General features: G+C 40.1%; 1 protein-coding gene across 1 annotated transcript; it reads right to left on the reverse strand.

The window, feature by feature from the left end:
- Positions 1–14,148: 14,148 nt before the first annotated feature.
- Positions 14,149–44,302, reverse strand: Cdh17 (cadherin 17). The gene is made up of 12 exons (XM_076836026.1): positions 44,246–44,302; positions 41,561–41,692; positions 41,078–41,228; positions 39,036–39,251; positions 35,573–35,649; positions 33,470–33,661; positions 27,671–27,915; positions 23,897–24,027; positions 21,518–21,757; positions 17,037–17,153; positions 16,790–16,903; positions 14,149–14,249 (listed from the first exon to the last, which is right to left on the reverse strand). The coding sequence occupies exons 1-12, from the start codon at positions 44,300–44,302 to the stop codon at positions 14,149–14,151; spliced, it is 1,773 nt and encodes a 590-aa protein (XP_076692141.1).
- Between the last annotated feature and the right edge of the window lie 27,787 nt (positions 44,303–72,089).

Genomic DNA, 72,089 nt, shown 5'->3' on the forward strand with positions numbered 1-72,089 from the left:
TTGCTCTTTTTGGCTTAAAATTGCTTTGGGTATTCTGGGTCTTTTATTCCTCCAAATTATTTTTTGGACTGTTTTTTCTAGTTCAGTGAAGAATGTCATTGGTATTTTGATGGGAATTGCATTGAGTCTATATATTGCTTTTAGTAGTATAGCATTTTAGCAATATTAATTCTGCCTATTTGTGAACATGGGAGGTTTATGCGTCTTCTGAGGTCTTCTTTGAAACAATGAACAAGGCCCGTCGTCAGAGAAAATGCCCATTTATTGAGGAACAGCTCTGCATATTTATAGAGCTGGGGGTGGTTTGACAGTTATGACAGTTTAATGGTTAAACGGTTTGACAGTTGGCATGGGGTGCTTTCTGATTGGTGAGTAAGGATCATGTGAGTCAGCAGGGCTAGTCTGATTGGTGGGTAAGGATCATGTGAGCCAGCAGGGCTCACCATTGGATGGCTCTTCTCAGGGGATGGGGAAATTAGTCTTTGGAGCCAGGGTAACTCCCAACATTCTTCAATTTCTTTTTTCAGTGTTCTATGGTTTTCATAGTAGAGGTAGTTCACCTCCTTAGTTATACTTATTCCTAGTTTTTGTTTTTATGCCTTCACTTCTGATTCTTATTATATAATTCTCCCAAAACTAAAGTTTCTAAATCAAGATGGGGATTGCATTGAGTCTATATATTGCTTTTGGTAGTGAAAAAAATATTTTGAGATTTCTTTGATGTATTGATCAACTGTGATTGTATATTTTATTATTTAATGGGTTGTTTAGCTTTGTTGGATTTATTTGGACAGTCTAATTCTGATAAAATTTTATGATTTTGATTTACTGACATGATTAAAATCAGAACTAAGTCAATGGTTTGTAGTCGCATTCAATGGTTCAGTGCTTTGTTGGCTGCATAAGAATCACCTACCTATTCCTAAGTTAATTTTGGGAATTTTTAGAATTTTTAAAGAATTTTTCTATTTCATCCAAGTTTGCAAATTTATTGGCACAAAGTCCATAGTATTCCCTTATTTTAAATGTTTGTCATATTGGTAGTGATGTCCCTTCTTTTGTTTCTGATACTGGCAATTTATATCTCCTCCCCACTTCTCTTCCCTTCTTTTTCTTCTCTCCCCTCCTAATCTTTATATGTCAATTTTTTTCTTCTTAGCATGCCTAGCACTTTGAGTGATTGAATGTTGGACACTGAGTTACCCTGTTGAGCATCTATATTTTACTGTAGTCCTTTAAAGAGTGACAGTCTTTATTTTGCAATCAGTTATGTGCTAATCTATTTTGTCCCTTTGACACCAGTTTTTAAACTTTTCTATGAGGGGTCTAGAGTATTTTTCACTTCAAGCATGCATACAGCCCTATTAACATGATGTGATTCCTCTTGGTTTTTCACTGAATGATGTAGGTAATCAAATAGAACTCATCAGTATGAGCCAGGCATAGTGGCACACACCTATAATCCTAGATACTCAGGGGCTTTAAGCAGAAGGATCACAAATTCAAAGCCAACCTGGGTGGTCTTAGCAAGACCCTTTCCAAAATAGAAGTTTACAAAGGGCTGGGAATAGAGTTCAGTGGTAGAGCACTTGCCTAGCCTGGATGAAGCCCTGGGTTCAATTTCCAAGTACTTAAAAAAAAAAGACAAATAAAACACCTTTCCTTGGTATGACTGGTCAGAGCCAAAACTTCTCCCCTCCCTATAGGAACTCTGGCAATTTTTCAGCATGTAACCCTCTGATCATACTGTGCCAGGACTGGTGGAAATCTACACTTTATGCACATACAGCATAGTACTCAACAATGACTTAGTTCTCAGAGTGGAAGAGAAAGGGAATAATCTAACAATTTTGGCCATCTCGACCTCCCCATACTCTCTTCTCTAGCTTGTTAACTCGGCCTGCTACCCTCTTTGGACTCCTTCTTTTTGTCTCAGTGGTCTGTGAATTGCCTTTGAGCAGTGAGCTGAGCGTTCACAAGGTATACTTTTGTCTGTTTCCTCTCAAATATCAATTATGTCCTGCCTGTAGTGTCAAGTCTGAAAACGGTAGTTGCAAGTATCTTGTCTAGTTTTATAGTTTGTGTTTTTTGTTTTGTTTGGATTTTGTTTTGTTTTTCTCTTGGTCAAAGGTTAAGTCTAGACCTCTTTCCTCCATTATAGGAAGGTGAAGTTTTTTCATGTGTATTTTGTTTTTTGTTTTTTTTTAATGCAGTCATGTTTGAACCACATTGGTACTCTTATTCAGATTTTATCAATGTTACAATATTATTAATGTAATCACCTTTCCAGGTCCAATTTAAATAAGCATTTCTGATATCAATATATAGCTTAGTATGCAGGCCATCTGATAAGGGATTTGACATTTCATTTACTGTATACAAATACTATTTAGATCCATCTCATAAAAGAAAAATGTGCAGTTCAGAGATGACAATGTCATTGTTAGTAGTTGGCTTCTAACACAAGGTCCTGTGCTCTCAACCATTCTACTGTGATGCATTCCAGCATGAATGGCACACAGATCACACATCTGCAGTTCATCTACCTTCAGAGCTGAAAACCACATTTGCATGGAGTTATATTAGTGCAGACTGCTGAGCATGAACAAAAGCAAAGAGATATTAGTAAAATTTACATGCCTCCAATTCCTTGACATTTTGAAATGACTGTATTGATAATCAGATTATCTTACTGTGCCAAAAAAAATTCATCCCACTAAAAAAAATTTACATTTTAAAAATAACTACAATAAATGTAATACTTCAAGGTTGGTATCTTTACCACATCCCTAAATTTTGTCACATGACAATTCCTACCTGGAAATTAAGCTCAGGATGGTCTAGGAGGCACAGAGGATCCAGGGATAAAGAGACTGAGAAATCTTTTGGATACCTCACTTGGTATCCAAATTTTTTATTTTGATGAAATATCAAAACATAGGATCGAATCAGGTGCATCAAAATAATCCCTAAATCAAAATAACCATATCCAAATGGCTTTGTTAAATCTTGTTAAAATGTTTCTGTTCAGGTATGTCATTTTAAAACCACAAATTGAAAACAAACTCCATTTAAAAAAAAAAATCAGTTTGAAGTATATTTGGTTTTGACCATTGGTCATCTATTTTGTCTCTTTAGACAATTCCAATCCAATTTTGACGAAACAGACCTTGAAGTAAAGACATGAATTAAGAGACCAAACAGTAAGCTGAGTTGAAGACATCCATGTTGGCCCAGTCATTGAGGCAATGGCTCTTCCCCTCCTCAAGGCCACAGGACCAGCACTCGTTGCTGTTAGGCCAGAGTGTCTTCAGCAGGAACGTTACAATGTTGGAGATACAGGAAAGGAATCCATGCCTGTGAACACATATTCCTAACATAGTAAATGACTACAGGAATGTACTTGGATGCACATGGCTGTTGGCAGACCCCAGGTCCTCGCTGACTCTTGACCAAGAACATCCACTTTTTGTTTGGTTTGGTTTTTTGTCCATGTGAGCCTTTCCTTAGGGTAGCTCATAATATGGCAGCTGGCTTCCCCTAGAACAAGCAAGTTAGAGAGCAAGACAGGGAAGCCCCACATGAAGGCTTATTAGTATCAGAAATGCCATCCCTTCTGCTAGACTTTCACTAGGATTACAACACTAAATCCAGCCCACACCCATGGTAGAAGATTACAGAAAGGCATAAATACCAAGTATTGGGGCAATCTTAGAGGCTGCCTATTGAATTAATCTTTCATTCAGACTGCCACTAGTGTCACCCTGATTACCATTCAGTTATTAAATTTCCTTGCCACCTATCAGTTCTGTTTTTGAGGCCCCTTACTACATTATACCTTGCCAATCCCTTGTTCCTTTTTTTCCCCCCTAATTTTTGTCAGCACTTCAGTCCACAGGTTTTGCGTTATTTTTTTTTTTTTTTCAGTGATTCTATTCTTTGTCGTGGGCCATTTCACTCTGACAAACTTTGAGTTTTCAAAGTACTTTATTCTTATATGAATCAAATGAGCATTTACTGAGCCTCTGTCATGGTTTAGAGGCCCTGATGTAAACCACTTTAACCATTCAAAAATTCCTTTTGAATCAGTGGTCCGAGGTTTCTTTATAGGCATTTTATTGGTTCCAAAGGCAGAAGTACTGGAGATGTCTTTTGACTCTGCTTATAGATTTGAGATCACCTGCATACACAGGTGGGGTAAGAACAGATCATTCAGTTTTATTGTTTTCCATTTTGCTTTTGGAACATATGATGTAGTTTTAAAAGCCGGTAATGTTTGTCCTGAATTTGTTCATCTGAAAGTGATTTAAGTTGAGTAATTTAATGATTGGAACATTTTGGAGCTTTTTCCAAGGCACCAAAACTCTTAACATGGTTTATGAATTCTGCAGCACTGGACTGACTGTTCCCAGCTGCTGGGGAGCTTTTGCTAAGTCCTCTGTGTCTCCACAGATCTGGCGTCTCACAGAGGTGGGTTTTCATGCTTTGCTTTTCCTTAAAATATTTTCCAGTTGATCTTAGGATCAGGTTCTGACTCTGGTAACATACCAGAGACCAGAATGGTCCAAGATGGGCAAACATTATAGTTAACACTCATCATGTGGTAGAAGAATCCTTGAACCTGAAGTCTGGGATCATCCAAAATTCCTTCTAAAGACCTGAGAGCTCAGTTGAGCTAGAGGATTAATGGGAAGGAAATTTCAAGAACAAAAGTTGTGGTTGTTATTGATACTTTCTAACTATTTCTTAGGGATAGCAAAATAATGATTAGTATTTTGTGGGAAAAGTGATAATGTATGAATCTGAAGAAGGCAATTTGTAGTTAGTGCAGAGTACCCTAAGTCAGGGAGCAAATATCATGCCACCCATGGACATAACTTATCCAGAGGGCTCTCATGAACAGAGCAAGCATTTCCATACACCAGCCTTCAACCAGGCTTTCTTTTCTCTCTCCTTTCCCTTATGCTGAGCATTTTACCATGCTTCTTTTATATTTTAAACATGATTTTTTTAAAAGGCTATGAGTATTATTGATGTTAAGCTGTATTAAGGAGCTGGGCATATGTCAAAGAGAAAACCATTCAGGGCAGGGTTCCAGAAAACACATACCCAGATGACTTCATTCCTAGCTCCATCACATGATGCTGTCCTTGGCCAAAATGTGGTGATTAATATTCCCTTCAGACTCTAAAATAGATAGAAGCTTCTAAAAACTGTTGGGATTTGTCAGAGGGTTTTGTTTATATTTTAAAATTGTTCTATAGCACAAAATTATTTTTAGTTCACTCTTTTTTTTATTCCTGTTCAATCATGTCTAGTTTGGCATAAGGAGAAGCTTTCCAAACTAAGTCCCTGTTCAGTTAAAGCTAAAAAATCTGACAAGGAATACACATTTTGGTTTATAGGGTGTTTTATTCAGATTTCCATTGTTGTGACAAAATACCTGAGAAAACCAACTTTGAAAAGGGAAAGTTTTTTTCTGACTCATGATTTCAGAGCTTTAAGTCCCTGTAGCCAGACAGCAAATCATGGCATGGAGTGTGTGGTGGGATGAAGCTACTTGCCACATGGAGACCAAAAAGCATATGGAGGAAAGGGGCTATGTCCTCCCAATGAGCGGCATGGTCCCAGTGACCTAACTTCTTTCACTAGGCCTACCTTCTGAAAGTTCCACCACTGCCTAACAGTGCCCAGGGCTGGGAAACAGGGCTTCAACACATGGGCCGTTGTGGGGCACTTCAGATCCAAACTATAGCATAGAGTTAACAAGGATCAAGTGGACAGAGGCAATTTGCATTGCCAAAAAGCACGGAGAAATGAACTTCTGTAAGGTTTTGAAATTCCTCCATTTTCTTCAATGTTTTCCAGCAGCTATCTTATTAAAGATTCTTCTGAAGATTCTGTTGGAGTAGCAATGATAATAAGGCATGATCCCCTGCCCTCAATGAGCCGAGTGTGTGCTCCAGGGAGGGCAGGTAGGCATATGAACAAAGAACAAAGCAAAAGGCTTGTACTCAGTGATGAGATTAAGATAAATAACTGCCTACTAAACAGCACCAAGACATGTATCAAATGGTAACAAGTCTTGACCTTTACTGACTACATGGTATAGACATCCATGAAATTAAAATTGATAGTGTTTGATTCACTCACTGAATTATGTATGTGTAAAAAATATCAGAAAAGAAATAGCGGGGTCAGAACATACTGTAATGGGTGAGGTCTGTCTCCTATTTCTAAAATCCTTGAATTCCAAAATACATCCATGTTAGAGCCTTTATTAGACACTGGGAGTCACATTGTCCCTGATACAAAGTGAAAAAGGACAACACCCATAATTTTTCAAAACATCCTTACTATGAGGAGCCATATGTGAGTGCAGTATTAAGACTCCATTTGGTCCCCCAACAGAGCCCACCAGACAACTGGTCATTATTATCTTCGTCCTGTGTTTCTGGCAGATGGGGCCCAGGAGGTCAGAGAAGCTAGTAGGATCCAGATACTGGAAATGAATGTGCTTTAATCCTACAGGGAAAATTCATCTTTGGTCCCCTCATAGGCTGGTTTTCTTCCCTCGCCATCTTGAACTCTGAATCCTGCCCCCTCTGTTCAACTCTGACATCTCCTTGACAGTTAGAGCACACATCAATCTCTCCACTCTTCTAAGCAGTTCAGCACTTCGTTATTTTCTATGTCAGATGTGCGCCTTGACTCTGTAATCAGATTCTAAACTAAGCTATTTGTTCATTCAAAATTGGAGCTTTTCCCATAGGACAGGCAAAAATGCTCACTGCTAGAGGCTACAGTCAGCCAGGCCTCTGCCCCCAAAGATGCAAACTAATAAAGGACCTAATCACACATTGTGAAAGGTCTTAGGAAGGAGATTAATAAGGTGCTGTGATGGAAAATAACAGGAAGAAGATCTCGGAGGAGGTGATCTTTACACTGAGCCCTAAAAACAAAAGAAAAGGCCAGTCATACAAAATGGACCGAGGGAAGGAAAACGGCTAGGCAGAGGCACATTAAAGGAACAACAATGAAAGGAGTTGAACCTCAAGGAAGTGGCAGATGGCCAGGGTGACTGAAGCATGGTGAGCAATGAGGAGGCAGGAGATGAAGTCTGGGAAGGAAGAGCCAGATCTGGCCGACTTGGGAAGGGACCCTATGTATACTTCATTCAACATTCGGGGTTTAGCCTGGGACTTCTTCAGTAGTCCTCTGGAGCCTCCAAAACGTTAACTCAAAGTGAAACTTCAGCAAATACTGGACAGTTGAAATGACTCGGAGGTCTCAGGCATGTGCCAACACTTCCAGAACCTCTCCCTGCCCATCAGTCATCCCAAGCCCAACTTCAGCCTAAGCTGAGGATCCTAAAATCTTTCCTCAGGGCTATGTTCCGCCATGTCCAGCTATCACTCAGGCTTTTCCCAAGGAATGGAGAGTTTGGTGGAGAAGAATGATTTTGGTCACTAACTCACTTCCAAGAGGTGGGTGAGCGGCATGGAAGACATCAAACTTGAGAGCCTGGAGATCCTTATCCTCTGTTATCTATTAGCTGTGTGTTGGGAGATAAATCTGTTAACCTCCTGAGCCTCGGGTTCCTCTCCTATAAAGTAGGACTAATAAGAGGGCTTTCTCAGAATTAGATGGGATGGTGCGTAAAGTGTGCTTATCATAGAGCAGTAAGTGCTCCACAAGTTATTGGCCATCGTTAGCTACTATTCTTAGTGTCAGTGTTATCAACTCTGACCTCTATAAATACTCAAGATTTCCAAATTCCATTCTTCCCCTCTCTATTTGGAGACACCCTGGGGCTCCACTGGGTGCCACTTCCTCTGCAAAGGGTTCCCAGGCAACCTCAGGCAGAAGGGATGGTTTCCTCCTCTCTGCACACAGTGATTCATAAGCTTCTCTCGGTGGTACTTGGTACTTGTCACGGCATGGCAGTTATTTAGGCCTCTCTCCCATGCTCAGTTGTGAAGTCCCCGAGAACAGGCACGGCCCCTTTGTGCAATAACTATCAGCTCACACTTGTTCACGTTTTAATATCTCTGAAATTGAGGACGCATTTTAATGGCACGTCAAAATTCATTGGCAATGTTCTTCATGTCACATCTTATAACTATGTCTTCAATTAGATGAAATATGGTAGCTTCAGGCATAGGCTTTAGACTAACACTGCTGGAATCACTTATTCAATATGTGACCTTGAGTAAGTGACATAGTTAACCTTCTCATCTGAAAAAATGGGCACACCAAGTATCCCTGGTTCTGTACAGTTTTTGTGAGGATTCAGTGATTTCACAGATGGGGAAGCATTTACAACCGAGCCTGGCATGTTGTAAATGCTGTATATTTATTAGTTGTTGGTATCACACACCATAACAATCTAGTTCCTGGCCATAAAGGGGCTTAATAGATAGCTGATGAATAAATTAAAAAGCACACTGTGACATTGATGGGAACACATGCTCAGCTCTTCCCTCAAGAGGACCCTGCTGGGGGAGTGGGCTGGCAGGTGGCCTCCAGCTACTATACCTTTAAGATCACAGGATCACACTCCCAGAAGCAAAGGATCATGGTGGGTCCTGGAGCCAGATGGTTTCTTCCCAAAAGAGGGTCCTCCAGCACAGTATCATTGCTGTGGGGCTCTACATCATCCCAGCTCGGACTTCCTCAGGGCTGTGCGATGGCCCAAGACAGCCCTATCAAACCTTCTTCCTCCCCTCCCTTCTTTAAAAGCAAATTTTCTCCATGATCTGGAACTTTCTTCACCTCTTCTGTTTCCTTTGCTTTGTCTTTTTAGGCCCCCCCCGCCCCCGCCAATAAATCTCTTGCCTGTCTATGTCATGGCCTTTGCTTCTTGGAAGTCAAAACTGACCTATAGTCCCAGGAAACACACTTGGGCCTACTTGGACCCAGGCAGCATTTTCCCAGTTTCTAGACTGATCCTACCAGAGAAGCTCACTGAGAAGATGGAGGAATAGCCAGAAAGAGCTTAAACCCTAGGGAGGCTTAACCCGAGTACAAATGTTCAACACGATCTGGGCCAGGGCTTCAGTGAGTGTCTACCAGGCCATATTTGTTTACATGGAAACCTCTGCCCTCTCCTCTCATGGGCTCCAGAGAGGCTGTCTGAGATCTACTGCAAAAGGCAGAACTTCAGCCAGGGCCTCCCCATCCTGCCCTACAGCTGACCTGGTCACTTTGAGACCTTTTCCCTGGTCCCTTGTATCCCATGGATCAAGGCCATGACTGACTTTCGTCGTGCCTAAGCAGAGTCCCAGGAAATTCTGTCTTTGGAATCTGTTCTTGGCCAGTAGCCAAAGAGGCCTAGTTTTGTCATTTTCTACCAAAAATATGTTTCCTCCCAGTCCTGTGCTTAATTCAAGAGAGTAATGGGTAAACACATGGGCTATTTTTATTCCCACCTCCCATGCGCACATCCTCCTCCTTCCAAATGCAGCCTTTGGATTCTAGAGTCACACATCAGCTTGATGTGGCAATGGAAAAAATGAAAATGCTCTCCCTCAATCAGATGAACAATTGCTTCAGTAGCCGCCTCTTCCTTGACCTTCCTGCCTCACTGTCCTCTCAGCCAGCTTGCCCAGGATGAGAAACACAGGGGGGGAAGGGAGCTTTGAATTCTCTGCAAATAAACCAATGACTATTTGAAGACAAACAACAAATGGAGGTCTCAGGAAAACTTAGACTTTAGCCATCAACATTTACTACTCCTGGACTCCAGGCACCCCTCACCCTCCAGAATTGCCTACTACCCCAGGAGGACATCCTCCTTCAGAGCCCAAATGTCTTATAGGTGACTTAGAACATCTAGCAGATACTCAGAAAATCACTTTGAAATATCGAATAAAACTTGGGCTAATGCTGGTATGTAAAAATAGGGATATGGAAAATCAATAAAAAAGGAAGTCATTGTTTTACAAAACTATTCTTTGTTCTTTACATTGCCAATGGTATTCATTTATATCACCATTTCTCTTAAGCAAATGCGCAAGAGGGTCACTTCTGAGAGCTGCATATGGTGAAGAGACTTTACTGCTCCCTGCTTGGCTCTGGCCTATGGAAGGGGCTGTCTCCTGCAGGCGAGAACCAGCTGTGTCCTTCTTGGCTTGGGCAGGGGAGTTTGCAGAGTGACTCAGGCTGCTCTTAGTAGAGGGGTCTCTGGATCTTTGGATGGCTTTCCCGATAGTGGCACCTCCTGCCTTCCTTGAGTTCCAAGTAATTGTCTCTGGACATCTGGGGGAAGGTCTGTGTGGACCTGGTTAGGGTTAAAGATGCCCAGGAAGTTGAGGGGATTGAGAAGGGAACTGGAGTGGGGGTGTTCTGAAGAAGGATCCTGACTTAGGTTTTGTATTAGTCTGCTCGGGCTGCCATAACCAACACCATCGACTAGGGGACTAAGAGAACACGGAGTCTCTCACAGTTCTAGAGGCTGGAAATTTCAGATCAAGGTCCAGAAGGGTTTGTTTTCAAAGTCACTCTTTCTGATTTGGAGATGCCTCTTCTTTTTCCTCCTCACTGCATCCTCATGTGGCCTTTCTTGCATGGGTATGTATGTATATGAGGGAGGGGAAGAGAGGGAGAGACGGGCACAATTGGGCAAAGCTGACCACCTATGGCCAGAAAGCGAAAAAGAGGAAGAGATCAGGATCCCATAATACCAAAGCCTGGGGGCAATAGAATGGGGGGTTGTTTAAAGGGTCCAGAGTTTCATTTGGGAGGATTCAAAGGTTCTGGAGATGGATGGTGGTGGTGGTAATGGTTGTATGACTATATTTAATGCTACAGAGCTGTACACTTGGTGAGGTTTAAGTTGATATTGTAAGAAATATTCTTTCTGATCACTTGGGTTTCCAAGTTTGCCAAGTTACCATGATGCGTGCTGCATTATACAGAATCTTGGAAGCAAATAATTTCCTTCCACTAGATACTGTACAGGTAATCTCCCTTTTTTGCTTGTGCCTTTTCTATATCAGACTAATACCTTGTTAGCCCTACTCTTCCTGCTCTGTAGAAGGCCCTGAGACTTTCCACATAAGCTCTCACAAGAACCTCCACCTATCTCCCCAACCCACCCCTGAAATCCTCTTGGTCTCACAGCTATTTCTTCAACATTCAGAAATTGAGGATCTTTGTAATTTATAGGTCTAGGTTAGCACTGTGACCTGCTCTAAGAATATTTGAATGGAACATCAGGGTTTGTGTATAGACAAAAGGAGAGTGGAGTGGGAAAGAGTTTGAGGGGTCTTTGAGGATAGTGTGAGCAAATAAATACAAAAGATGAGTTATAACATTTCTTTAGTTCAGATTGTTGAATGGGTGGCATTTAAATGGACAAGATGAGTCAGCTATTTCATTTATTCTTTAATAAAGTATGAAGAAGCTACCATGAACCAGAACTTCTGCTCACACAGTAGCACTGAGGTTTCTGAGAGGTCCCAGACTATTTGGGGAAATCAAATGGGCACTAATGGCAGAACAGGAGAAGGGCCATACACAAATATATATTCTGTTGGTTGCAAGGGGTAGAAATCCACTGTGCTTTAGAGTCAAAGGAAAAAACATTGGATCAGAGGCTAGAAAAGCCCAGGGCAAGTGTTTTCAGACACAGTGGGATCCAGTTACTCAGCATCTTCAGAATTTTCCCCCTCATCCTTCTCTGCAATCCTCCTTCTAAGGGAAAGCCTACCTCTTATGGTAACTGGAATGTATTAAGCTTACTGCTTGTTTCTTACTATTTTAGTAGATTACACATGAACAGAGTCCTTTTACAAGATTTTCTACCAAAATTGTCAAAGTAAATCTGAGATCAAGTACCCAACTCCAGATCTGGGAGTAAGCCAATCTAGGGATTGGCTCTACCCTATTATATAAACTGGGTGGTAACTGGGGGAGATGTTTTCCTTTGGGAAACCCAATGGCTCCTAAAAGAAGAGAGTAATGGGTCCTGGCTGGGGAGAGTATTTTTTGCACCACAGAGTGGCAGTTTAGATAAGGCAGAGATGACTTCCCAGAGGGACCAGTGTTTACACTGGACCTTAAGATTGGGTAAGATCTGATTATGGGATGGTGTAAAGGTTCAGAGAGAGAGGATCCACCCAAGAAAAGGCAGAAGCATACTGAATAATCAGTTATTTTAGATGAGAAAGTTCTGTGTGATCAGCCTGTTATCAGGAGATACCAATAATTCCTGGGAGGACCACACGGTGGTGAGGCAGGAGGGACTCAGCAGACATAACTTGGTCTTCTAGTAAGGCTAATAACATTGTATTGTTTTTCTTATTTTAGGAAATTCTAAGTGACCTAAATGTCCCATTAGTTACTCCTTGGTTAAAAATAGGCAAACGTTGGTCTGAGAGGTACATGCTTATAGTCCCAGATACTTGGTAGGCTGAGGCAGTACGATCACTTGAGCCTGGAAGTTCTGGACCAGCCTGATACCCCGTGCCAATGGAGCTGCTAAGACAGTTGGACTGTTCAACTTGGGATACAATTCACAAAGATTTTCTTTTGATGTTCTTAGATTTGTTTTGCCTTTTACTGTGAAGTAGACCAAGAGAGAACATTACCCATTGTGAGAACTATCAATGATCCCTATGTGAAGACAGATAACTCATTTGAGAGGCACCATGTATCTTATACAAGAAACTGGTACTGAGGTTTCAAAAACAGCTTAGGTATTTCATTTCACCTTTGTGCCTTTAAAAATCTAATAGATCACAAAGAAGATAAAAGATGATAATTTGTGACAAATTAGTCCTTGGTCTTCTTCCCCAACTGTCATAGGAGCACAGTTGAGTTCTTCTTGGTTAACAATTCTCAGAGATGGAACAATGTTGAATGCTCCCAGGCTTCACACCAAGAGCCCCACAACAGCTCCAGACCTAGAAATGCTCAACAAAGTTCTCATTTAAAATTCTAAAGTTCTAGTGTACTTTCCAGGAACACCTCAACCCTGACCCTATGAGCAGGAGAGACTCAGTCCACTCAGTTGCTTTTATTATCCCATAGACACTTGCTCTTAGATTATTGAGATTGCCTCCTATGTAGAAGTAAACAGCTATTTGTTATCCAGGCTTCAACAAATAAAGAAATAAGCCAAGAGATTGGGGAAACAAAACCAGCCACACAACGTTTATTCTTGATTTGTCACCAGTTCCATGCTTCGGTATTTTCTCCACATATTAAATACATAACTAAAACTATTAATATACAAATAAAACATGTGCAGTGCTGGGCATTGTGGCACATGTCTATAATCCCAGTGGCTTGGGAGACTGAGATGGGAGGATTGCAAGTTCAAAGCCAGCCTCAGTAACGATGAGGCGCTAAGCAACTCAGTGAGACCCTGTCTCTAAATTAATACAAAAAATAGGGTTGGGGATGTAGCTCAGTGGTTGAGTGCCCTTAAGTTCAATCCCCAGTACCCGCCCACCCCCCCCCCCAAAAAAAAAAACATGCGCAGCATGTAAGCATGGTAGGAAATGAGTAAACCTCTGGGTAGTGGTGGTTCCTGTACCCAGGTTTATGAAATTGGCCCTTATAGAAACAGGGCAACGGTGTTGGGTACCTTCTGAGGTTCTATGCCATTCCTAAGCTGGAGGTTGTCCATCAAAGAGTAGAATCAGTTCAAGGTGGTTAGTAACAGTTTCTGTTCATAACAAGAGCCAGGGATGCTCTTTTATTTTTTTCTTGGGTCGTCTTTGTTCTTTTGACAAATGTTCTCAATTCAGTACTATACCCCAGGAGATATGGACAAAGGGGGCACAAGATGGAATCAGAGACAGCTTAAATGGAATCCAGCTGATAATCTCCTTAATGAAGCAAAAATGTACAGAATATCTAATCATCTTTTCCTAAGGGGAAAACATTTTTGGTTTGGGTTAAGTAGCTAAGTTTTTTTGCAGAGGGGAAAAAAAAAATGTCATGGGAAATGGAAAAAAATCTCTAAGGTCTATAGCACATGAAATATCTAAGTACTAAAATATTAAAGGGCAAGAGGGAATATCTGTAAAAATATATACATAATGCACGCATGGATGAAGAGTATGGATGAAAAGTAAGATTGAACAATAGTCACTGTAAGAGCACTTGGTTTATAGACTCCAACATTCCTTTTCAAATTCAGCTTCTCAGAGGCTGGACTTCAGTTGTCTGAGCATTTTCAACATTATCTTTGCCTTTATCATTCTTCATGCGGATAAACACAACTGCTAAAATTATACCTAAAAGAGAAAACCCAGGGTCAAATAGATGGAATCTTCAGATGAAAAGTAGAATCTTCTTAGGAAAAAGTGACTCACACAGCTTCATTTTTGTTTGTGGTTCAACAATGTTTCGTTGTCCTAGTGAACAAGGGACTCTAGACATTGGCTTTCTTGGGTAAGTAACACTTGATATTAGTGTTTATCAAGTTCCAAGTCATATCTAACCTGCCGGCTTTCACTGGCCTTCTACCAGGGACTATAGCCCAATGTCCTACACTCCTGCATGGATAAGCTTCTGACGGCATTTCCTGAACTTTGTACATATTCAAATAGTCCTCCTCCCTTAGAGAACAGTTCCATCAGAACAACCAGAGAGCTTTTCTGAGCTACTCACCCACTTACAGCCTACTTTCCTTGTCTACACAAAATATACATTTTCTTTGACACCCTCCTTGTAATTCCAGCCTAGGTTATTAAGGGACATTAAGTAGAGTGCCTAAGCTTTCTGGTTTCTCCCATCTCTGAACTCCTACAAATTACATTGTACACCTTAGCACAAATGTTACTACTATGAAAAGGGGATTTTTTTTAAAAGAATACGTTAGGTATAAATAGTCACGATCTTTATTTTTATGTGGTACGTCAAACGTTTTAGGCGAGTGCTCTACCCCTGAGCCACAACCCTAGCCCCAAAAAAGGGACTTTAAAGGAAATTAATCTCTGTACATTTACAGGACAAATAGCAGAAAAGACTCGATACTCAGAAGCCCATTAAGAATCTTATAATAACCCCAACCTTCTTTCAAAAAGAATAACAGTATGAGGCAGGAAAGATGGTGGAATGAGACGGTCATCATTACCTTAGGTACATGTATGATTACATGAATGGTGTGACTATTGTATACAACAATATAGAATTGAAAAGTTGTGCTTTATGTACACTGAATTGAAATGCATTCTGCTGTCATATATAGAATAAAAGGAGTATGAAATTGTAAGATCCCATTAGTTCTACCCATATATATGTACCCCCAACTTCATCCGTTCATTAACTAGTTGTGGGATTACAGGATTAAATGAGTGTGTAAGAAAACTGTTATCTGGTACATAAACTCAAAAATCCTTTCAAGGTAAGTGGGCAAAATAACAGGTGGAAGGGAGCTTGGTAAGTGAATGGGGCCTACAAGAGCCCGTCTCATTAGCGTGAAAGGTGTGTGGCAGGCAGTGGTTCTCAGGGAAGCATAGTCACTGTGCATGTTAGGGTGGGCTGCAACCATGTCATAAGGAGTTTGCATTGACGGGAATAAAGAAAATAAATCCTTTTTAGGCCCATAAATCATAGTCTACCATGATCATTTGGGTCATGGGAGAAAAGACCAGAGCTAAAGAACAATCAAGAATACTTAGAACAGCCAGGCACGATGGTACACGCCTGTTAATTCCAGCATTTTGGGAGGCTGAGGGAGGAGGATTGTGAGTTCCAAACCAGCCTCAGCAAATTTGAGGTGCTAAATAACTCGGTGAGACCCTGTCTCTAAGTAAAATACAAAAAAAGGGCTGGAGATGTGGCTCTGAGTTCAATGCCTGATACTCCCCAAAAAAAGTAAAAAGAATACTCACAATAATCCCCATTCCCCTTTTTATTAGAGAAAGTATGTTACCCTCACCATACGTGCACCTGACTGAAGGGGTTAACAACTGAAAAGGGTAATTACAATAGTAGGCGCTGTGTTGTTGGCAAAGAGCGCAAACTCAAAGAGGGAGCCAAGGCAATGATGCAGTGGAGCTATTTTGGGTCAAAGAATCAGGGTCGGGTCGTGAAAATATACAGAGGGCGGTTTTGTCGCATTCCAGGCATGTCAGCACCTCCAGTGGCAAGCTAACGTCTACCTATTCCAATAATGACAGAGATTATACCTCTGTGTCCCCCCAAGCACGCTGCGATACCCATAGCTGGGCACTGCAATGACATTACTCTTTTATCATGAAATCTGGGTAACTAGCCTTAGAATATAATAATTTAGGGTTTGGAGCTTTATGTCCCTCAGGGGTTCATGGTGCTATGGGGGAGGTGATGAGATCTTTGAATTGGGGTCTTGTGGAAGAAAGGTATTCCAATCCTTCAGGGAATGCCCTCAAAGAGGACCATGGACTCCCACCCCTTTCCTCCTCTCTCATTTGTCCCCTGCCATGAAGTGAACAGCTTAATTCTGCCACCACATGTTCCCTCCCCATGGACTCAAAAGCAAGAGGTCAATCAGTTATGGATTGGAACCTCTGAAACTGTGAACCAAATTAATCTTTTTAAGTTATCATCTCCAGGATTTGACACCGTATTGTTAAGCTGACACAAAGCCTCTTATATTCCCAAACTAAAAAGGCAGTGATATGTATAGGGTTACTTAAAGCAATCTCTCCAAACCAATAAAGTTTGATGTGGTTGGTTGGAGATCTCCGACTTGTGCCTAGCTTGCCACGTGAGCATCCACCCAAGCAATCCACCAAGGCAGTCACTGAGAAGAACTTGTGTTTCTGAGGCCTAGAGAAGCTGTACTCACCAATGACTAGAAGGGTTGTCAGGAGTATACCAACTGCCATAGCCACAGTGGGCCTCCCTTCCTGTGTATCTACCGGCCGGAAACAACTTCCTTCCACGCATGGGCAGATAGTAACTGAAAAAACAGAACAGTTTTTGGTAGGATTAAATTTCAAGTACATGGTGCAAAATTCTACAAAGTCAAACTTACCTTTAAACTGCTCATGGTGACAGATAATATCCTAAGTTGCCTGCAGTAAAATACCCACCTGGTAAAGAGACAGTCCCTTCCAAGGGTGGCCGACCCCCGTCATTAATGCGGATGGCGATTTTATAAAGTCTTTCTTCAAAGTTTGTGTGCTTGGTGGAGAGTCTGGCATGAGTGCCTGTCAAAACAGGGGAAAAGTGAATGAATGACATGAAAACACAACTTCTGAAGCCCTGGCTCACCAGGAAGAGAACTCAGCTTTGTATTGAATACAAAGTTGGGAAGTGGTTAGAGATAAGTTAAATTACCCAAAGCTATCACCTACATCCTTTGAGTGTGTTGTCTCATAATGCTGAATGGTTAAAGCATCCTTTAAATTCTCAATTCATGATTTCTAGGTAGAAACAAATACAATTCTTTCCAGTAGTTGGCTCTATAAGCATTGCCCTAAACACTCAAGTAGCAAATATTAAGTGACACACGGGGTTAGATTCCTGTGAGCTTTCAGTCACAACATTTTAATCAAGTGATGAACATATTAGTGTGTTTCCTGCCTGTTTCTGGCTAATATCTTATTTAACATATATTGTTGACTCATTAACATTGAGCTCACAGCTAGCAGGGTCACAACCCCCACCTGAAGGCAGCTTATCTACCATGTGTGCCTTCTCTCTAAGGGACATCACAGCCTTCTTTTACTTGGAACACTAGTTGGCCCTTCACTCTGCTTTAGAGCCATTTAAATAACAAAATCCCCAAGGAAAAGCAGAAACATTCCCCAAACAAGGCTCTAAGTAGGTTGCTAAAGAACATTTGCCAAGAGTGTGAGCAAAATCCAGAGGCCAAGCATCACCTCGGCTGGGAGTATGCATTGTGCACTCTGGAGGGGTCCGTGAATGCAAAAGCCTGTATTAAGTATTGGTTTGGGGGTTATAAATCTTAGCTAGACAATGATTTGTAAATATATAACCTATAAGTAATGAGAATTGATGTCTACAGCATGGTGGGTAGGGAGTACGTAGGAGGGAACATCTGTAGAACTGATCCTGAGTTTTTAACCTGCTCCTCCTAAGCTCTGTGACACTGGTGAGTCATAGCATCAGTAGCCCTGAGAGTCTCTTCAAGTCCTGAAAGAAGGGGATGTTATCCTCTCGTTCAGAGTACTTCCCTTTTCCATTCTTTTAGTTACTTTGCATTCTTAATTTTCTATAAGACTCACATTTCTAGAGACAGTTTTGATCTTGTTGCAACTCCCTATTCATATACATGCCTAGAAATTTTCCAGAGTTTTGTGAAAGACTTTTAGATTTCAAAATTATTTTGGCATACACTTTCATTTCTAGAAAAGATGGGATAACTGGGATCAGATTTAGCCAGATAGATGGCAAAAGAACAAATTATGAAACCATAGTTTTAAAGACATTGGCTTTTAGATAACAAAGGACAACCATCCCTGAAAAATAGATGATATAAGTCCTACCATTGCCTCTAGCTTACTACTTTAAAAGGTCCAGGCATGACCTTGAATTGAGGCAATGGAGCTGAATAAGGATATGGATATTAAGGCAACTGGAGTTCACAGAAGCAAGTACCTGGGAGACAGCACCTGTGTACATACTAAAGTCCTTATCCAAGTATTGGTCAGAATATATACATTAGGTAGCTCCATAAGACTGGGGAAAGAACCCCCTAATAATTAGAACAATCTTTGTGAACTCCCAAGAACCAAAAACTTCATAATTTAAGGGGCATCAGGTAGAGTTCACAGAAGGGTTTTGCTTCAGACATTTGGAAAATAAAACATTGCCCTTGTCCTAACCAAACAATTGTTTAAAACTAATGCTTTCATGTTGTTTTAAAACACTTTCCAAGTAACTGAAGCTCAAGATACTTATGGGAATATAAAAACATTCAGCATCCAAATAACTTAATAAAAAAATTGAGACATCCAAGAACAGAAAAATGAGAAAGCAAGATGTCAAAACAGACCCAGAAATGACACATCATGAGAACAGTGGACAAGACAAGTTACTGTGGTCATATTCTCTTCAGGAAGCTAGAAGAAAGGTTGAGAATGTTATATATAGACATGAAGACCCAAATTAGAGATTAAAAACTAAACAGTTTGAGATTTTCTGAAAAGATGAAATTAACATCAAATTGGGGAAAAAAAAAAAAAAAATCAATGAATTTAAAGTTGCATAAACTATTAAAAATGGAGACAAACCAAAAAGTTAACAGGGTATCAGTGAGCTCTGATGGACTTAAAGTGGCTTAAATACATGTATTGATTGCATTTCAGAAGAGGAAGAAATCAAAAAAAATTAAATAATGAGTAATATTTTTCCAATTCTGATGAAAACTCTAAGCCCTTATTCCAGAAAATCGGTAAACCTCAGGAACAAGAAAAATAAATAAAATTACACCATGGCAGGTAATCAAGTTGCTTTAAAGGAAAACGGTCTCAAAAATTTTTAAAGTAGCTCAACCATATGTTCTCCAGTCATGATAGAATTAAATGAGAACCAGAAAGATGTATAAAATATTCTCTAAGTATTTGGAAACTAAACACAGGTCACAGAAGAAGTCTAAAGAAAAACTCTTTTGAACTAATGAAAATGAATACAGAGTATATAAAACTTTGCAGAACGCAGCTAAAATCAATTTATAGCAGATAAACTTATAGCACAAAATGCCTGATAAAAAAAATTTTCTAATTGCTGCAGCTTCTACATTAATACAATAAGAACAAAATTAAGCACAACATAAGAAGAAATAAAACCTAAACAAATACAAAACTGATGAAATCAAAAGCTGGTTCTTTGAAAATGCCAATAAAATTAAATTTCTAGCTAGATTTATCAGGAAAAAAATTTCTAATGTCAGAATGACATCACTACCTATCTGCAGATACTAAGATAATAAAATGAATAACTGTATACCAACCCATTAGACAAATCAAACAAAATACATTATTTGAAAGATGTAAAAAAGCTCAACCAAAAAGAAATTGAATTTGTCATTAAAATTTCATACACACAAACCCAGTTCCAATGTCTTCTTCACTAGTTAAGTCCTCTCATGTTTTAAGGAAAAACTAATACCAATATGAATCAGTGGTTAAGAACCCCTGGGTTTAATCCCAGTTTAAAAAAAAAAAAAAATGTGGACAGGAAGAAAAAGTGTTGGTTCCAGACAACAAAACTTTCTAGGTAGAAAGATCTATGGAACCTGAAAAATAAATCAAAGTTATAGGATATGAAATCAAAATCCAAAAATCAATTTTATTCCTATATTTTAGAAATATGAATTTTAAAAGAGCATCAAAAATATGAAATTGGGGGAATTTTTCAAGAACTATACACTGAAATCTAAAACTTGCTAAGAGAAATTAAGGGAAAACTAAATAACATGGCAACATATGCCTTGTTTCCAAATTAGAAGACTCGCCAAAGTCTCATAGATTCAGTACAGTCCAATCACAATCTCTGCAGGCTTCTCTCAGTAGAAATGGACACACTATGTCCTGGCATCTACATTGAAATGCAAACCAGCTAGAAGAGATTACACAGTTTTGAAAAGTGATAGTGGGAAAATTTTTCTACCTAATCTCAAGTCTTATAGAGCCATGGTAATCAAGATAGACACAGATCAATGAAACAAAGGAAAGTTCTGAAACAGATCCATATATATATATGCCCACTCAATTTTTGCCAAAGTTGCCAACATAGTCCAGTGTGGGAAAAGTACAGTTTTTAAATGGTGTTAGCTCTAATAAAAATATCCCTTGATCTTTACCACATATCCTATATAAAAACAGATGAATTATAGAGACGCATGAAAGCTAAAACTATAAAATTCAAAGGAGACAGTGAAAAAATGCCATTTCCTGGGAGAATATATTTATAAAAGATCTGTGCTGGAAAATGAATATATAACAATGAATCCCACTACTGTGTATAATTATAAGGCATCAATAAGTTATATATATATTTTTTCAAATAGTAACTTCTGGAAGTGGAGAGCGACTCACAATTTTAAATATCTGACAAAGCACATGCTTCTACATGTATTTATAAATGCCTACAATTCAACAATAGAAGCCAATTTTTAAGAAAATGGAAACAATATCTGACCATAAACTTCACCACCACAGTTAAATCGGCTCACAAAAAGATGCTTTACTCATTAGTCATAAGGGAAATATAAATTTAAATCTTTTAAGATGCTACTCTACACTCATTAGAATGGCTAAAATTAAACTGAGCATAGCAAGTGTTAGGGAGAACTCTGGCTCACGCCCATACATCAATGGGAATATAAAATGTTAATTTGGGACACAGTTTGACAATTTCTCAACTGACTTAGACATTCCATTCCTTGCTATTTAACCAAGAAAAAAAATGAAAGGACATATCCCTACAAAATACTTGTGCATAAGTGTTTCTTTTTGGAACATGGAAGCAGATCTGTGTTTAGGCAAATAAAACTTCATTTCATCGCCTATCAATGTTTTCCCTCAATAGAGTTTTGACAACTCACCGTTGATTTTGGAAACTTCCCAGTCATTTTTTAAGTTTTCACTGCCAAGGGCAAATGTAAACTGGGGACCCCGAAATGACTGCTGGTCATCATCAGTGGCCTCAAAAATGACACTTCCAGGTGCAGTGAGAGGATGGCAGATAAACAGTCCCGTGTAGTCCTTGACGAGCCGTGGGGGGTTGTCATTCACGTCCATGAGAGTCAGGTGGAAATTCGATGTGGACTTCAAAGATGACCCGCCTAAGAAATTGAATTATTGGAATATGGTATCAGCATGCTCATTTTCTTAGTAACAAAGAATATTTATTTTTTTAAAAGACATTTTTAATGTCTAATGAGGTGTAGAAAGAAACTTTTAGTAGTAATAAAACCAAGCTTTTGATTCTAAAAGTTCTGTGCTGAATGTCACATTTCAAAATATATTTTTTTAAAAAAAAAAACTGAATATTTATGGGTGAGAAGACTGAGGCTCAGAAGTTGTGTGGCCTACCCAAGCTCACACAGCTAGTGACTGGTGGAAAGGCTTCCGATCCAGGAGTCTAATGCCCACAGCCTTCTTGACTCCTTAGCACTACCTTAGGCATAGAAGTCCAGGTTTCTAAGCCTCAATTCTTCCGCTGAGAAACATGTAGCTTTGTGAGGATCTCACATGTGCCTGAATGTTCTAGAACATAGTAAAGTCTGCACAAATATTTATCATGCTATAGAGATGAAAAGCATGTCCTCTGCTGCATGGCCAGTTGGTAGCTGTATGATCTTGGTTAAGTTTTTAAATTTCTCAGTGCACTGGTCTCCTTGGTCACGAAACATGATCCACTGTAGAACCTTCCGATGTGTCACATGAGGAGTAAGTTGTTATGCTAAGTGCGTGGAAAGGGACAATCGGTGCAATGTAAACATGGACCATCTTTTCCCTGCCATCAAACAAGGTTCCACAGTTTCCCTCTGCTTCAGTTCCAGTAAGCCCTGTTTTCTTGCCCCTTCTCTGATTCCAGGAAAGCCTGTTTTCTAGCTTCTCAACTGTCTTCTACACCCTGGCTGCTCTGCACCAGAGAAAAATCCCCTGGTGTTCTTGAAGTCATTTTGTCTGTTTACTTTGTTTCAGTGCCAACAACTGAAAATGGAACGGGGTTTTGGATTGTGGTCTTGAATCCTGAGAAGCTCTTCGGACACATAGAAGTGAAGTGTTGATCCCAGGGCATGACGTAGGGGAGCATGAGGCATAGGAGCTCAGCCAGAAACTTCCTGCTGATTAACGGGGAGCTTTTAAATCAAGAGTTAAATGTATACAATGTGATAGTGGAATGCGCTCAACCCAAGGCGAGCGACGGGCCCGTCCACTCGCACGTTCGTTCCGAAGTTGGCACTCAGTTCTGCATCTCTGCCTGCTTCAGTTTAACTTGACTGCTGTGATTTTTTTCTTAATCTTTTCACCTATGTGGTCCATTTCTACGATTCCCTTCTCTGTTCCCCATTCCAGCCTCCAAACTCAAGCTTCACATTTTTTAAAATGTATTTACGGTCTAAAGCTATGTTCAGTAGTAATTTGTTCAATTCTCTTTTTTTGGTAAGCCACATTGATATCTCTACTAGTTAATTACAGCATCTGATCTGCATAATTCCTACTGTACATTGGAAAAATTCATTTAAATGCACAGAAACTCCAATTTTAGTCAATCTTATCACTCACAAGTATACTATTTCTGTTTACTTTCATCTTACTCTTGAAAAATCCCCTAGAATTCAATATTTAGAACCAGTGGGCAACACCTATCAACCACAACTGAATTAAATGGATGCAAAGATCATGTAGAGACGGCTCAAACATCCTGAGCATATCTGTGCAATAGTCTTCTTTCAAAAGTTCACCCTGTTTCATCACAACAGATACCCTGGCCTCCCCCAACCTACTGAAGCAGAATCTCCAAAGGTGGACTCCTGGCTCTCTATTGCCAAGCTTGCCTGGTAATTCTGATGCATATCAAAGCAGAAAGAATTCCCTAAAACATTAGAAGCAGAATTTCACAAAGGGTAAAACCTGAGGCGCTACAATGTAAGCCTCAAGGACAAGTCAGAGGACCACTGGTCTGACTTGGCTCCCAGGAGACATCTACAACTACTTCTTTGGAGGAGGCAGAGGGGGCAGCCAGGAGCCCCCAAAGAGAAAGCAACATCCCTGAAGCCCGGCCAGCCTTCAGGGACACAGCTTGTTTCTGCCTTTAACAAAACCAGAGAGGGGGGAGTGCTCCTACACTTTGTCCCCTTCTAGTTGTTCCAGTATGGTGGTTTGACCTTGAGTTTCTCACTCTCTCTTCAGTTTTATTGCTCATTTCTATTGATGCATCCCATCCCCCCCCACATCCGATTTATTTTGCTTACCTACTTCAGTGGCCACGACTTGTACCTGATACACACTTTCTGCTTCCCTGTCCAGCGGAGCCACACTAAAGATCTCACCAGTGACAGGGTCAATTTTAAGCCAACCTCTTGTGTCGCCGCTCAGTGAATATCTTCATAAAATGAACAGAGCAGAAAGCTGCATGACTATGCGTGAAAAGAAAGTTTGCACACTGCCACACTGTGTCTACATTATCACTTGTATATTTACACCATTAAAAGACTCGTTATCTCATCTTTTCAATTGCAATATCACATCTTTCAAAGGATTCGCTCATCCTTGCAAAGTGGCGTTTGCCTTTTAGGAAAGGTCTAGTTGCAAGTGTGGTAAGAACATTTTATACATTCCTGGTAATCAAAGAACACAAGTTAAAGCAACCTAGAAGCATCTTTTAAAGTCTTTCAGCATATTGCCCCCTCTAAGGAAACCGGAGCACCCAGTGATGGAGACATTGGGTAAAATGGGTAGATAATCATAGACTGCTGGTGACACCGTGAATTCCTCATTCAAGAAACATCAGTTGAGAGCTTACTACCAGGCAGCACACCAACAGAGGGTTTATGCCAGTGGAGGAGGCTGACACAGCAACAGATACTTCCCAAAAAGTGTGGTAAATACAATGGAAGGGGCCCACCGGCATCTCAGGAAAATTTATGGCAATCTGAGAAGTCTTTTCTGAAGGCGATGTTAAGACAGGCAAGAAGGGTGCTTCAAGCGGGACAGGTTGCACAAGCTAGAACAGAGGGGCCAAGAATAGCTTGCTGTGTGAGACTCAACAGCAGTGCTGGAATATATACTGAAGCAGCAGATAGAAAGAGATGAGGCCACAGATTTGAAGGTTGTCCCAGCGGGAGGGGAGAGCAACCATCCTATGGTGGCAAGTGGAAATGGAACCCATTGGGAGAGATATGAAAGACAAGACCCGAATCACAGGAAGACCAATGGGTACAACACATCAAATCCACAGAGATGTGCATGTATTTAGACCAAATACTCTCTCTCCTGGAACATTTTACCTAAACATATAATAGAAGTTAAAAATTAAATGCATACATATATTCAAAATATTTTCTATGATGAAAAATGCTGAAAACAGTCAACTTGTCCAGGAATAAAAGAATGATCAAAATTCTGCTTAAATTTTTCCCTTTTAAGTATACTGTATAGGCCAACCACAGTTACATGGGTGCTGAACAAGAAATCCTCTGTATTTGAATTTCACTGTGAAAGAAGTGAGAACTTTTCTGAGGGCTTGGAAAGAGGAGTTGGGCGATTTGGCTTGCTTTTTAAAATATATTGTTAGTTATGCATGATAGAATATATTTTGACATATTTTATATATAATATATACATATATAATGGATTATAACTTCTCATTCTTCTGGTTGTACATGATGTAGAATTACATTAGTCATGTAATCATATATGCATATAGGATAGTAACATCCTATGTATTCTACTATCTTTCCTATTCCCATGCCCTGTCCCTTCCCTTCATTCCCCTTTGTCTAATCCAACGTATTTCTATTCTTCCCTATTCTCCCCGTTACTGTGAGGTAGCATCCCCATATCAGAGATAACATTCAGCCTTTGTTTTTTGGGAGGGGGATTGGCTTATTTCACTTAGCTTGATATTCTCCAGCTTCATCCATTTACTAGCAAATGCCATGATTTCATTTTTCTTTAAGGCTAGATAATATTCCATTGTGTATATATGCCACATTTTCTTTATCCATTCATCTGTGGAAGGGCACCTAGGTTTGTTCTATAGTTTAGCTATTGTGAATTGAGCTGCTATAAATATTGATGAGGGTGTGTCACTGTTGTATGACAATTTTAAGTCCTTTGCATATAAACCAACAATAAATGCTGGTGAGGATGCGGGGAACAAAGTACACTCATACACTGCTGGTGGAACTGCAAATTGGTACAACCACTATGGAAATCAGTATGGAGACTCTCCAGAAAACTTGGAATGGCTTACTTTCTTTAAAAGCTCACTGTGACTGCAGAACAGTGAATTGCCTCAGAACAGTACAGGGGATGATAGGAGCAAGGGTGGCTTCAGAGCTGAGAGGTCAGTGGCTTGGTACATGTCAGAGGGAGTGAGAATCATTAGGATTCTGGATATATTTCAACAAAAGAATCTATTACATTTGCTTATGGATTCTAAAATGTATGGAGCTGGAGAATTAAATTATCCAAGCCAAAACTTGAGCCATCCCTAATTCTTTACTAACTTATTACTTGCATCTGAACTGACTGATCATTCCTAAGATACTCTTTTCATTTATCCTTCAGGACCATGTCTTCCCCGTCTTGGTCTCCCTCACTGACCTCAACTACCCAACTGCAACTTCCTGGTATGTAGATGCTTTCCCTGATCCATCAGAGAAATGTTCTTAGTTGTTTTTGTTTTCTCCCCCTTAAAAATTAAAATTTTTATTAACTTGTTTTGGACCAAATGATTTTTATAGCATTTTCAGGAAGGAGGTAGAAGCATTTGTTAGACAATACATGGCTGTATGATTTAGAACTTTTTCTCTCCAGCATAATCTGACTCATAAAAAGCACAGTATCTATGCTATACTATCTAGTAGAACTTGTTTCTTTTTCTCTTTACAAAACTGGAGAAGTAGAGAGTAAAACAGCAGATGCTAACTTTTCTCCTAGCTTTTGAGTTTGTCCCCCAAGGGTTCATGTATTGGGAGGTAGGGCCCTGGTAGTGGGGCAGAGTGAGAGATCCTTGGGTCAACTGGCTAGTGCCCTCAGAAGGGATTGTGGAACCCTATCTGTCCAGCTTCCTACCAGGCAATATGATGTCTTCCCCTCGCACAGGCTCCTGCTGACGTGATATCATCCATGAAGTTAGCCTGCCTCAGGTATTTGGTTCTGGTAATAAAAAATGGACTAATATATGCCATGACTGATAGTCCAAAAAGATATTAAAATTCATTCTAAATACCTAAACGACAGCTCAGTGGAATGAATGATTACCTTCAGAAGTTTAGAGAAATATGGGAAATTGTCATTTATATCCACATGCATATTAAGTCACTAGTGGCAAAACTAATATTTATTATGCCCTAGATACAGAAAATGTCATACAATAGAAGCAAAAGATCCAAGTTCAAGACCTATCCATATGCTTAACTGTACGATATTAAAGACTGTACCATTTATTTATGTATATACGTACATATCTTGAGCAAATGATCATTGCACATTTTTAAGGCAAATCCATAGGAGTCCTATTCCACTTTTAAAAATGACTTGAGCATTACTAAGATGGAAATTGTAATACATTTTGTTTAGCCACCTCACCTTGAACATTGGCTCCTCCATGGGTGGGGTATGGAATGAGTCTTGCTGCCTAGACAGGGTCTCTGGAAAGCCTAGGAATGTAAGCATCCTACATCCAGAAGATTCTTAACTACCTACAGTGGCCTTATCTGTTTAGTTGGGCTTTTGCTTCCTTCTATTTCTGGCTGGAACCTTTTCCCAGCCTCTATGACTGGCTTAGACACAGGGCCTAACTCTCTGGCTCACCCAATCTGTAGGAGGTGAAGTCCACGCCTCCACTCACCAGCCTTTGGTTGGAGCCAAACCTGATGTTGCCTGATCAAGGTCACAGACCTGCCTCTGGCTGCTGGGTCAGGAGACAGCCCTGGAGCCAGTGCACCTTCCCCTCCTTCCTCATCCCCTCTGGCTGTGGTTGCCCCAGGCCACAAGGCCTACCCAGCCCTATTTTGTACCTGATGTCCAGACCCTCAGGATCCCTGGCAGTTGCGTTGCCCACTTTAGTGTTAATGGCAACATCCTCTCTGACTTTTGCTTGGAATACATCCTGGGAAAATACGGGTGCTTCATTCACATCTGTTAAAATAAGCTTGAACGAGGCAAAAGAGCTTGCGTTGTATGTCACACCAGATACAAGAGGCTCAGGGTTTTCTGCTTTGAACACAATGTTGGAGAAGGCTGCCGTTTCAAAATCAAGAGGCTGTAGAGGGGGACAAAAAGAGGGGTTATATTCCATTCCTTAAAAGGGTCATTCCCTCTAAACCTTTAAAAATCTCTTACAGAGTAGTAGTTCTTTAATCCAGCCTCAGTTGTTCTGCCTCTCAGAATAGCAGAACCATGAAAAAGTCTTATCTGCAGGACATACTAGAGTTTCCAATATGCTAATGTGCATTGTGACTTTTCTCAAATGCACTCAGTCCTGGGAGACTTCATTCATTCACCAGAAACTTATTGATTTTCTCAAGACAGTTCTCAGAGGACAGTTTGTAAAATGCTACAGAGATTCCTACTTTGCATGGAGAAATCTTTCCAGGTGACCTCAGGACCCAAGTTCCGAAATAAAAGACTTTAAACTCAGGGAGGATGGGAAAAGAGAGCAGATAAAATTGATAGATGATTTGCTGTCTTTCCAGGCTGTACCGGATGCGACCAGGAATGGAAATCAAGAAACCAGTTTCAGATTAGGATGAAGAAGAATTTAGCAGGTAGGATTACCAACAATAGAAAGAGTTTGCAAATGGTAAGTTCCCAGCTCTGAAGTTTCCAGGCACAGGCTTAACAACATGTGGCAGTTAGCACAGAAGGGAAAAAAAGAAAACTATCATATAAGCAGTTGGTTCTATAGAACCTGTGTGGTCTCTCTCAAAGCAGAGTCTCCAAGAGCCTATAGGGGAATTCTCCTGCCAAGAGTAGACAACCCCAGCCGAGGCCTTCTTAACTAGGCTACAGCGGTGGCTGAACCCCCTTGGAACTAAAATCAAATATTTTTCTATAATGTGTCTTTTTTGGGGAGGAGGGAAGAACTTTTATCAGATTCTCAAAGGGACCCCAAAGTATGAAGGAACCAATGTCCAACAGATCTATCTTGGGTAATGGAAACTGCACTACCCTATTCACTTTTCCAAGATTTCTTGGTGAACTGACCTTAAAAACTAAAATTAAAATTAAGGTTTAACACATGGAATATCTTTTCATGAAGAGAAAAACTGAAGTGGGATGGCATTGGCCAGCTGCCCTTCCAAACAACTGAAGCTATTCTTCCCCTCCACCAAGGTTTGGCTCAATGGTGTCCTCCTCATGTCTTCCCTGATTCCTACCCTCTAACTGTATCTAAACCAGGACTCTAATGGCTAGTGAAGATCCAAAAACACTAAACAAACAGTTCCCTAAGAGGAAGAATTATGTTCCTCCTCACTTCCCACCTCGTCCTTGACATGCAGTACCATAGTATGTCGGTCAGGAAATGCAGTGAGAAAAAAGGTTTGGGCCTTGAGGGCTCCAATGGAAAGGAGACTCTGGAGGCCATTCTCTACTTCTAGAAACCCTTCTCCCCATGCACAACTATGCCTTAGTTTAGGGCAATGAGAAGACCGTCTTGTGAAAGAGGAAGAATTATGTAACTCATAGTCATTTGAGATAGAAAAAGCACTGACATTTTTTAAAATGATATAAAATTCTATAAGCCAGCCAGGGTGTGAAAGGGGTTGCTCCTAGAAATAAGCACCTACTATCTGCAAAGAATGGCCCCTTGATGACCTCTTTGATCACTGCACATATCCCGTGGGGCCCTCACTTAGAGGCCCATGATCTCCCCATCTCAGGGAATGATGCTAATGGTATCCAACTGAAATATAGCCCTGGTAGACCCAGAAGGAAGGTCCCGAAGTCAAGACTAAAGGACAAAAATAGATGGGACTTGAAATTCATCAACCACCCTACCATGCGGGCTAAGGACACACTCTTTGTTCCTTGTGGGTACAGTCAAGCCCAGTCTCAGGCAGGTGGCAGAGGAGGCCTGTCCATCCTCACCACCCAATGGATCTTGAATCTCCTGACTGGCTTTTCCATACCATCTCTATAGTCCAAGAGGCAAAGGGATAAAGAAATGAGAAAGTATTTCTGCAAGTGGGAAGCAGCCAGTTACCAGAATAGAATGTGTGAGACTGAGAGGAGACAGAGATGGTTGTGTACATCAAGGCAAAGAGCTGGGCCTTTGATTGTCAAGGTCAGATTCCTGTCTTAGAAAGATGGCTCTAGGAGCAATTGCATGAGGGCTGGGCTCAAACCAGGGAATGGACAAGAGTCAGGAGACAGTATCAGTGCCCCTTCTACATTTAAGAAATGGAGGGACAAAGGAGCAGCCTGACACTGGGTATCCATCTGCTTTACTTCCACACTTGAATAACACCCAACCAAATCTGCCAGGGAAAGAATTAGAAATGAAAGGTACTAAATTAGCAAGTGATAATTCAGCAAAGCGAAATCAGGGCCAAATCTCATCAAGCCACACGATGGCCTTTCATGGCAGGGGTTGTGTGGCAAAGTCACATCAAGAGACCGTCGCAGCCTCTTGGGATGCACCCATCGGGTGAACTAAAACACCTGCTCCTGTCACAATGTGCCTGAGGGGTCAAGCCAGTGATTTAGAGGCAACATGGAAAAAAAGGGCTGAGGAAGAAGAGCCGAGATGGGGGATATTTAACATTTTCACCCAAGGAGGGAGATGAGAAAGCGGGCACATTAGGTGACACTGGAACTGGTTAAAAAAAATAGTCATGAATCAAGAATTCAGAAGTATCAGCCACAATGGAGCAGAGACAAAATCTGCATTTAAAAATTCAACGCAAAACCCTGAGTTTCAAGGAAGGGGGTCCCAGAAGAGGTATGATGACCCAGGCAGGGCTCAAAGAAATGTCCTTCCTGATCAACACCTGCTTAGCCCCAGAGCCTTGAATTTCTGCAACTTGCTTAGTCTGAAGAATCGCTTGGGGCATTGTCAATACTCTTGGTTTCCAGGCTTTTCCCTGGAGAGGCTGAAGCAGCAGTCCCTGGCATGCCATTCAACTCTTAAATCAGGCAAGTTTGGTCCCCTTAGGCAAGAGGGAAAGCACACCTGTCAACAGATTCCCAGCTCTATTCAATCAGAATTAAGGTAGTGCCAGACATTTATACAGTTGGCTACATGCAGGATGCTGTGTGAAAAGCTCTATATGTATTTTCACACTTCATTCTACAATATCCTTATGAGGATGGTGTTACCATTTTACCCATTTTTATAGAATGGAAAAACTAGAGGCCTGCAAGGTTACATCATTTGGTCAAGGTCACAGAGCTAGTAAGTGGCAATGCCAGGCCTTGCAGAAATCACTTCCTGAGAGGACTCAGAAGCCCAGGTCAAATTCCCAGCTCTGCCATTATGGGGAAGCCTGACATCATATTACTGTGAACTTGTCTATACAACAGGGCTTACTCCTGCCTCCTTCCATCAGGGGCAGTGTGAGAAATACAGGGCACAGGATCCTTCATGAAGGAAAATGATGGAAGTTGTCAGACATGAATTCCTCAGTGAAATTTCCTTGTAATTCAGAGAAGAAAAATCTCCCCCAGCATAGAGCTCTCTAGGGATTAAGGGAAGATAGTGACCTGCCCACCTGTAATTCAGATAATAGAATTCTGCCTCTGATAGGTTTCTTAATCATAATTCTGAGAACTTGGGACATCTCAGTGACACAATGTTTGTCTAGCATGTGTGTTCGTAGTGCCTTTATGGCTTCATAGGGACACAGAAATAAGACTAAGGCCTCCTTAAGAAACCACATTATGGAGTCTTTAAAACAGTAGGAACACCTATATTAGTCACTTTTTTCTGCATTCTGTGGGCTGACATTTGGTGTCTCCCGATCTAGAATCCACACCTGAGGGTTGGTTTTTACTCAGCATTGGAAACATCTTAATTTGAGGTCCATACCCCAGAGTTAGCTACTACATTCCTCCAGCTAGCACCACCTCAATCAGCACTGGAAGTCTTGTTAATTTGCAAAGTGATCTTACAAGAGATTTTCTTAGTGATACTTTTGCTATTAAAGATCCTTAGTCTGGCTGAGCATGGTAGCGTATGCCTGTAATCCTAGCAACTCATGAGGCTGAGGCAGGAGGATCACAAGTTCAAGGCCAGCCTCAGCAACTCAGTGAAGTCCTAAGCAACTTAGTAAGGCCCTATGTCAAAAAAAAAAAAAAAAAGTAAAAAGGACTGAGGATGTAAGCACCCATAGGTTCAATCCCTAGTACAAAAATAAAAATAATCCAAAATAAATTCTGAGTTTGGTTAAAGAGACAGTAGCCCAATGGTAGAGCAAGTGCTTAACATATGAGGTCCTGGGTTCAATCCCTAGCACTGCCAAAAACTAAAAACAGCAACAAAAAACTTTCAAAGACTGCCTCTCTTGAATTTTGCCAACAGGTGCATATATCATGTCTGGCCCAGCAGCTTGTACTGAACAGTGTTCCAGGGCTCTAGTTCTAGATCTATTCTCAAGATCACCTTCCTTTGCATGGTCAGACGACTCCTACTGCCCGAGTACTGTTATCACAGTGTCCAAAGGACAGAAAGCTTGGACTGCTGAGGCCCAAACCACAGGTTGAATAATTGTGATGTGACTGTTAATTATATACAGGAAAGATTTCAATTGCTCCTTCAGTTAAGCAAAATTTATTGAACTGCACTATATGCTAGGCAATATTCTGAACATTCGAAATACAACCACATACAGAATAAGGATGTTTGGTCAGAGGCCTGCTCTACTATAGTAAACCAGCTCATGTCAAGGCTGCATGGGAGGCTACCAAAGCTCTCACCTACCACAAATAATTGAGGTTCTCAACTTCTCCCTAGAAGTGTCCATTCACCAAAAGTAGCCAGAGTAGCTTAGGTTGGTTCACAATAAGCCATGCTAAAAAATGCTGATAATGTGGGAATCATTCTTGTCGAGATGGGTAGGTCTCTATCTTCCCTTAGATCACTAGAGAGCACTGGTCCTGTATAAAAGAGTCTCACCAACATGCTGTCTAGCCACCCACTCAGACACAGCCTTCTGCTTTCCTTCTGAGATTCTTTGATTCCAAACAGACAATCACAAACAGAAGAAGAGAACGTAATGGCGTCTTTTTCAATGTCGGCCTTTCACAGAATGCTGGACTTGCACTAATCCAAACACAGACCTCTCCGCTGAAACCCAGTACAGCCTTTGTCAGAGGAGGGACATGTGACAACAATGTCCTCTGCATTCTGAGACGCAGTCCCAAGCTTGATTCAGCACTAGCACTTTTTCCCCTTTGCTTCAGTTCATTTTCTATTAGTCTTTATTATTAGCCTCAACTTGCAGTTTTCCTTTATTCTGGCTCAAAACTGTCCTCCAGAACCTTTCTTTACAGCCTCCAGCCCACTATACTGCAATCCTTCTGCAGTCAGCCACTCTTGCACATTCTCTATTGCTCTACCTCTGGGCCTTTTTAATCATAAGTATTCTCTGTCTCCCCAAGGAAGGCCTTAAGTGTACTGGATGACAGAGTGCTACTGACAAATGAGTCATCTCGTGAACCCATCATGTAGACTAAGGAGGAGAGGAATAACTCTGCCAAGAGTCTACCACCGTGCCTGAGAGGTCACTGCAAATGTGTCCCCTTTGCTGATGTCTTCACACAATCGTAAGTAAATTAATACACCAAAAAGACAAATCCATTAAATGGCCATTTACCTTTTTGATCGTGACATATCCTCTATTGGTTTGGGGGTCTGTGTCAACCCCCAGTCTTCCTTCACTGTCTCCTTGTATAATCCGATACAGGATTTTAGAACTTCCAGTAAATGGCTCATCAGCATCAGTGGCTTGAATGGTTAAAATGATGGTCCCAACCGCTGTGTCTTCAGGGAGAGTCAGGTTTCCATACTGTAGAGGAAACACATAATGTCCTTGGCCATCAAGCATAGTTGCCCAAGGGCAAACTTGTCCCCGATTTCAGAATGGACACAAGTCATCATTTGTACTGACATTTACCAACCATGTTTTTCCCAGTGATGAATAAGTTGTGGTTGATTTTAACAGTCATATTCATGAACCAATAACCATGGTACAGAGTACATTTCAGAGACCCACTGGCAGGATTCCCAGACAGAATCTCACTCTGATACCCAATATGTTGAATAACCGTCATGATATTTTAATTTAATAGCAATAATAAATAGCTACAATATATTGAGTACCTACAATGTGACAGGCACTCCGCATCTATTAATTTTGTTCATTAATTTATTTAAATGAATTTCATACTTTAATTCTTGACCAAGGAATAGAGCCTAAGAGCTTGAACTTGGGAGTCAACATACTGGGTAAACTTGCCATTTGTTAACTGAATGACCTGAAGCAAGTTACCTCCCTTGAGTGTCAATTTGATCATAAGTTTAATGGGGACAGTAATAGAATCTATGTCATGCTTCCTGTAGGGATTAAGAAAGATAATAATGCATCCAAAGCCCCTGAATATCTGGTACATAAGTAGGGCTCGATAAATGTAAGAAAGGTAGCTATGTTATCTCCCTTTGACAGAGGAGCAAAGGATTGGACAGGTTAAACCCACCCAGGATCACACAGCTAGTGAGTCCCAGAATCAGGATTCAAACCCCTGTGTCTCCAATTCCAAAGACGATGCTGTTAGTCACTGGTGTGAACCATTCCCCAAGTCCCCTGAAACTTCCCCAGATCATCTCTCCTCATCTTAAAGACGTGACTGGGAGGACCACCACAATGAAGGAAGCATATTCTCTTCCCATAGCCATATCTGCATTTCTAAGCTTCTGAGACATCCAGAGCAGAATTTTTACCTTCAATCTAAATAATATTGTCTAGATGAAATGCAGAAAAAAAAAATCAATATTGGGAAAGGAAAAATTGCTCAAAAAATGGAGCCCGAGAAAAAAACCCGTTCTTTATTTTATACTTGCTTAACCTTGCCTCTTAGACGAGTTCAGTAACATCTCTTACCATTCCAACCCCCATCATACATCAATCCCCTTCTTTGTCACAGCCTTATCCCTATTTTGATTTATGAACATCATGAGAAGGCTCTGGGCCGCCTCATAACTGACTTCAAACTTGACATAACAATCTAGCCAAATGGGCGTCTCTATCCTTCAAAATAAACAGACATTCCTTTGAAGGAAAGCAGTGGGAAAATCATCAGCAAGTCTCAGGCCTGTATTAATGACAAAAAACAGTGATTTGCATTTTTCTTGATGTCTATATTGAGCTTTTCTTTATGCTCAATTCTCCTCCTAATTCTTGCAAGTATCTCGAGCACCTTTTTCTTCCATTTAATCCAGAGATTCAATTCTTCTTTTCTCTTACCCAAATATTGCAAAGTGAGTTAAGTCAACTGTATTTCAAAAATTAAATTTTTTACTCAAACCAAGAATTTTGGCTTGGTTGAGAACTACCAATAATCTACTAGTTGTCCAGTGCGCGTACACACACACAAAATCTACAACAATAAATGGCAAACAACCACTAAGTTCCTTTCAGTTTGACAAAGATTGTGGTTGTAGTTTTTAAGCAGCTCTCAGAATAAATGAGCTGTTAGCAGGAGTTGATAAACATTCATTCCCAGATCCTGTAACAATGAATGTTATTGTTCCCTAAAGATTTCCACTAAAGATGGTGCCTGTGTTTATTACTGGTTCATTGACCAAAGCTACCTGTCAGGTACGATATGTTCCTTAACTAGTATCTCTGCTTCTATCCCAGAAGTCAGGATTTAGTAACATGAACAAAGCAAAGAAAAAACAAATGGTCTCAACTACTCACATCTGACTTTTCAAAGATGGGAATCTGATCATTGATATCAATGACATGGATTTGCACAAAACAGGAGGTCTTGAAATCTGAAAAACAGTCATATCACAGAAATTTTCACCGCAAATCATGCATTAAAATCAGAAACCTGTAAGGAAAAATTGGCAAGAGACGTGACAACCGTAGCCAAAATTTCACAACTGACGTGCAATTTGTGTGGAAAGAGGATGCTCTGTTCCCCACCTGCACCAACAGGCATGGGAGGTGTGCACTGAAGAGAGACCAAACAGAAGTTCTCCTGAGCTTTCCATTGCCCTCCACCTGCTGTCACCCTAGGGAAGGCTTGTCCCTGAGGAGGATGGTTCTTTCTGGGGAGAGCAGCCTCCCTTTTCTGACTAGTGAAATATAAGCCGTCTTCAGTGTCCTGTGTAAAACTATCCTTCCAGAAAGCCTTCTTGAGGCATCCCAGGAGCTGTCTTTCCTTCTTGAAGCAGTTCTGTCCTACGTCAGCTCTGTCCCCTGGGATGGAAGATTCAAGGGCACCAACTCCCGTCCCTCCAAGTCAGGGAGAAAGTAGTACAGTTATCCAAAGGAAGCTATGAGGTAACTTGTGGAACCCTGAGGAAATGGCACAGGCTTTGAGGGGTGGAGCTGACAAGCCAAAGACCCAGTCAGACAGCAGGTAGATCCTAGATCCAAAATCATCATGCAGTGAAGGTGGGGGGGATGCCTGAGGAGGGAGCCAGAAGGAGAAGCAAAATGAAGGTTCTTCCTAGGGGCTGCAATCCCAGCATACCGTATGGTATAATGGTTAAGCTTCTGGTTCTGGGATCCCACTTAGAGGTGTGAATGTGGGTGTGTCTCTGGGCCTCAGCTTATCTACCCAAGGTGGATAAGCACAAAATTGAGGTTCTAGTCACAATACAAATTGTTGGGGCCTGGTACAGGGACGTCACTATGTTGAAGTGTCTAACCTGCTTTACCCATTTCATCTTTACCAATAACTCCATGATGTAGTTGCTGTGATCATCCTCATTTAAAAATGGAGGAAGCCAAGGGATACAGAGATGAGGAACCTCTCCAAAGCCCACACAACTAACTAGTGGCGGGGCCAGGATTCAAATCCACATGCTGCTTTTGTCCTCCCCATGCACTGCCTGCTCTGAGCCCCCAGGGCTGACTTATCAACATCGTCAGTGGATGTCACTGCCCCGTGGGCAACAGTTGGGTTCTGCCAATGGGAGCCCCCACAGGACTGGGGGGAAGGGGCAGGAGGAAAGTGACTGAGGTGTCCCTCATTCCTGGCTACCAACTAAGGTCTTGCTCCCCTGGGGAAAGCTTCCTCCCTTCACCCCTTCAGGCTTCAAAGCCTGTCAAAGCCTTCTTCCCTGCTTCACAGCTCCTATTGGTCTCCCTTAGCCCTGCTCATGACCTTTACAAATAATCCTTGTTTAAAATGTTTGGTCACTCCTTTTGAGAAGGTCATTCATTTTCTGCTCAGATCTTGATGACTATACACAGGTGGTCTAACTCTAGAGCTTGCTCTCCATGCATGGAACAGGATACCAGGGGTACTTTAATAATAATCTAATTATAAGCAGGCCAATATAAAGTTGGGGCCAGTCCCCCAACATTTGCCGATCCCAAGTCCTGAACTTGCTGGCCCCACTGACTTTGCAAAACCTTTCTTTGGGCCAGCAGTGGGTCTTCCGCTTAATCCAGGAGGGCCATTAATATAAAACTAGGCTAATTATAGCCTCAGCTAATTAGTACACAATTGGGCATTAATTCCATCAATACACACATACTTACATATAAATATATATTATAATCTGGTCCATGTTTTCTCTAGATGTACTCATGCACACAAATAAATTTGTAACTTGATTTCTACTTTATACTCCAATAATCTCAAACTACCTCAGGTCCTGATGTCTTTGCAGGTGGGATCCCCACTCCTCGGTAAGTCTTACACTTTTGTAACTTGTCATATCTATCCTTCAAAACTTAGGTCAATGATACTCTTGCAGAAAGTCTTCCCTGCTCTCTCCCTCCACTTAGTCACTCCTCTGTGAGCTGCCTTGTACATGTCCTTACAATTGGTTGATTGTCCATTTTCTCTCCAAGAATGAGCCCTCCTTGAGGACAGACACTGGATCTACTTTAGCTGTGTCTCCTCAATACCTTGACCAGTACCTCAAATAAGGTAAATGATTACTGCTGAAAGAATGGATGACTAATAGTGTCAAATTGTCACCTCTTCATTGAGACAGATGGTTTACTATACTGACTTCTCTTGTACTTCTTAACATAGTACTAAACAAATATTTGACTTTCAGTATTTGCAAAATTACTGGGTTCTAAACATTCCACACTAAACCCGCTCACCTCTCCCAGTACATCAACTTCCATGGAAAGGAGAGAGATGTGAAGTGCAGAGTGGAACAATGCTTTTTTTTTTCTCCTTGCCTATATAACCAGTGCTTTCTAGCATAATAATTACTGAATTCCTTGGCAATCTAGAATTCAGTTCTAATTAACTCAAAGAAGGATTTTTCAACCTCCTAGAAGTCTGAGTATCCCAGAAATGAGTCTCTGAATAAGTATTTCTACATTTGCATACAATTGTCTAAGTATATGCTTGAGAATGCAGTTTTCATCAGATCCTCAGAAAGTCTTGTGACCCAGGTATTAAGAACCACTTGTTTTGAAAGTGCACAAAGAACAGGGAAGAAAGTCTCCTGACACTGTCAAATGACCAACTAGAAGCTGGCAGGAGAAAATAATACCTCCCACTTTCATACACAGAGCCCATGGAGTCTGAAGGTAAGAACTGGGAAATACCATTAATTTCCTGTTATCATGGTGGCTGTAAAATTGTGCCTGGCAGAATTTTCAATGACTAGGATATTGATTGATGATTGCCCCACTGCTAGGCTACAAAATCCAACACTATATTTGTAACAAAGCCTCATTACCCACAGGCTGCCTGGCCAGTTATTAAGCAAGACAGTGATATGTGGAGGGGCTCATTTTTAGAGATAATGTATTTTGGATTCCCAGACAGCCGTTTGGAACTTTCCTTAGACCACTCAGTGGTCTAGGGTGTTCCCATCAGTCTTCGTCCCTGTCTCCTTCAATCAGGGTCAGGCTTACATTGCAGTCTGCTGGCTCTCCCAGACTTCTGAGTCTTCCTTTCCATTTCTTCTCAAAGGCATCCCCCTTCAGGATGTACATTTAGCCCCATCTTGGTGTCTGCTTCTTGGAGGATGCAGAACACCACAACAATGTTGCCTGAGCTAGAGCTCTGGCCTTTATGAAAACACCCACCTCTGTGTTGCATGATTTCACAAAGGAAGCAAAGAATTCTTAAATGGCATCCTTCTGCAACACACCCAGGCACTGGAGCTACCCAACGAATCGGAACTGGAAAGAAGGCAGGTATTTGTACACATGACAGCAGATGGATACTCACCTGGGTCGGACACCTCTACTGTTAGGTTGTACTGAGGAGTATCTTGCTTCTTCAAAGCCTGTCTAGCTAACTGGAGCTTTCCCGTATATTCCTCAACTAGGAAGAGTCCATCTGTGGGAATTTGGGGGGTTTGTGCCACAATTTTGTACTTTAAAATACTATTGATAGTGTTTTTTTCATCCATGTCACTGGCAGTAAAGGTCCCAATGCTGCTACCTATGGAGAAGAAAAGGAAGAAATCCATTCATACTGACTCCATGGATTCTACTTAAAAATGGTTTAAGAGGATAAGCAGGTTTCTAGAAAACACTGTAAATAATTTTTGGTATAAAGACGAATGCTTTTAGGTTTATTTGGGTTCCTTAACCCTTCCCATAGCATAGTATGTTGAACACTTTAATTATCAGTTAGCCAGGGCTGCCATGGACTAGATGGCTTAAAAGAAATTTATTTTCTCACAGTTCTGGAAGTTTGAGTTCAGGAATTTGACAAGATTGCTTTCTTCTGAGCCTCCTCTCTCCTTGACTTGTAAATGGCTTTTTTCTCTCCCCCATGCATTCATATCATCTTCCCTCTGAACATCTCTGTCCTAATTTCTTATTATAACAACACCAATCTTAGTGGATTAGGGCCCACCATAGGGACCTCCTTTTACCTTAATGCTCTTTAAATATTCTATCTCCAAGATTGAATGTGGCGGCACAGGCCTATAATCCTAGTGCCTTTGGAGTCGGAGATAGGAGGATCACAAGTTCAAGCCCAGCCTCAGGAACTTAAGGAGCCTGTCTCAAAAAAGGCTGTAGCTCAGTGGTAAAGTACCTTTGGGTCCATTCCCTAATCCCCCCCAAATAATAACTTTGTAATTTGAAAAAAATTTTTAAAAAGAACCTATCTTCAAATATAACCACATTCTGAAGCACTGGGCTTAGAACTTTACCATATGAATGTGGGGAGACATTCTGAGTCTCCCAGACTTCTGAGTCTCCCTTACCATTTCTTCAAGGTATCCCCTTGAGGATGTACAGAAAGATAGCAGTAATCGTGTTCCACCCTCAAAATTTATGTCCTCCCAAAACCTTAATACAGGACCTTATTTGGAAATAGGGTCATTGCTGATGTAACTAGTTAAGGATATTGAGATGAAATCATCCTGGATTTAGGGTAACTCATAGGCTGAAATCCATCATTGTTGTTTAAGAAATTAAATTTTCTTCTTCTGTAGTTAAAAAAAAAAAAAAAATGAGTGCTGAGGGAGCAGCCAGCCAAGGAGCAGCCAGCAAGCCACCAGGAAAGCAGCCTCTGGGGCAAAGGTGTGTGGTGACAGGAGTGGAGAGACCAAAAGGAAATGGTGAGCATCTGCCCACAGAGCAGCACAGCCCCAGAAATGAGTCATAAGAGGCCACAGGGCTTTTAAGCCTCTGAAGCTTACATGGCACAACAGGTCAGAACATTCAAGACACATCTGCCTACTCAATGGGATCAACACTAACGGCAGGAATGAACAAGGGATGTCCCAAGACTCCCAGAAATCATAACATTCTTACAGTAGTTGGGACTTCAGTCCCTATGCCAGCCTCCCAAATTATCAGCTGCCTAGAGCGGGAGGCTCAAGGGTCAAATTCAACTCCCATTGATATTATTTACATTTATTTATCTCAGGATACCTGACTTTGAGTGTAAATGTTTAGCAGACTTGATGAGATTTGGTCTTTTAAATGAACTGATTAAAGGTCAAATAAGAATCTTGCAAATGACACATCCTTATCCATGTACACAGGACCCTGGTAAGGTGGTAATGGCGACAGGGAGAGAGCAGTAATAGTAGATGGTAGTAATCATTAGTGGGGGTGGTAGTCATAAAAGCTTCAACTTAAGAATACTCTCCGAACAATGCTTGATCTAAAATATTGTGCCCATGTGATTCTCACAGTGCATTCAGCCTCTGTGCTGTGCCACAGCTGACCGCCAAATAAGTCTCTCTACCCACCATTTATCAGACAGAGGAGAAAGACCACAGAGTTAACAGAGCGGGCAGCTCTTACCCAGTCCTTCATTCTCCTGGATCTCAAATACAGTCACCGGAAATGGACATGTTGGTGGATTGTCATTAATATCTTTAACGTTCACATGAATTTCCAGTGGGAATGCAAGTGGTTTTCCGTTCTCATCCTTTGCAATGGCGTAAAAAGTGTACTACAATAGGAAGGTCAGAATTATGACAAGACTCCTTCACTGTCCCCTCTAAGAAGCAGAGAAAATAGCCGTTTCATTTCTATTTCATTGACCATCCTGCCCCACCCCCACTTATTTTCAATTTATTTAGAAATGGAGGGAAAAAAAATCAAATGGGTCAGATGTGCAGGGAATTTGTCAAGTTATTATGTCTTGAGAGCCAATAGTATGTCCAGGACACAGATTATTATTATTATTTTTTTTTTTTTTAAGAAAAATAGATCTTTCTCCCAAGGGTAAGTGGATGCTGGACTCTGTCTTCTCATCTATGAAACTCTTCCCATTTTACTCACTGAATCCTTTTTTTCTCTGTCCAAGGGTTGAGTCACGTAAATGTCTCCTTCTTGGTCAATTGAGAATGGGAATACTGGCAGCTTGTCTCTGTCAGATAAGGAATAGTGTGCACCTGGCTCATTCCACCGCACCTACAGGGCCCAAAGAGAATCGTGAGGAAGGACACACTGGACCAAGGGAACTTGAAAGGATATAAACAAATTTCTGGTTCTCAATTTCTGACAACTTTGTATATCAGTAGTTTCCTGTAGTAACCAATACCCATTTTTTCATTTTCAACCTAAAATAGGATTAAAAAAAAAAAGCAAGCCAGAGAATTTTTCTTCTCTAAAGCAATTCTTTATAAATCCCTAAAGAGTTTGTGGGTGGTTCCTTTTAGAAGTTAGACTATGGAGGCTTCACCTTTATGAAACATCAGTTTAAGAAACAGAAATGAACTTTGTAGTAGTTATTTGAGAATCATACCATGACCCATGATGCGCTTGTAAAACTCACCAAGGAAGATGAATAAGTAATAGGAGACACTTTGGACTCTTCTCTATGAAATTAGTTAAGTAAGACAAATGATATGTAAAGGCACACTCCTCCCCTATTTAGTCTTCAGGATTAGAGTGAACTGCCCACTGTAATTGTAATTGAAAATAAGTGGGGATGGGGCAGTTGTTCTGCAAACAACCTAACAAAAAATAAAGACTCCATAATAAAACCAGTCTACTTGCTTATAGAAGAGCCTCACTTCAGATATTCTGATGCTACTACTAATAATTATCAAGGCTTTACCACATAGCATGCACAATTCTAAATACTTTTATGTATATCTCATTTAATCTTCAAACACTCCTATGAAACAGGGGCCACTGATACACCTCATTTATAGATGAGGAAATTAGTGTGCAAAAAAAATTAAGATTAAGACCCTGGGGGGAAAACAGAGTCAGTTCAAATTTTGACATGAAACTCTTCTCTCAGACCAGCTTGGAAAACCATTAAGGACAAATTTAACTCTTGTTACTTAAGCCCCACCCATGGTCTGTGCCAAAGACTATATTCCTAGCTCTCAAGTGAGCTCCTTTTATATCCTAAAAGTTCTTCCTATACATTTTTTCCTTGAGTTGTGCCTCTCTACTCTTCTTCATGGGGTTCAGAACACTCAAAGCACTTCTTCTGGGCCTGGAAACGGAGTGTGGCCCTCCAGAATTTCTTTTCTTTGGAAGCCCCAAGAGCAACTAAGTACATGATTTCTTTTTAGCATTCCTGAATCCTTATGGGGATAACCAAAATAATAAACAGACTTTAGGCCAGGCCCCGAATCTGAAATCCTCTGGGTAATAAGTTCTGGCAAGCTTTCTGAGTTGGCAAAGTAGAACCCCTTTTGTTTTTTGCCCTCTGAGGTTAACATTAGTTAATTCAACCCTCAATAAATAGAGTCCCTTTTAGGTAAGATAATAGAAATGATGGGATGGACTATCATATTTCAGCCCCCTTAACAACAGTCTCATTTTTTAAAAAATCTTCAGGGAAGTACAGATGAGCAATTCTTCATAACATTAACATCTTTCATTCACTTTTATAAATACTACCTTAACGAATCTTTACAATATCCCCAAGAGGTGTTATCACCCCCATTTTATTGGTGAGAAATTGGGGTTTGGAAGAGCTCGACTTGTTCATGATTAGTCATTAAGAGAACAAGAACTTGGTTTCAGTCATCTGCTTCCAACTCCAGGGCTGCCCACGGCTTTCATGCCATGAACCTCCTGGGCTTCCAGAAAAGATCAGACATTGGTGGGATCCAGACTGGATTTCCAGGAACTGAGATAGGAGGGTCCCAGGGGAAGCACACCTTCCATGGAGCATTTGAATGGAAGGAAGAAGCAACAGGAGACAGAACAGGGAGTCTGCTAGGAGGAAGACTGCCTGCTATGACTCTGACCCTTGGCCAGTCCCGTCTGGCCCCTCATCCTCTGATGAGTCTATTGGGTAAAGAATTTCCCATAAGATTAAACACCAGCTCTCTAAAAATGTTTGCAATCCCAAATTCAAACCATGTGCATGTACATGATGTGTGTACCACATGGGACCTGCTCTAAGGCAGCCCCCATATTCTATACTAGTGACAGGGAAGAATAAATAGCCCCAGTGTTTGTGCGTGCATGTGTGTGTGTGTATGTGTGTGTTTTAAGGTGAGGGGAATGAAGTTCTCTCTGAAAGTACAAATTTGTATTTGAATCCAAGCTTTCTACCCATGATGATAAACTCCAGGAACTATTTGCTTTATGTGTTGCAAAAACATCTCTAATAAATGCTTCCATGAAGACGGTGGGGGTACGTAGGTTTCTATAAAGCAAAGATATTTCTGTAGGAGGCGCTAGGTGTCCCTGGGCTCTACCTGAGTGATTTTGAGGGGATGAGGAGCAGTTGAGTTTTCTTCAACCTCCACCGGTTCTGGTGCTTTCCAAATATTCTCCTTCACCTTAATGTCCACAGAGGCAGTATCACTGAAGGAATTCTCAGTCTGGCCTCCCATGTCCTGCACTGAGACCACCAGATTGTAGGAAGGATTCTTAACAGGATCCAGTTCCTGAGACCCTACAGGGGAGAAGAGTAGGGGAGAGAAGGAAATATCTCCGAAGGCGACAGCCCCTTTCTCCGACTCAGTCTTGTGAGAGCATCCCTTGACTTACCTTGTCGGGTAAGTGATATTTCTCCCGTTTTGTTGTTGATCTGAAAGTACATGACATTGTTGACATTGGGAAGCTGAATGACAATTTGATAAAAAAGCTGACCATTGGGAGTGGCTGGGTCATCCAAGTCTGTAGCATTGACATACATGAAGGGTTTTCCTGTTGAACAAAACATAACCCAGAAAAGGTAAGTGAAAACCAAACCAATCGTAGCCATTTTTTTTTACCCCCTAAGAAGCAGAGACATGGGGGAAGGGGGCCATGATTCATATCCATGGGGAAATGAATTTTTATTCTCCCTTTCCCTAAGAGAGGTTTATCAAAGTGTAGGTCAGGGACTTCTGGGAATCCAACTCTATTTCAAGGATTTTCTGACATTGAAATTCATGCCCGTGTAAAAATCCATTCAAAGCACAAGATCATTTGGCGATTTTAATGTAAAGGAGTACAGAGTACAAAATAGTTTATTGATGTAGTTTCAGATCCTTCGTTGCAACTAATTTCTTTTCATATAAGATATTAAACCCAGAGGTACTTTACCACTGAGCTATCTCCCCAGCCCTTTTTAAAAAATTTTAGGATATGGTCTCCCTAAGTTGCTAAGGGCCTTGGTAAATTGCTGAGGCTGGCCTCAAACCTGTGATCCTCCTGCCTCAGCTTCCCGAGTCACTGGGATGACAGGCATGTGCCACTATGCCCAGCCACAACTAATCTTTAGGAAATCATCACTTCAAGTTTTGATACTTACCAAAGAAGATCCACAGTTATCTGAAAATACTATTATAATATGCATCTCTTTCCCTACTACATATCTGTGCAAGACTAATTTTTCTTCATGTACTACTTCAACCAAAATAGCAGGTGGCAACAGAATGAATGTTGAAACAGCTATGATAACCCAATTGTTTTTTATTAATTCAACCAAAGAAATCTGCAAAGATCAAAACAATGCCACTCCTCTTACTAAATCATTTGTCTTGAAAATAGTTTTCATTAAAATGTTCCTTAACATTCTTTTAAATTATTTAGTAATTTTTAAAAAATCTAATACAGTAAATATTGATAGATGTAACCAGTGATATACTGGAATCACCTTTGTAAGAACCAGTTTTGAACTTTCAAAAATTTTGTGAGTCAAAAAACTTCACACACACACACACAAAAGCCCAAGGAACTGAACAAACATTTCACAGAAAAAAAAACAACAAACATGAAAAATGATGATCATCTCTAGCAATTAGAGAAATGCAAATAAAAACTACTCTAAGATTTCATCTCACTCCAGTTAGAAGGGCAATTATCAAGAATACAATAATAAGTGTTGGTGAGGATGTGGGGAAAAGGTATACTTATACATTACTGATGGGACTACAAATTGGTGCAACCACTCTGGAAAGCAGTGTGGAGATTCATCAGAAAATTTGGAAGGGAACCACCATTTGACCCAGCTATCCCATTCCTCAGTTTATACCCAAAGGACTTGAAATCGGCCTTTACAGTTACAAAGCCACATCAATATTTATAGCAACTCAATTCACAATAGCTAAACTATGAAACCAACCTAGATGCCCTTCAACAGATGAATGGATAAAGAAAATGTGGTACATATATGCAGTGGAATATTACTCAGCCTTAAAGAAGAATGAAATTATTTCATTTGTAGGTAAATAGATGGAACTAGAGAATATCACGCTAAATGAAATAAGCCAATCCCCAAAAAACCAAAGGCCAATTGCTTTCTCTGATAAGCAGCTGCTGATGTGGAGTGAGGGTAGGGGGGAGTAGGGAAGAATAAACTTTGTGCAGAGTGGAGTGAGGGGAGGGATAGGGCTATTGGGATGGGAAGGAGAGTAGAATGCAACAGACATTATTATCCTATATACATGTATGATTACCCTACCCCTGTGACTCTGTACCATGTACAGAGGAATGAGAAGTTATGCTCCATTTGTGTACAATGTGTCAAAATGCATTCTGCTGTCATATATAATTAGAACAAATTTTAAAATAAATTTAAAAATTTTGTGAGTCAATTAGTAGCATCATTGGTAGCTTGAGAGTTTTTATATCCTGGATATTGGCAAATGCTATAAATCAGGGCTTTGTCCCCCAGAGAAACAGCTGTTAAAATCTGACCAAAACATTGGATTTAACCCACATGTCTAAATATTCATTGAAGACTTCAGAAAAATTCAAGAGAATATAGGAGTCCCAGGAACAAAAAATTTCGAGAACCACTTCTCTAGAAGATTTTATTATTAAAGAAAAAAAATTAAGGCATGGAGAATTCTGAATGGCAGTCTATGGCATGCAAACTCAGTCACGGGATAGGGACTGTGAACTGCTCTATGTAATAAAGTGGAAGGAACTTTGCTTCCTAAGTTATTAGTTGTAGGCACTGAAGACTGAGAAAAGGAAAAGATTAATATGAAGATGGAACTGATGTGAGTAGATGGTATGGCCAAGAGTTTGAGAACTTGGAAGTCCATCTTTGTTTTGTGCCCCGTTTTTGATGGATGCACTGATGCCTCTAGGGAGGGCTTCTGTGGAAATGAAGGGTAGAAGGTCAATGGAGCACAGAGGGAAAAATGAACCATCACTGGGACATGAAGGTAGGAGAAGAAAAGGAACTGCGACCCCACAGTGACTATGATCATGGAAGTTCTTGCATGTGGGAGAATGTTCTAGCGTGTTCTGAACTCTAAAGTGTCTTCAAGTTCATCATAAAGCAGTGGTTCTACTCCCCTCCCCCAGGACATTTGGCACCGTCTAGAGACATTTTTATCGTCACAGCTTAGGGTGAAGGAGTGTTACTGGGAATGTAGTGGGTAGATGTCACAGAGGCTACTAATCATCCTATAATGCACAGGATAGCCCCTGACCAAGAAAAAATACTTATCCAGTCCCAAAAGTCAATAGTGCCAAGGACAGATGAGAAACCCTAGGATAATAAAACAACTCCTAAAAGATGAGGTGAAATTTAAGTCAGCAAGTGCTTAATGAATGACAGCTGCAACTATTAGCGGCCTCCTCTACCCGATCCCTTATGTCTTTCCACAAACACCTCCAGGCTCCTGCCTGTTACCTGGGCGAGAGTTCTGCCTTACTGAGCCTTCATACTTTGACTGGAGAAACATGGGTCGGTTGTCATTGATGTCCTTCACTTCTATGGTGATGGGGACTGGGCCCTCCACTGTAGCTCCTTGGGCATCCAGGGCTGAAATCTGATTTTGAGGAAAAGAAAGTCACCTTCATGAGACATCACATTACAGGTCCAAAAATCATTTGAAGGAAATCACAGTGGCCTGGTGAAAATAGGAAAGGAAGGACCCACGAAAGCCCAAATAGATAGCTGCTAAAAGAGGGGTCCAGTTAGTTAAGCCTGGCTGATCTCAGAAGCCTAGCAGTGGGGCGTGCTGGGCACTGACATACTCGGTTCTAAATGACTTCAAGTGGTGAAAGGAGAACCCTTTGAGCCTGTGAAGTGCAGGTCTTCTTACAGAGCTGTTATGGTGGCCTCCAAAGCACAGCCATTTTAGAAGGTGCCAAGAGGAGGCTATTGGCTTGCTCTTTTTCCAGTTGACTTTCTGTCCTAGGCATTCAGATACCAACCATGAAAACTATGGTGGAAAGAGAAAGATCAGGGTCTTTGGAGACCCTGAGCTCCTTCTGCTTTCTCCAAGGCCAAAGGAGCTCCATGCCAGCCTGGAGGCTGACTAAGCTGTGAGTCCAGGGACCACCCAACAGCTGCACGTAGACATCAGTGCAACACTGGCTTGGTTTGGGCCCCGGTGCCTGAACAGGGCCTTCATGAGGAGGTCATTTGAGGGTCTTAGCTACACAAGTTCAGTTACTTTGGTCAACCAACTACTTCTGGTATAGTTGGCTAAAAAACAATGGTGATATGAGGTTCACAAAGTATGCTACTCATGTCAGAAGAGTTGTCACGGGGTGCAGGGATGAGGGTACCAGTGAGATTCCCGGGATGAAGGGTGCTGCAGAGGTTAGAGTTAGAGCCCCCCACCTGGTCTCAGTTTACCTGGAGGTGGTGAGTAGCTCTCGTTTCCCTGTCCAGTGCTCTAACGTAATACAGAAGTCCATCTGATTGTATCATAAATATGTTGTCTGTTTCCCCAGTTAGTTCAAAACTCACTGCAGGAGGATTGGCCTTAAACTGGGAGAAAGCAAAAACAGATTAGGTTGTAAGAAAAAATGATGTTGTGGAATTTCCAGAAATTCACCACTTTCAAGCAGACTTTTCATTCATGTAATCACTAAGAAATCCTTAATAGTTATCAGTCTAAAATTGTGCTTGTGCATTAATTATGTAACAATTCAAAATATGTTTTCCTCAGAAAACAATATATAGTTCAATACATTGACAAAATTCATTAATGTTTTAAAGCAGAATTAATATTTAATTGATGATTATTTGAATGATCATTTGTTAATTTGTTAAAATAATTAATAAATTAACAATTGTTAATTTATTAATTAAGATAATTTAATAATTATTGGATTATTAAAGCATTAATGAGGTTAAAGGATATTTTTCGTGGAATATCTGAAAGCTATGATTACATCTGAGAAACGTTTTCAAAGGTAGCATTAGAGTAAAAAGATGTCATTTAGTACTTCTAAAACTTGTGACAAAATTAAGAAACATGTTAATATTCAGGGAGGAATTCGTAAGTGGCTTCAACTTAATACTATGCTACATGGCCCCTTTTTCAGAAATAAAAAAAAACAGCCACTATTCATGTGATAGCTATATAACCTTTAAAGACCACAAAAATAGAAACTTTACATAAAATTTTAAAAACATTTTTTACCCTCCTTAAAATTCCAAATATATTTTATATATTAATAAATTTTATAATAATCATGCCAGTGTTAATAAGGCTATAAATAAAACACACTGATGGAAATATAATTCACATAATGCTCTTAGAAATAACTTGAAGCATAATATTTGTAGCTTTTGGTAGTAAACTTTACTGTTTTCAAATATTCCTTAAGATAAATTCTATATACTTGTTGTATAAGTATATAGAATAATACTAATAATATTATTTCTGATACTGGGTAAGGTTGAAAACTTTAAAGGGTAAAGAAAAGAATGATTAATATTCTATCAAGTTTGTTATAATAATTTCATTAAGAGGTTCGTTATGAAGAAAAGTAAGAAACAATGACATGATGCAAAGTAACAGAAGAACATAAGGGTAAAACCAGCCTGGGCTGTAACAGTACCAAAAATATTCATGTCAGTGGGCAAAAAATGGAAGTTTTAAAAAATACAAGAATACTCGGTGTGTTTGTGAGTAATATTATGGGTAAAGAGATCTTTGTGCATATCTTCTTATTGATATTGTATTTAGTTAATAGACAAAAGTGTTGAATTTGTGTTTAAAGATCCAGACATCAGTGGAAGAGGTGGCACCAAGGCTGGCACAAAACCACTGCTCCATAAAAGCAGTGGGCACACTGACAAATATTATAAATATCAACTTTCTCAGAACCACAGGAATTAACCATGCTTGTGAAATCCAAGGCATGTTTATAAGGAAAAAAAAAAAACCTCTTGAATATCAATAAGAATCAAGTTTCGTGGTAGTTTGCCTTGCCTAATCCCTTTGGGCTCTCCTAAAACCTGAAGTGCCCTTGAAAATCAGCAACTTCATAACTACAGTACCCTAGAGCAGGCAGAAGGGGCTTGGAGCTTCCCCAAAACCCAACAGAGAACTTCATCATCTCACCTGTCAGGCAGCTCCCGGAAGCACTGACTCACAGGCCTGTCTTTATTTGACTTGACTCAGAGCTTTCTGACTGATTTTTTTTCCCCAGGGGCATTTGATGAAAAGAATCATCAGCTATTGTTTAACATTGTAGCTGCCTGATTCTGTGATACCAACTGAAGCAAGTAAGAAATCAACTAAAATTTTTAAAGGAAAAGCTGAGAGGAAAGCTATCCATAGAAAATTGAAAATCTCCGATTTGTTCCTAGGAATCTAGAAGGTCACATTCATGAGCAGGGCTGTGAACATGTCCAGGAAGGTCCCGAGAAGGCCCTCTCCCTCATCTTTGGCTGACTTTGAGGCTCTACGTGAGAGGGATGTGAAGGGTAAGGCAGAGTTAAACTGATGACAAACTGTTGAAGGTGTGCCCAACGTGGACCAGTGGCCCTTTGTTAGGGTCTGTAAACAAGTCAAGATGGCGCCTGGCATTTTGCCAGAGGGAGTGGTTTGTGAAGTAACACCAGCGAGCCATTAAGTGTGGAGATTCCTTATTGGTTGACTGCTGTATCTAGTTTATGTTAATTAAGATAAGCTGTGTGGAATGTATATATACCCCTCCGGTCCTACAATCAACGGCTCCCACTCCTGCTATATCAGTCTTCACAAGTTGCTCGTCACCCCCCTCCCAGCTATTTTGCCCAGCCAGCCGGGCTGCGGCAGCCCTTGGTAAGGATTAGAGGTGTATTGGTGCAAAGCACCTAAGGTAATCTGTATCTGGACATTAACTGGATGCTATGCTAACTGAGCAGAGATTTCAGTGGCCACCCATCACAGAATTTGTTTATGAAAGTCACTAAACAAGCAATAACAATTCTAAAAAGGAAGAGATAAGATTTCTAGAGTTGCTACATTATACTATTTAAAATGCCAAATTTCCAGCAAATTATTAGACATAAATAAACAAGAAAGTATGTCCATATATAAAAGATAAATTATAGAAATAATCCCTAAGAAAACTCAGATGTTGGATTTATTAGATAAAAACTTCAAATCATTTCTTTTAAATAAGTTCAAAACTTAAAAGAAAAAAAAAAAACTCTTTAAAGAGCCAAAATAGAAAGCATGAGAACTACAAGTCAATATCCCTGATGCACATCAATTCTAATAAAATATTCACAAACCAGATTCAAAAACACATCAAGAAGATAGGATACCGTGATCAAATGGATTTCATCCCAGGGATGCAGGCTTGGTTCAACATATGCCAATCAATAAATGTAATTCACCACAAAAGTGGAATTAAGGACAAGAAGCATGTGATCATTTCAATTGATGCAGAAAAAGCCTTTGATAAAATCCAGCACCCATTTATGCTAGAATGCTGGAGAAATTAGGGAATTCACCTAGACATTATAAAGAGACAAATCCAAAGCCATACTGCACCTAAAAATTATGAAAGCATTTCCTCTAAAATCTGCAACAACGAAAGGATGTCCACTCTCACCATTCATACGCAACATAGTTCTTGAAACTCTAGCCAGAGCAATTAGAGAAAAAACTTAGAGATATGAAGTCAAATTATCTGCTGATGACATGATCCTATATGTAGAAGACCCCCCCAAAACTCCACTTCTAGAGCTAATAAATTCAGCAAAGTAGTAGGACATAATGTCCACATTCATAAATTAGTAATTTTCCTATACTCTAATAGTGTTTTTGCTAAGAAAGAAATCAGGAAAACTATTGCATTCACATTAAAATTTTAAAAATACTTGAGAATTAATCTAACTAAGGAGGTGAAAGACCTCTACAATGAAAACTATAGAATGCTGAAGAAAGAAATTGAAGACTATCTTAGAAAATTTGGAAAGACTTTCCATGTTCCTGAATATGCAGAATTAATAGTTAAAATTACCATACTGCCAAAAGCATTATACATATCCAATGCAATCCCCATCAAAATACCAATAACATTCTTCGCAGAACTATGGGGAAAAGTCCCTAAAATTTGGAAAAACAAAGTTTCCAGAATAGCCAAAGAAATCTTAAGCAAGAAGAGTGATACTGGAGGTATCACAATATCTGATCTCAGTAATAACACAGAGCTATAACAAAAACAGTATGGTATTGGCATCAAAATAGACATGAAGACCAACAGAATAGAAGACACACAGGCAGACCCACGTGGTTACAGGCATCTGACACTTGCCAAAAATATATGCTGAAGAAAAGATAGCCTTTTAAATAAATGGTGCTGGAAAAACCAAATATTTACATGTAGAAGAATGAAACTAGACCAATCTGCATAAAAGTCAAGTCAAAGTTGATCAAAGACTTCAGAATTAGACCAGAAATCTTGAACTGCTAGAAGAAAACAGAGGGTCAACACTCCAACATATTGCCATAGGTAGTGACTTCCTTAACAAGACCCCTAATACTCAAAAAAATAAAACCAAGAACCAATAAGTGGCATAGCTTCAAACTTACAAACTTCTGCACAGCAAAAGAAATTAAGAATGTGAAGAGAGAAAATCTCTACCAGCTACTCCTCTGACAGATTAATGTCCAAAATATATGAAGAACTCAAAAAGCTTAACATTGAAGAACAAATAACCAATCAATATATGAGCAAAATAACTCTGCACACACTTCTCAAAAAAAAAGGAAATACAAATGATCAAACATATGAAAAAAATGTTCAATTTTCCAGCAATCAGGAAAATGTACATCAAAACTACATTGAGATTTCATCTCACTCCAGTTAGAACAGTAATCATCAAAAATATAAATCATAAATGGGCAAGGATGTGGGATAAAAGGTACGCTCATACATTGTTAGTGGGATTGCAAATTAGTACAACCACTCTGGAAAGCAGTGTGGAGATTCCTCAAAAAAAAAAAAAAAAAAAAAAAAACGAGGAATGAAAGCACCAGATGACCCAGCCATCCTATTCCTTGGTATTTCCCCAAAAGAACCAAAATAGCATACAATAGCAGCACAGCCACATTTCTGTTTAGAGCAGTGCAATTCACAATAGTCAAGTTAGGGAGCCAGCTCAGGTGCCCTTCAATAGATGGATTAAGAAAATGTGGCATACATACATACACACACACACAATGGATTTTTACTCAGCCATAAATAAGAATGAAGTTAGGGCAGTTGCTAGTGAATGGATGGAAACAGAATGATGCCAACTGAAGTGAGACTCAGAAAATCAGGTGTTGAATGTTTTCTCTCATTTGTAGAAGATAGAGCAAAGTAAGGGGGAAAGGCAGTGTGGGGGATGGATAGGGATAGGATACCCTATGGAGAGAGGGAAGACCATGGAGTAGGAGGAGGAAATGGAAGGGGAAGGAAGAAAGATGAGAAAGGGAAGAAATGTGGAAGCATTTGACAAAATTATGCTATGTGCATGTATAAATATACAAGAGTGAACTCCTGTCCTGTGCATATCTATAAAGCAGAAATTAAAAATAAGTAGATAAATAGAAGGAAGAACAACTGAGTAAAGGAAAGTGAATAAAGTAAAGGGGAGGGGAAAGGGGATGGAAAGAAGAGGATGTGGGACCTGAAAGGGAGCAAATTAAATTTTATACATGTATGACTATGTCAAAGTGAACCCAACTATTATATATAACTATATTGTACTAATAAAAGCATCAAAAAGAAAGTATGTAAGCAATGTCTCACCAAATAATAAAGATAAAAATTTTTTTAATTTCTATTGGAGATGACAAGTATATTCACTGAAATGAAAATTTTATTTGAGGGGGCTTGAAAGCAGCTTTGAGCTAGCAGAAGAATCCATCAACTTGAGTAGATTATCTACCCTAAAACACTGAAAGACAAAAGAATAAAATTAATAGAGCCCCAGAGACCAGCAGAACACCATCAAGCAAACACATATGCTTAATAAGAGTCCTAGGAGGAAAGGAAACATGAAAGGGGAAGAAAGATTATTTGAAGATGAAATGATGGAAAACTTTCCACATTTGGAGAAAGCACTAATTTACATACCCAAGAAGATCAATAAACTTCAAGTAAGATAAACTGAAAGAGACCCAATCCTAGACCCATCATAATCAAACATATAAAAGAAAATCTTGAAAGCAGCAGGAAAAAAATCTCAAATGTGCGTTGACTCATCACAGGGGTTCCTCAATAAAATTAAGAGTTTCATTAAGGCAACAAGGCAGTGCACGGACATAGTTTAAGTGCTTCAAGAGGAAGACTGCCAAGTAAGGTTTATAAATCCAACAAAACTATTGTTCAAAATAAGGATAAAAATCAAGCTATACTACCTACTATCAGACAAAATAGATTTTAAAAATGACACTCGAGGGGAACTGCTGGGAGTGATATTGGTCAAATTATTTTGTTATAGTATGTACGTGTACTAATATGAACAACAAATCCTATCATTATGTACAACTAGAATGTCCCAATAAAGAGATGTAGAGGGAAAAAATGACATTCACCAATGACACGGGGTCACTATATCAGGAAAAAAAATCAATGATTATGAACTTATGTGCCTACACACATTCCCAAAAACATGAAAGACCATTGATTCAAGAGTAATCATTGAGGATTTCAAATTTTCATTTAGAATTAAAAAAGAAATAGAAGACTTGAACTTGAACTAAAAGATACCTACAGAATATTTCATCCACTAAAGGCTGATTATATTGAATATTCTCCAGAGCAGATCTTATGTTAGACCACAGACTAGTCTCAAATTTAAAAGGATTGAGGTTATACAAAGTATGGTCTCTTACACAATGAAATCAGAAATCAATAATAGAATAAAATTTGAGGAATTCACAAATCTGTGGAAATAATATGTTCTAATAATCAATGAAGAAATATTGTTCTTTTTAATGAACAGAACAAGAGGATGAATTAGTAATCAAAAATTTTCACAAAGAAAAGACTACATCAGAAGCTTTCACTGGTGAATCACACCTAACAAGTAAAAAGTAACACTAAACCTTCACAAATTCTTCCAAAAACCAGAAAAGAAATATTTCCTACCTCAGTCCAGTATTATCCTAATACCCAAAATGGAAAAAGGCAACCCAAGAAAACTTCAGTATTCTTACGAATATAAACACTAAATTTTTTAAATTTTTTTGTTTGTTCCTTTTAGTTATACATGACAGTAGAATGTATTTTGACATATATACGTGGAGTATAACTTCCCATTTTTGTGGTTGTACATAATGTGGAGTTACACTGGTCATGAAAATATGTTCTAATAATCAACAGGTCTAAGAAGAAATCCAAAGAAAACACTTTGAGATAAATGAAAACAAATAACAGAACCAGTATACCAAACCTTCATATATGAACATAGGAATGTTATGTCCAATCATTCTACTGTCTTTCCAATTCCCAACCTCCTCCATCCCTCCCCCAACCCTCCACTATCCCTGTCGAATCTGGTAAACCTCCACTCCTCCTTTCCCCCCAGCCTATTGTGAGTCAGCATCCACATATCAGAGAGGACATTCAGCCTTTGGATTTGGAAGATTGGCTTATTTCATTTGGCACGATAGTCTCCAGTTCCATCCATTTACTGGCAAATGCCATAATTTCATTCTTCTTTAGGGCTCAGTAATATTGCACTGTGTACATGTACCACATTTTCTTTATCCATTCATCTATTGAAGGGCATCTAAGTTGGTTTTATAGCTTAGCTATTGTGAATTAAACTGCTACATAAATATTGACCACATCACTGTAGGATGCTGATTTTAAGTCCTTTGGTAATATGCTGAGGAAGAGGGTAACTAGGTCAAATGGTGGTTCCATTCCCAATTTTCTGAAGAATCTCCATACTGCTTTCCAGAGTGGTTGCACCAATTTGCAGTCCCACCAGCAATGTAGGAGTGTATCCTTTTCCCCATATCCTCGCCAACATTTATTGTTACTTAGATTCATGATAATTGCCATTCTGACTGGAGACGGAATCTCACTGTAGATTTAATTTGCATTTCCTTAACTGCTAAAAGATGTTAAACATTTTTCACATATTAACTGATCATTTTTCTATGACGTGTATTCAGTTCCTTAGTCCATTTATTGATTGGGTTATTTGGTTTTCTGTGTTAATTTTTTTAGTTCTTTATATATCCTTGAGGTTAATGCTCTAAGGTGCAGGTGGCAAGGATGTTCTCCCATTCTGTAGGCTCTCTCTTCATGTTCTTGATTGTTTCTTTTGCTGTGAAGAAGCCTTTTAGTTTGATATTTTCCCATTTATTAATTCTTGCTTTTACTTCTTGCACTTTGGGAGTTTTGTTGAGGAATTTGGTTCCTCGGGGTCTCTAATGCATAGGTCCTTGATCTACTTTAAGTTTCATGCCAGGTGAAAGATAGGGGTCTGATTTCACGTTGTTACATATGGATTTCCAGATTTACTAGCACCATTTGTTCTCCAATGTATGTTTATGGCACTTTTGCCTAGTATAGGATAACCGTTTTTATGCGGGTTTTCCCCATGTCTTCTATTCTATACCATTGGTCTTTATGTCTGTTTTGGTGCCAATACTATGCCATTTTGTTACTATATTTCTGTAGTATAGTTTAAGGTATGGTATTGTGATGCCTCCCGTTTCAACTTTTCTCAAGAAGGATTGCTTTGGCTATTCTGGGCCTCTTATTTTTCCAAATAAGTTTCATGACTGCTTTTTCTATTTCTATGAAGACCATCATCAGAACCTTAATAGGAATTGCATTAAATCTGTATAGCACTTTTTGGTAATATGGCTATTTTGACAATATTAATTCTGTCTATCCAAGAACACAGGAGATCTTTCCACATTCTAAGGTCTTCTTCAATTTCTTTAGAGTTCTGTAGTTTTCATTGTAGATGTCTTTCACCTCTTTTATTAGATTGATTCCCAAATATTTTTTTTTCCAGGCTATTGTGACTGGGATAGTTTTCCTAATTTTTCTTTCAGTTGATTCATACTAATGTATAGGAATGCAATTGATTTGTTTGTTAATTTTATATCCTGCTAATTTGCTAAATTCATTTGTGAATTCTAGAAGTTTTCTGATGGAGTTTTTTGGGTCTTCTAAAGATAGAACCATGTTGTCAGCAAATAGAGATAGTTTGAGTTCATTTCCTATTCATAATCCCTTTAATTTCTTTCTTCTAATTGCTCTGGCTAGAGTCTCCAGGTCTGTCAAAGAGAAGTGTTAAGAGAAGGCATCCCTGTCTTGGTCTAGCTCTTAGAGGGAATGCTTTCAATTTTTCTCCATTTAGAAAGATGTTAGCGTTAGGTTTAGTATTTATAGCTTTTACAATGTTGAAGTGTATTCCTACTATCCCTAGTTTTTCTAGTGTTTTGAACATGAATGAATGACGTATTTTGCTAAATGCTTTTTCGGAATATATTTGGATAATCATCTGATTCTTGTCTTTAAGTCTATTTAGGGATGCATTACATTTATTTTCATATGTTGAACCAAACTTGTATCCCTGGGATGAACTCCACTTGATCATGGTGCACTATCTTTTTAATGTGTTTTTGTATGCAACTTACCAGTATTTTTTTAAGAATTTTTGCATCTATGTTCATCAGGGATATTGGTCTGAAATTCTTTCCTCGAGCTAGACAAATTTTTTAATAAAATCCTAGCAAACTGAATCCAGCAACATGAAAAAGAATTATATATCATAACCAGGTGGATGGCTGCCTCAGTATATGAAAAATCAACCAATATAATTCTTCATATTATAGACTAAAAGACAAAACCCAGATGAATATCTCTAAAGAGGTGGAAAATCATTTGATAAAATCCAACATCCTTTCATGATTAAAAAAAAATATTCAATACACAATATACTAGGAATAGAAGATAGCTAGGGAGTTCTCTTAGATGACCTCTATCATCCTACTTAATGGTGAAATACTAAAAGCCTTACCCATAAGATTAAGAACTAGCAAGAAGGTTCAATCTTTCCATGTCAATTTAACATTGTGCTGGAGGTTCCAGCAAGGGGAATTAGCAAGAAAGAAAATGCATCTAGATTAGAAAGAAAAAAAATAAGGTTGTTTTCTGTGAAAAGAAAGTTTTATCTATGGAAAATCCTAATGGTGGGGGGAGGGCGGGGGGGAGAGAGAGAACTCTTACAGGTAATAGCTAATAAACAAGTTCTGTAAATCCTGTAATAAGATAAAGGATCTATATATAAAAGTCAATTATATCTCTACACACTAGTAAAGAGCAACCTGACAATACTTCTTAAATGCCATTTAAAATAGGATCAAAAAGAGTGATATCAGAATCAATGTTACAAAAGACAAATTGTAAATTTGCTTATAAATTGAAAACAAGAAAATATTGTTGAAAATTAAAAGATCTAAGCAAATAGAATACATCTCATGTCGACAGATTGGAAGTTTTAATGTTGTGAAGATGGCAATACTGCCCAAGTTGACCTGGGGATTCAGCACAATTCCTATTAAAATTATAGCTGCTTTGTTTGTAGAATTGACAGATTGATCCTAACATTCAGATACAAATGCAAGGGACCCAGAATAGACAAAATAATACTGAAGATTAAAAAAGAAAAAAGACAAAGTTGTACAACTTAACACTACCGTATTTCCAAATGTAATATAAAGCTACAGTACAAGATACTATTGTATTTTCAACCAATGGTACTAAAAATTGTATATCCTCACACAGAAGAATGAAATTGGCTCCCTATCCCATAACATACACAAACACTTAATCGAAATGCATCAAGAACCTAAATATAGGGCTGGGGTTGTGGCTCAGCGGTAGAGCGCTTGCCTAGCACAGGCGAGGCCCTGGGTTCGATTCTCAGCACCACATAAAAATAAATAAAATAAAGGTGTTGTGTTCAGCTACAACTAAAATATTTTTAAAAAAAAGAACCTAAATATAAGTTAAAACTATAAAACACTAAGAAGAATATATAAAACTTCATGGCCCTGAATGAGGCAAAGTTTTCTAAGATATGATCTCAAAAACACAAACAACAAAAATTAAAAAATGAGACTTCATCAAAATTGTGTTTCGAAGGACACTATCAAGAAAGTAAAAAAGATAGGGTTAGGGGCATGGCTCAGAAGTAGAGGGCTTGCCTGGCATGTTCAAGGACCCAAGTTTGATCCCCAGAATTGCACAAAAGGAGAAAGAGTAGGAGGTTTAAAAAAAATTAAACTACAGAATGTGAGAAAATATTTGCAAAACATATCTGACAGTGGAAGACTTGTATACAGATTCTCAGAATGTACTAAGAACTCCTACAACAATAAAAAGACAAAAATGATACAACTAAGTAGGCAAATGATTCAAATAGACATTTCACTGAAGAAGACAGAACCAATAAACATATGAAAAGACTCAACACCATTAGTCATTAGGGAAATACAATCCAAATCTACCAAGCAATATCACTTCACAAACGTGGATAGCTATAATTAAAAAAAGACAGATAAAGCCAATGTTGAGAACGTGTAGAAATTGGAACTTTCATACAATGCTGGTAGAAATATAAATGTTTCTTAAGAACAGTTTCGTACTTCCTCAAAAAGTTAAGCATAGAATTATGTCCCAATCATTTCACTACTGTGTGTGTGAGTGACCAAGAGTAGAAAACATTGTTCTCTCAGAAAGTCGTACATGAACGTCCATAGCAACATTTTTCATTACAGCCTTAAGTGAAAACAGCCCAAATGTCCATTATTTAATACCTAAATACACAAAATGCAGTACATCCATGCAATCGAATATTATTCAGTCATTCAAATAAAGGTCTGATATAGGATACAACTTGTATGAACATTGAAAATGAAACAACTCAAATTAACATCGAAAACATGACTAATAGAAAAAGAAGCAAACAAATGAAGCCTAAGGAATGATGTTTACTGGCTGGCAGTATGCTAGTGTTTCTGAGCCAGAGAATTTTACATAAATAGAAAAACTTCTGAATTTTGTAGAAAAATTGATAAATCTGGCATGTCAGTACCTGAATTCCGACTTGTGAAAATTGTCTGGAGCTGAATTGAGCCTGTCCCCTTTGCGTGCACTCCCAGATGACTGTAGTTCCCACTGTTCCTTATTGTCTCATATACTGAGGACAAGTATCAGAAAACAATTTCCCATGGACAGTTGGGACTTTTTCCTCACATTTTTGTTATCCTTGTTGGTTTATTTGCTCTTGTTTTTCACATCTCCAAACAGCTTTGTTTAGCATCTCGTTGACCCCAACAAGCAACTGAGATAACTCACAGAGGATGGGCTTTCGCGTCACATACAAGCACTTGATCAGGATGCTCCAATCTACCTGTCCAGACCACCTGGCTTCCTTTTCCATAAACCCATTGCTCTTCATTTTCTTCCTCCCTCTTTCTTGCACACACAACATAAGCCAATAACTACCCAAGTCAGAGACCTAAGGGTTATCCTAAGCAGCCCACCCCTTCACCTCCTGCACCCATTCAGTGACAGATGCTAGTACAAATCACTTCCTTCACACAGTTCCTGTCTTCCTGCCTTCCAGTCTCCCTATCGTACTCCATTAAAGCTGCTACAACATATCTTAGAATGGGTAACTTAAACAACAGAAATTTATTGCCCCTAGTTCTGGGGGCTGGGAATTCCAAGGTCAAGTCACCAGCAGGTTTGGGCCAATAGGCCTGCTCCTCATAGATAACACCTTCTATGAATCCTCCCATAGCAGAGGGGACAATCAGGTTCCCTCAAGCCTTTTTTAATAAAGGGCACTGATCATATGCATGATGGTTCTGCACTCATGACCTAATTACCTCCTTAGGTCCCAAGTCTTAATACTACTGCCAGGGTGGTTAGGTTTCAACATACGAATTTGAGGGGCAGACATTCAGACCACAGTACCCCCTTTGCCCGTCATTAAACAAGGTCCTCTCACTCCTCACTGCACTATTGCAAATAGTCCCCTAAGACCCTCCATGCCTCTAGGCTCACCCCCTTCAACTGTGTTCCCTGTGGTCCCAGATTAGATTTGTGCTTGTGCGAGCTATTTAGAGCACTCAGCATTGAAACTTCGGTGGCACACAGCACCTACACAGGGCAGAGGTCAGTCCAGCCCATGCAGACCTCAGCAGGTGTGCCAACCTGACACACCCACCTCCTACCCTCAACCCTGCACCACCTGTCATCTGTCATTTTCTTGCTAAATGCACACCCCTGTGCTTTTCCCTGCTGCACTCAGTGCCTGCCTCCTGTTCATGAACACCTGCTCATCCTTCAGTACTCAGTCCAGGGATTGAGAAAACCGTGTCTGTTTACCCCACCACCATCCTCAGTTAAAACTGGTTACTCTTACCTTTTGAGTGTTTTTATCACACACACAAAAAAAAGAATGATACATGTTAATTAGCTCATTTAGCTATTCCACAGTGCATATGTATTTCAAAAACCATGTTGTATATGATGAATATGTACAACTGTCAGTTTAAAAATAAAAATCAGTCTCTTTCTTCACCAGCCCTTTGACCACCCTCTAGATTCCATGGGAATCTTTGGTGCATGCGCTGATCTACTTGTCAGTTTTTACCTTCCAACTGGTGAGCTCACCGAGCCTAGGGTAGTGTTGGTATCTCCAGCACCTGGCATAGTGCCTGGTACACCGTAGGCACTCTATTCATGGGTAATCAAAGAAAGTGAATGTTTGCCTAGCACACAAAATTCTTATCGGCCTCTGAAACATGAGTTACAAATGAATAAAAAATGTCAGAATGCAGATGACCAAGTGCTCCCTGGCAGGGCAGAGAAAGCAAGAAAATTAAGAATTCAACTCTTGTGAGAGACCCTGCAAGAGACTCCTAACCAGTTCCCCATGCCCCGTTTGCAGCCAGAAGGGTCTTTTCTGAATACAACCTGGATTCAAACACTTTCCTTTTGGGGGACTCCCTCAGCATCTCCGGAGACAGGGCTTTCCTGTCTCTTAAGCCCCAGCCCCACCTTCTCCTGGTTCTCTCCTCCCCAGTCATGTGGCCTTCAACCAGTCCTTGCTTGCTGCTGCTCTGCCTCTCCCATGGCAAGTTCAGCTGTCCCTGCTGTGTCTCTGCTGAACACTGTCCCTCCCTGCTGCTTCAAGTTGATTCCTGCCAGCCTCCTGCCCTCAAGGCATTCTCACTTGCTCAGTGCCAGGCTTCCCTGTCCTGAGGTCAGGAAAACCCTGCTCAGTTCAGTTCCCAGCACACAGGTACATCCCTGCTAGGGGACGCAGAACCGGGCCCCTTTGTACTAATCTGGCTCTGAATGAGAGAAAGGGAAATGAAACAGCTTTGAGCCTTCACTCTGGACAGGAACCGTCCAACAATGTTCATAGTTAACGGAAGGCATGTAGTTTAGAAGTCATTCAGTAACCTTGGGTTGCTTCTCTGATGCATGGGTGGGGAGAGGGCATGAGCCCTGCCCCGCCCACCCCTAGGGACTCATTAAAGCACCTCCAACCAAGCAGCCTCCAAGGGAATGTCCCAGCAAAGCAGTAGTACGAGTTTCTCCTTCTCTGTTACATTTCCAGGACTATTTCAGTGCCCTTAATAGCTAAAGTCTCCATTCCACCTTCAGGGCACCCCTTAGTCTGATGCATTTCACAGTTACCTAACCAAATGACAGAACCACCTCCCAATCCATATCCATGTGCCCAGTCCTGGGCTCAGAGAAGGCAGGAAAGAAAAAGCAGGCCTTGGCCACACAGAGCCCCACCTTCCAACACTTCAGTCAGGGAGCTCCCTGGGCAGACAATGCCTTTTCCAGAGGCTGATGCCACTCCCACTCCAGGGGAGGGGCGGAGCCCACAGATACCAAGCTCTCTGCAAGAGGGACAGAGCACTGACCCCAGAGATGATTGAGGAAGTCGGTAGGACTCATACATACTGCAGCCACTTATCTGTTTAATTAGGCTTCTGAAATCATTCCTGATGAGATTTGCCAGCCTCTATTTTATTTCCTGCTGTACAGTAGAGAAGGGAGCAAAAAAGAGAAGAAATTCCACTGAGAGAACATGAGAAAACAAAACGACCGTGGTCTAGGGAAGACCTTACCTGGAATATGACTTGACTCGGCTCTTGACCTTCAAAAATAGAAAACGTCATGGGCTTCAGGGGTCCACTAAACTTCCCCTCCTGGCCATATCCAATTGTCTGTTAACAAAGAAAGAGAAAATCGGCATTTATAATGAACGTATGAGCATGTGTCCCTGGCTGACTTTATTAGGCATTTCAGAAGCAGTAATATGAAACATGGGATTCTAACATAGATTTAAAAAAATGTGAAATCTGGTCAAAACAGGCAGAAAACAATCTAATATTGGCTAAGGGACCACCCTGTCAAAGCAGTTTGCTGTGAGCTTGGCATTGCTCTTGCTGTTTAACCACCTCTGTAGTTGCTCAAGGGGAGATTATTAATTATTGTTACCGATGAGGCTGAGAGGAGTTGAGCCCAGAGTGACACATATAAGTGATGGACAGATATGCCCGAGCCAAAGCTCAAGTTCTCTCACAATACTGCTCAGCCTTCTAAATTCTATAGGGTTCTACGCCGGCTTCCTAAAACACTTCCCTCCACTCCTATTTTATGAGGCCATCCATGGTAGATTCCCAGCATTCTAGAGTTTATAGTCACCTTAAGGCCAACTGATTCTATAAGGAAAGAAAATATGTGGATGTGTGAAGCACAGGCTTACTTGGCATGAAGTTAATTTTAGTCCAGTTTGAATCTGAAATTGTACTGAAACTTTTAAAAAGCTTACTACTTTAACATTGGGTTGTACCTTATATTCATTTAGAAAAATAAAATCACAAAATATTTACTGTAAGCAGTGACCTCACAATGATTCTAAAATCTAAAGACCTTAAACCTGAAGGCCATGCATCCTCTACAGTCTACCCAAACCCAGACCAGTTGTGACAGTAAGAGTTCATATTTGCTAAGTTAGTACATGTGGGGCTCTGCCGTAGGTACATTTAATCCTGATGACAGGATTTACTCTACCAGAATAAACTCTACCATTACCTATTTTTACAGGAGATAAACTCAAGAGGAAGAGAAGCAATTTGCCCAGTTCATGGCTAGAAGCAGAATTTAAACCTTTAATTCTGGGACAGGCTCTCTTAGCCACTATGTACCACTGCCCACCAGAGGACACAAAAGCAGCCTGAATGGAAAGCCAGCTGCAATGGCGATGTGCCAGAAGTTGTGACTTCCATCCTGGAGAATGGGGAGCCTTCCGGGGCAGCCCTCCCAGCACAGTATTCCTCACCATGACAGCTTACCGAAGGGAGATGCAGAGTGGAGCAGGGGTATAGAGGAAGGGACAGCCAGCCAGCCACCCAGGGGTGGGGACACCCTCTAGGACCAGGGACTTGGTGTCCTATATGGGATGCTGACCTCCCCTCCTTCCCAGGTGGCTCTTTGTGTCTCCCATTTTTGGTGGAAATAGGACATAAGTTAGATTAGAATCAGAAGCATGAATGACAAGCCAATTTTTGAAACTAGACAAGTAAAAATCAAAAAAGGGAGAACTGGGTAGGGTGAAGAGAATGTGTTTTCTACTTTAGGGAGAGCAAGCACACTCTTGTCATGGAAACTGTTGCCCACTGAGGATCACCTAAAATAATCAGAATACGAGCAAAGTCCTACATATAATCCCTCAGTTTGTTGAATCCTAACTAGTTGATATTAGTAGTCTGATTTAAAAAAAAAAAACAACAGTAACACACAAAAATAGAAGGCTGTTAAACTTGCTCTTCTGAGTTGTGGCAGATCTTGGGGTTTGCTATCCTTGGTCATTACCAACCCCTCTCTTTTGCTGTATTCCACCAACTGGAAGTCAAGTTGCATCTCTTCCAGATTCTGTTGCAGCCAGAATGGTGGCCAAGTCAACCACTTCTGGTTTGTGAAATAAGAGGGAATTCTGCATTTTATACTCCTGACGGAGGAGGAGAGATGTGGGTGTCACAGCCCTTCCCTGTGGCTCCTGCTGATTTAGTGGACCTCATGTCTGCAGCCAGGACAGCCACCAGGATCCACAAGGGCACAAACCAGATCAAAAGATACTGGAGCAAAGAGAAAGAAGCCCGAGTCACTGATAACTTCATGGAACTGATGCACCTACCACCCGCCGTGGATTAACCACTTCGGGTTTCTTATTATCTGAGGAAAACAAACCCCTATTTATTCAAGAAGTTCTAGAGTCAAATTCCCCATTACTTGCAGCTAAAAGCACACTTAGTAACTTTACAGACTTCTAGCCATCTAGTTCTTAATAAGTTATTTTCCCTTTGGGGGCTCAGCCTTCTTTCCACCGCTTCTCCACATCTTGTCTACTGTCATTAACTGCTTGGAAAGTGGGGACACAAGAGCTGGTACTGATGTCCAGGTGCCACCCTGGTGGCTCCAGGATGCAGGCAGTGCTTTCCATGGAGCTACTGCTCAACAGCAACCCACCACCATCAGCTCTGTGCTCACTCCAGCCAGCAGACAGCCTTTGAGCTGCTCACACCAGTGAAACTACCTTAGCTAGCAAACCTCACTAACAAGGCTCCATATCCCTATGGGGACGAGCTGTCCCACCCACCGGAAAGGAGGGCTGGGTCACAGTTCCAAGGTTCAAAGTTGCATCCTTGTCTCGGGGCAACAAATCTTTCTTCCTACCCATTAATATGACTATTGGGGCTATAAAGATTTCAAAATACATGTGCATGCTATGAGTCATCAGGCCACACCAGAAGAACTGGGAAGGATGGTGTGGTAGAAAGTAGTGAAAGGACACCTTCATCCAGCAAGAAAAACTCATGTCCCCTTCTCAGACAAGAAGTAAATGAGCTCACTTATAGCCAAGAACTGTGTTAGAATCTTCCCCCTTGAATCTCACTGTTGCTTCTTAATATAAGTCCATAATCATGTATTTCTACTGCTTCTGGGACTGTGCTAGGTGCTGAGTTTGTTGCAAAGATCACTATACAGTCCTTTCATGGAGGTCAGGGTCCATACGGCTGTAGACACTGAACACTTAAAATGCTATAGCGACACTAACAGCTAATATTTATTGAGCTCTTAGACTGTGTGAGTCACTGACCCAAGAGCTTTATAAGTGCATTTTATTTAACTGCAACAATATCCCACAAGGCAAGTACTGTCATTCAAACCATTTCAAAGGGCAGAAAACTGAGGTCCAAATGCAACATAATTCATTCAAGTTCCCACCAGCGATAAGTGGTAGCAACAAGTTTGAACCAGGTCTGACTTCACCGCCACCATAAAGTCATGTAGATAGAAAGTCAAATGAGAGAGCAGGAAGGATAGTGAAATACAATGGGGATGTTTGTCCCAGCCCTTATACAATCCTGGGACAAGCCATGAGCAACCAGACTATGGCTCTGCACATGGCTCCAAGTTTGAGCTGTGTTTTCTTCCCCTGGAGGAAGTTCAGATGGTTTGGCAAGTTGGACTATTTCACTCCATGAAGATGTTGAGCTGTGTGAGCTTTAAGGGACTTTCTGGGACTTCAAATGTGGTGTATTGTTTTGGAATCCCAGAAGAAAGGAAGCAAGATTTGAGGTGTGTGGATCTAAAGTTTCTTTCTAAGGAAAAAAAAAACAGATGTGTCCCTATAACCTTGCTTCATAATACAACAAACTTTTGGGCAAGCTTTGTGAACCTCAGGAGCCTCATGGGTAAAATAAGAATGGCTCCCACTCTCTCCCCAAGGTCAAGGGCGGGACTCTAACCCTCTTTGGTTCCAAGCTCTAGAAACCGATCAGTCCATAGATTAGCTCAACAAATGGCTAACAACAACTGAACCAGGGAACTCCAGAACTTCTATTAGAAGAAAAAAGAAAAATACAGAGCAAAGAAGAGTTGAAAAGAGAGGGAATGATTTTCTTGATACATTTCAGTGATGGTCATTCATGGTCAAAGTGGAAAAAAAAAAAAAGTCAGGATTAAGGAATACAGATTCAGATATGTGTCACTATAATTTCTTTCCTTCCCTAAACTGTATGTCTTCACACAAAGCATATATTAGTTTTAGACTTTGCCTGAGTGCTGGTATTGGGTTTTAGAAGCTGAGGAGAAAGTGTCTCCTCCAGATAAAGGACAGACATTGGAATTGTCACGTGGGAACACTGTGTCCATCCTATGGCAAGTTGATTTTGATAGGACGCCTTTTGAAATGATGATAACCATTCTTTCTCTAGTATGGGGTAGAAGGATGACAGAAAATATTCCAGTAAACAAGCAGAGAAGAACACCCTCTTCTCTTACCAAATAAAGTGTAAGAAGACACAGCGAGCGAAGGAGCGCCGGAGACATCTTGCTGTTCTCGACTCACACGCCTGTGAATAAACCGCAGATAAATATGATTAGTCGCCAGTCTTAAAACCGTCTCTTTCCAAACCAGTAAGAATCACTGGATGATATCCAGTTGCAAACCTTGTAAAACGGGATTCCTACAGGCCAGTTCCCCTCTTTGGAACAGCCCGGTCTTCCAGAAGCTTCGTGATTCCCCTATCCATAGCAACTTGTAGGCTGACATCTCCCAAGGAGCTCTCTGCAATTTCATTTAACTGCTTTCCTCTATTATAACTTTCTTCAGTCTTAAAAGATAGTCAAGGAGTCTTTTTCAACTTTGGGGATTATTTTGTTTGGATTTGGTTTTTAAAATAGTTTTCACTCTTATTATATGGGTGTGGAAGATACATTTTGGCAAATGCCAGGATAACTAGGTTAAAAAAAAATTAATTGTTCTTATTCAAATCTGCAAATACAGCCAGCAGAGTGGTTGGACACACCTGTAATGCCAGCGGCTCAGGAGGCTGAGGCAGGAGGATCGTGAGTTCAAAGCCAGCCTCAGCAAAAATGAGGCACTAAGCAATTCACTGAGACCCTGTCTCTAAGTAAAATTCAAAATAGGGCTGGGGATGTGGCTCAGTGGTTGAGTGCCTCAGAGTTCAGTCCCTGCGCGCGCGCACACACACACACACACACACACACAACACCAAAAAAAGAAAAAAGCTGCAAATACATAAGATTCAACAAGTAGAAAAAGCTCAAGAATGTTTATGATCCTTCGTTCAAAGGCCTCACCCTGCTGCCTCTTTGGTGTTCTAAGTTTTATTGTGACCTGGTGCAATCAATACACCTGAAGAAAATAATATATTACTTATTTCTCCAAAAGAGACCAAATAAGAATCCAAACTCTGTTCACATTGTCTTCTGTTCAGAATGATTTTTTGTTTTCTCCTTGAGGTTTTATATTTCAGAGAAATTTTAACTTTCAGCCAGAGACATATCATGATTAAACAACTTTAAGATGTGACAGAAATTTTCCAAATGGCCTATAAAGCAGCACTGCTGCCTGTTATAACACTGGACTGCCAAAAATTTAAATTAAATTTAAAAAAGAAATTAAAAATGTATTCATTTCACTACAATCTAATAATTCTATTATCTTTAGGGATTATGGATGATCCTGATTTACTTCATCTTTTTCTTTATTTTTAAAGTTTTTCTATGTTGAACATAAATATCACTAATAATCAGGGGGAAAAATGGTTATTGAAAATTTAACTACCCTGAAAATGTAGACCTAAAAGTAGTAAACGCTTTTACATTTCTGTAGCTGGTATTTAACTTTAAAAAGGTGAAAGTGCTATCCCAATTTAGTCTCTCAAATGCCCTGGGAGATTAAAAAAAAATGAGCATTTATTATGATTACCTATAAGGTAAATTTGTGGAGAGAACTTTAAAAATAGTCTAACAGGCCTGGTGTGGTGGCACACACCTGTAATCCCAGTGGCTCTGGAGGCTGAGGCAGGAAGATAGCGAGTTCAAAGCCAGCCTCAGCAAAAAGCAAGGCACTAAGCAACTCTAAGACCCTGTCTCTAAATAAAATACAAAATAGGGCTGGGGATGTGGCTCAGTGGTAGAGTTCCTGAGTTCAATCCCTATACCCCCTCCCCCGAAAAAAAAAGATCTAACAGAGTGGTACAGAAGGGAGGCTCAGAGCCAGATAGTCTAGGCTACAACCCAGCTCTGCTTTGGCCATGAGTGTACAACTTCATTGATCAGTGACTCAGTTTCCTGAAAACACCTAGCAATTGCTTAGCAAATATGTGTTCTTATGATTTTCTCAGACATGAGTTAGGAATTGTTATTCTCATTTTGAGGAAATTGAGATTCAAAGTTAAACCTTTTGCCTAAAGACATATAGCTAAGAAGTAACATTATTGGGATTCACCAGATCTCAATAGCAAAGTTCAAAACTTCTTTCAACTCTTTCTGCTATAACCTATTATTAGTGTGATAGCTGCATGTATACAGATATAGACATACAGAGATGTAAATATACATAAACAGATATAGACAGATAAAATAGCTATATTGACATCTATATCTACATAGATCTATATAGATATATTTACATAGATCTATGTATATATGTATGTATGTAACTATATATCTATATATATATCTTATGCCAAGGTTCCACAGCAATTTTAAGGAAAAGCTAGGATTAAAGTCTTTCTAGATTCTTAGATTCATGAATTCCTTGATCATTTAAAAATTAGTTTTGGGGGCTGGGGATGCGGCTCAAGCGGCAGCGCGCTTGCCTGGCATGCACGGGGTGCTGGGTTCGATCCTCAGCACCACATAAGAAAATAAAGATGTTGTCTCCACCGAAAACTAAAAAATAAATATTAAAAAAATAGTTTTTGCAAAATAATTTGGTTGACATGTGCAAACATCATTTTAGACTAACTTGTTAAACATAAGAGGTTTTTTTTTTTAAATTGTTATAGACTTCTAATTAAGAAGACAGGTATGGAGACACATGGAAACAAGTTACAAGTAATCCCAGAACCTAGAATATTACAAGATGAAATACTTCCATATCCATAAATTCCACATCCACAGGTTCAACCAAACACAGATTAAAAATATTCATAGAAAAATGCATGTGTACCAAGCATGCACACTTTTTTGTCATTATTCTCTAAACAATACAGTATAATTATTATTTACATAGTATTTACATTGTATTAGGTATTTAAGTAACCTAGAGATAATTTCAAGTATTGGAGAAAATGAGCAGGTTATATGCAAGTACCATTTTATACAGGGGATTTGAGCACACTTGGATTTTGGTATCCAGAGGGATCATGGAACTAATCCTCATGGAAACTTTAGGATGACTATATGTATAAATGAATAAATTTCTCTTAACTTTTTTTTTTTAACATTAGCAAGCTGATCATGTGCATTGTGGTTCAGTTATCAACCAAGATTTGCTTAATAGAAGTAAAAAGGGAGCTGGGCATGGTGGTGCAGGCCTGTAATCCCAGCATCTTGGGAGGCCGAGACAGGAAGATCTTGTGTTCAAAGTCAGCCTCAGCAACAGCAAGGTGCTAAGCAACTCAGTGAGACCCTGTCTCTAAATAAAACACTAAATAGAGCTGGGGATGTGGCTCAGTAGTTAGGTGCCCCTGGGTTCAATCCCTGATACAAAGAAAAAAGTTTTAAGAGACAGTAACACCACATCTGGGGATCCTGACACATCTGGGGATCTTTCTCCTCAAACTGCTCAGCATTCATGATCTCACAGGCTGCTCCCAACTCTCCCAGCCTTATCTGCCACTCCCTCCCACACCCAGCCATGCTATCCACCCCATGCACTTTGCCCCAAAGCTCCACTGGGTCCATGCTCCAGCCCTTGCCGCTTTCCCCAACCTAGCACAGGCCTGGCACAGAGAAGACGGACAATGGATACTTGCTCAATGAACTTGGATTGAGATTATCCTTTCTTCTCTGTTTTTAGTCTTCATACCTTATCATCTAGGTCCAACTTGTTCGTTTATTCAAACAACATTGAACCAAGCTCCCTATATGTGCCAGATCTTGTGTTAAGAATTGGGACACCAATTGGGACACTCAATAAAGAGTTTGGGGTCTGCCTTCATAGAGCTATGACTCAAATCCTTTGAAATTTTCCCTGATTTCCAGTCAAAAGCCTCTTCCTCCCAAAGCCCTTCTCCACCCACATTTTCCATCATTTATTTATATGTTGGAATTACTGTCTCTAATAGAAAATAAAATTCTACAAGCTAGAGGCCTTATTTTTTTTAACCTCTTAGAGCTCTTTATACTATATCTTGAATATATTAAACCCTCAACAAATGTTTGCTAAAATCTAAAATACTTGTCATTGTCTAAGATGGATGTCCTATTAATTTGTTCTCATCTATGAGACCTTTCAGAATAGGCTGGGGATATAGTTCAGATGGTAGAGTGCTTGCCTCACATGCACAAGGCCCTGGGTTCAATCCCCAACACCACCCACCCCCCCCACACACACACCCCCAAAAAACATAACATGTTAAAGGAAACTAGTTTCAGATTTAAAGCATTATTGGACATAAAATACAATCTACATTTTACTATCGATAAGAAAGCTGGTTTCTCTTTTAAATACACTAACATTTTTGCTGGGTAATGGTTGAAATATATCATCTATCCTTAAACCAATTTTGTTTTTTAGCACTTTTAACCTTTCAAAGAAATACAGGTTGAATGATAGAAAAGCAAATAAGATGAATGCTTTACTTTAGCCGTTGCTCTGACATGCCACTGTCTAATGTTTTAATGGAAATGCATTTATCTTTGTCATCCACATTTAGTCTCACCCATTACAGGAGGATTTCCAGTGGGAAACAGAATGGCTTTCCACTCCCGTGCATGGAGTGCCATGACTTGAGGACAAATCTACCACACCATTATAGTTGGTAGGAATGTGAACTCTGCAGTTAGACCGATTCATTTGGGCCCTGGCTCCTCCACTGCCTCATGGCCCCATTTACTCCTCTATAACTCAGGAATAATAACAGCATCTATCTTTGAGAGTGATGGCATTCAATGGGTTAATATTTGGAACAGTGTTTGTCAAACAGAAAGTCACCCTGCAATCAAGTTTGCTTGGTGGGAGATTTAGGTTGCCCTACAGGACCCCTCCCCTCCCAATGCTGAACTTCTGGCAGCCCACCATTGAGAATATTCAAGAACCAGCCTCCACAGC

The sequence above is a fragment of the Callospermophilus lateralis genome, chromosome 16 (genome assembly GCF_048772815.1).
Source record: "Callospermophilus lateralis isolate mCalLat2 chromosome 16, mCalLat2.hap1, whole genome shotgun sequence".
NCBI classification, from domain to species: domain Eukaryota; kingdom Metazoa; phylum Chordata; class Mammalia; order Rodentia; family Sciuridae; genus Callospermophilus; species Callospermophilus lateralis.

Bases quoted from the DNA above. Each gene is read 5' to 3' on its own strand.
- Cdh17 (XM_076836026.1), bottom strand. From the start codon at position 44,302: ATGTCATGTACTTTCAGATCAACAACAAAACGGGAGAAATATCACTTA. The intron at 27,916-33,469 runs GTAAATGGCCAT...CCCCCTCTACAG, and splicing joins GATATGTCACGATCAAAAAG to CCTCTTGATTTTGAAACGGC. The intron at 16,904-17,036 runs GTGGGTATTTTA...CTGTTTTTTCAG, and splicing joins AGGGACTGTCTCTTTACCAG to TTACTATCTGCCCATGCGTG.